Below are 72,089 nucleotides of genomic sequence, written 5' to 3' on the forward strand. Positions count from 1 at the left end.
ATAACTTTTTTAATGCGATGACGGTGGATCAACTTATGTTTTCTATCAATGAACATTAAAGACACGTTCAAATGCAAAATATTCTATGTTTTCCCCTAAAAGTTAACCAAATCAACTCGCCGTTGGGATGAAATTATAACCACATTACCGTGAAAGCAACATAGCCCTGCTTTATTCTCCACCCAAAAATAAACACCTTAGTGTATGGTGGCCAGCTGTAAATACGTTGTTTGCAAAAGTCGTTGCCATCATTTTAGGATCAAGACATTTTAATAGACTAAACTTTTCTCTTTTCGTATTTTATCTAGCAAGACCAACAAATGTCAATTTCCTACTAGGATCAATGTATCTAACTGGGCAAAAAGTTAATCGGGCATATTCTTGTTTGCCAGCTGTTTTCTTTGACTGATCATAACACGGTTATACGTGGAGTTCCACTCATTTTGATTCGGGTGATCTGTCTAAATAAATAATTAGAAATAAAATTTATAAATTCATATTACTTTCCTAAGTCTTTGTTCTTTACAAATAATAGTCGATCCATGTTTTCTAGTGAAATATGTGCAAACCTAATCGATTTGAAGATTAACTGTGCTTACTGCGTCATCCAAGAAGCAACACTCAACCAATAAAGGAAATCTGTCTCACAGAGGATGATTAATCGTTAATCATAGGAAAATATGAGTAACATGCCTATAGGACTATCCGCTATTTATGATTGATACAGAGCAAAATTCACTCTTATTATTGTTCTGCAAGTTTCCGACCTTCCTGTTATGTTCTAACCTGGATTAAAATTTTCTCAAGGACAACTCATTTTACACCTTCACATGTACTGTGGAAAATATTGGGCATACGTATTTTTAAATTACACAAATATATATGCTCGTGATCAAGGAGAATAATCCCTCTCTGCTTATGTCAGTAATATTTTTTTTTTTGGTGTTTTGAGAAAATCGTAATTGCTTGCTTGTATTGCTCATCGTATAGTACAAATAGTTATACAAGGAATCGCCTAACAAAAAAGGAAATGAAAAGATCTACCAAATACATCTAACTAATTATAAAAGATACACCAAGTATTATGCTAACTAAAAACAAGAAGTAAATCTTAAGTAATGATAAGAGATACACTAAATATTAGAAAAACAGAATGTAAAAAATCAGTATTGACGAGCAACACAAGAAAGTACAAAGTCCGAACTTGTAGGCATAATATGTTAAGCCAAATTTACGAGATAACCAAAAAAGTGATTATACACAGCGAAAACCATCCATCTCAATATTTTCTAATGAGAGTCACAAGTGGAACTCTGAATTTTATAGTGATAATTTACAAAACAGGCTAGGTTGAAAGGAGAACATCACAAAACCCTAATTGAAAATTCCAGTTAATCATATGAATTAGAATGACAAACTACAAGAACTTCATGGCATATCTCCGCGAATATTTGCTTTCATCCCGAATTGGATAATTTAAAAAACCCAGTTTGCATGGGGTTGTTTTGTTTCATGGAATGGGTGTTGGTACATCCAAATTCACCTTGATCCTTGAGCACCTAGGGTTCCTGATGAGGTCCACATCACGATCCCAGATTTATTATTCCATTCGGTTGAGTTTTTATATGTAGCCTAACGCGTGCCAAAGTTAAAGGTTGTGTCACGATCTGTACATGGTCAAATTATGATAGTGTCTCTCTCTGCATGTCTAATTTCAAAGCCTTATCCTCTTGCATGAGTTGTTTCGTTGCAAGTTGCCTTTGTTAATTCTAATGTTGCCAAAAATATGCAGCATCTTTTACAGTATTATATCCTTCCAGATGTCTGATTAGATTCATTGATTGTTGTTATTAATAACCAATTAGAGTAAACTATCTGTAATTCAGTGGCTTTGTCCATTAAAATGCTTCTAGGTTAAAGTAGCCGTCCCTTTCAGTTCTTATCTCATGCATCTTGCTGGAGGTCTTGTGTTTGAATAGACGCATGTGCTTGTTTGAAAAAACACAGTGCACGCATCTCCAACAACCCATTTCCAGATGTGGTGATCCCCTCTAAAGAAGAATTGTCTCGTGATGCACTGATACTTGCGACAGAAGCTTGATCATATATAAATGGACGAAACCTATCAAGTATCTGCAAGATGGTGTGGACCGAGTAAACACTTCGAAATCTACATTATTTGGTCTGTGGTCTACTTTCAAGGATTAGAACCTAACTGAACTCACCAGTTCAAAATTACCATGGAAGACCCAAAAAGACAATTTCGATGTCTTATTTCTTCAAATATTGTCCAAGAATTGCTTTATATTTTCCCCAGCTGTCATATACTTCTGCTTCTACACAAGCAACGGTAAGTTCACAAAGGAACTCTCAAAACAGTACTTTTCCAATTATTTGAGAATGTATGGCCACAAAAAGAAATGTTTGAGATTAGCCTCATGTACTTCTCAGTAGATCTACAACCTTTAGATGTCACTTCTACACCTCTTACCTTAAGCTTTGGGTTAGGTTGATATTTGTTCCACAATTTCTTCGAACGATTTAACATGTGGAAGCAAATCTTTACCAAATGTGCAAGATTTCAGTTTTAGCTTATCTATCTTTTCTTTCAAAAAATGGTTAATCCAAGAACGTCCGATCTGGCAGTCAACATATTGGGAGGCCCGCGATGGAGTCTGAAAAACTTTTATGTGCCTTGAGTCGAGGGATCATGAGAGGATTGCTTCCGAGGGCAAAAAGAAGAGTCCCACAAGGGAAAAATCAATTTGAAGCAAGGCAACAAAGAAGTTGCTGCAAGTGAATTTTTGTTCAAAAGTCTTTGATTGTTTCTGAAATATACCACTGCTTTTAAGGCCAAGAAAGACTAATTAAGGCAAACTTTTACGTTTTTGGCGTTTAATGAAAAACCAATATCATGCCATGAAAACTTTTCACCCATTCCGTGTACTGTTCCCTCGCGGTACTGTACACTTCCTCCTGTTTCTGGCGATTGTGGTACTGTGCTGCTCCCGACTTGCCGGTTGCCATCTGATCAATCCAGCCGTTCATCTCGGCTTGGATTTGGTGTAGGGGATTGCCCTGAAGGGTATTCCACTTCATCCGGACGGATTCTTGATCTTGGTCTCCTTCTAGGCTGAGGTACAGATCTGGGTATCCTCCATTTTCGCTTTGCACTCATAAGGATTTGCCCGACTGGGGTTTCTTCTCTAGGAAGATCAGACCGCTGTTTCTCTGTGATTCTTGGTGTGTGGGGTAGCCTAGTAAGTCTCTTTCTTTCTCCCGGTGGGACCTTATTGCTATGCACTTGGCTTGCCGTGGTGACAGATTTGGGTTTCTGGGTTTCTACGGTGCTGTTCATACCAGGTAACTCTGGATTTCTGGGTTTCTGGGTTTCTCTAGAGATTGCGTTGATACTTTGGTGAATATCTGATTAAGGGTGTCGCCCAATTAGTGCCTTTCACTCCCTGATTCTATTCTTGGGGGGTGGTTATTGTGATTCATAATGACTACTCTAGTGTGAAATCCATGGCTGAAAATCCCAATTCTCGGATGTTGCCCTCTGAGCCTCAGGCATCTGACTCATTGGTGACGGGAAAACATGTTAGTGCCCTCCCTAAGCACCCCTTAGCTGATAATGTTGGCTCTTCCGATGCCACTTGCAGATCTTCTTCTTCGGTGGTGTTTGCGAAATTAAAAGCTCAAGCTGTTATTAGTGCAGTGGAAACCCCTGTTGCTAGAGTTTCGTCGGTCATCGATAAGGCAGGCATGGGGATTGCCAGAGTAAATGACCCTCATGGTCGAAGGTCTCACAGTAGAGGCCGAAGCAGGGGAAGGTCCACACTTAAACCCTTCCATAGTTCTCTGAATATTGCTGGGACTTCAACAGACCAGCAAAATGCACCAGTGACTGGTACTAATCACAGTAGCAGTAAGGGGAAGCCACCGACCAAAACTCCTCCCCATGACTCCAAAACACAACCTTCTCAACGCTCTTGGGCAGCTGTGGCAAGGACAGCCGAGAAAGGTTATGGCCTCTCATTTATTCCCCCAACCATTGTCGATGGTAAACCGTTGGTACAAATTTCGGAAGCAATACTGGAAGATTCAAACCCCAAGTGGAAAGAATGCCTAGTCGGGTATTTTGTGGGCAAAAAACTGCCCTTTAAGCTCATTGAGACTGCAGTGAAGATTGTATGGGGAAAGAATCTCGTGAATGTATTGGCAAATGTGGATGGATTTTTTTTTCTTTCACATCCCCAATGAGACTTTTCGCCGGAAAGTCCTCGATGGGGGCTCCATCACTATTCTGAGAGTGCCTATGATATTAAAGCAATGGTACCCCAATCTAAAGCTCGTTAAGGACTAGCACCAGTCCATTCCTATATGGGTGAAGCTTAGGGATATCCCTTACGCTTTATGGTCGGCCTCTGGTATAAGTGCAATTGCCAATGCACTCGGTAAACCGCTTCATGTGGACTCACAAACTGAGAAAATGAGGATGCTTTCTTATGCCAGGGTGTGCATAGACATCAAGGCCACCCAAAACATGCTAGACTCGATTGACGTCAAACTCAATGGTGAAATATGGCTTGTCAAGGTCAAGTACGAATGGAGGCCTATCTCCTGTATTCCCTGTGACACTTTCGGCCATAGATGCTCCGCGCCCAGCATGAAGACAGTAGTCCCTGATAAGAATTCACCCCACCCTTTTGCTCCTATTGCTCCACCTCCCCAAGAGGAAGAGCCTTGGCAGATGGTAAACAAGAGGAAGGGGACCAGCAATCCCAAGAGCATGCTTATCGCATCCGATGCTGGTTGTCCCAGGATAGTGGCAGAAGTCCCTACTCTGTCCCATGCTCCACAGTTTTCCCCTTCCCGATTGAAGGTGGATGCGCCTGGACCCTCTGGCCCTCCCATGTCCCCCCGAAGTGGCTCTTCTACATCCTCTGATTCAGGTGAATCCAACGAAGATTTGGCTAGTGTGTTTAGCGACTTAGACTCTCCATCCCCTGGTCGGGCTATATCTCAACTCAACGTCTCATTGCAAATGGGATCTTGCGATGTAAGTCACGCCCCTGCCGTGAATTACCTGACTTGAGACCCCCTCTTTTGGAAGTATCCCTGACAGGTCCTGGAAAGGGTGTTTGTATAGCCGCCTTGCAGACCCCAACAGGTGCTGACCCCGCTCCTGTTTGTAAGCCCCCTACAACTAAATAGGCCACCCCCAAATCCAGGAGGAGAGGTGGTACAAAAAAGCGATAATCGTCTTCCCCTTCTATAATGTTTTTTGGCGTCTGGAATATCAGGGGTCTCGTTCATCCCCTTAAACAGGCAGAAATTAGAGCTTTTGTTAGATCTAATAATCTTTCTTGCATCGGTATCCTTGAGACCAAGGTAAATCAATCCCATTTTGAATCGATATCTACTGGATTGTTATCGGGTTGGGATCGGACTTCCAATTACAATTCCTCTTCTCGGGGCAGAATTTGGTTGGGTTGGAATCCGCAAGAATTGGTCTTGGAAGTTATATCTTCTTCTTCCCAAGCTATACACGCCCATGCAAGACTGCTGGCTCTTAGTAAAACCCGTTACTTCTCGGTTATATATGGCGGACACACCTTTGTGAACCGCCGAACCTTATGGGTTGATCTAGTCCATTCTAGTATGTTGTTCTCGGATTTTCCTTAGGTAGTGGTTGGAGACTTCAATGCCATTCGCCACCAATCTGACAGAATTGGTAGCTCAAACTCATGGATACCCGCCTTTGATGAGTTTGGCTTTTGTCTTAATGAAGCTGGCCTGGATGATCTCAGATATGTGGGGGCATAGATATACATGGTCCACCTCTGTTGACATTCTTCGCAAATAAAGGAAAATTGATAGAGTTCTCATTAATGAACAATGGAGACGCGATTTCTCCTTTTCTGAGGCCTCTTTTCTAGCTCCGGGAATTTCTGACCACTCACCCATGATTGTCAGAATTTTTCCCCTCCGACTATCCAGGAAACCGTTCAAATTTTTCAATTATTGGATGGCCCATCCTTCTTTTTTGGATACGATCAACCAGGTATGGGACTCACATATTACGGGCACCCCCATGTTCGTTCTATCCAAGAAGCTCAAAATGCTTAAAGGTCGCCTTAAACTTCTTAACAGAGATTCCTTCTCTAATATTTCAACTCGAACCGTGCAAGCCAGGTTAGCCTTATTTACTACCCAGGATGCTCTTGCCTCTGATCCTTTTACTATAGACCCGGCCCAAATAGAAAAGGATCAGTCTCGGATTTTCTCGGAACTGCGTCTTCAAGAGGAATCCTTTTACAAACAAAGGTCAAGGATAAAGTGGTTGACAGAAGGTGATTGCAACACCAAATACTTCCACCACTTTGTAAACAAGAGACACCTTCAGAACCGCATCATTTCGGTTTCTGACTCCAATGGTGTAATCCTTAACGACCTAAACCTTGTTCAGCAGCACATTGTTCATCACTTTGAAACTTTTCTTGCGGCTGACACAACACCCTCTCCGCCTGATTTAGCGACCATTCGGAACACTCTCCAATATATGCTGGATGATAATCAGACCCTTTTGCTATCTCGAGAGGTGACGGTTAGTGAAATTCGTAATGCTATGTTTTCTCTGGCCAAAGGCAAGGATCCTGGACCTGATGGGTATAATGTTGATTTCTTTAAAACTAAATGGGATATTATTGGCTCCTCTGTCACCTCGGCAATCGCTGATTTTTTTCAGTCTGGATCTTTATTAAAAGAAATTAACACTACTATCATAGCGCTTGTGCCGAAGGTCCACAATGCCCAGTCAATGAATGACTTCCGGCCTATAGCGTGTTGCAACACCATATACAAATGTATATCCAGAATATTGGCCGACCGTATCTCCACAGTTCTGCCAACTCTTATCAGTTCCCACCAAAATGCTTTTGTCAAGAATAGGAGGATTGCTGATAATATTCTCCTAGCTTAGGAATTATTTGCAGGCTTCCACCATGAGCCATACCTTCCGAAATGTGCCATTAAGGTTGACTTTCAAAAAGCTTATGACACTCTTGACTGGAACTTCCTCGAATTAGTTCTGCAAGCATTCTGCTTTCCATCATTTATGATCAAGCTTATCATGGAATGTGTCACCACACCGAAATTTTCTGTGGCTATTAATGGTGAACTCCATGGTTTCTTCTCTAGCGGCCGAGGCATTCGACAAGGAGATCCTCTTTCTCCCTATCTTTTTACACTAGCCATGGAAGTATTCTCAGGCATCCTGAACAATCAAACTCGGCTGCCTGGTTTCAAATTCTTTTGGCACTGTAAGGCCACCAAACTTAGCCATCTCTTCTTTGCCGATGATGTCCTTCTCTTTTCTGAAGCAAGATTGGAGTCCATTACTATTTTGCAAGATGGACTTCGGCTATTCTCTTGCTGGTCCGGCCTCACGCCAAATGCTAATAAGAGTGAGACTTTCATGTTAGGTGGTTTAGCGGAACTATGAACCCAGATTTTACAACTCCTAGGCTTCAGCGAACTTACGCTTCCATTTAGATACCTCGGGGTTTCGGTCATTGCCTCTCGACTGTCCAAAGCTGACTGCTGCCATCTGGTAAACATAATCACGGCCAAAGCTCGATATTGGTCCCAACGTTTTCTCTCTTTCGCTAGACGATTACAACTCATCACTTCAGTGCTTCACGCAACACAGGTCTACTAGGCAAGTGTCTTCACTCTCCCCAAATCAGTACTTTTGAGAATTGAGATGATACTCAGGCAATTTCTCTGGAAATGACTCGACTTGGGAGCTGGTGGCGTAAAAGTGCCCTGGAATGAAGTCTGCCTCCCGAAGGCGGAAGGGGGGCTTGGCATTCGGAGGCTTACGGACTGCAATAGGGCTGCAATGCTCAAGCACATATGGCTTCTATTCATCGATAAGGAGTCCTTATGGTGCAAATGGATACATTCCAACTTTCTCAAGAAAAAAAATTTCTGGGTGGCAACCAAACTGTCTTTCTGTTCTTGGACCTAGAAAAAAATCCTGGAACTTCTCACGGACTTCCAGCTAAACTTCCTTTGGAAGATGGGTGACGGGGCGTCCATTTCATTCTGGTTTGATAATTGGCATCCTAGGGGCCCTCTCTATAAACTATTTTCTGATAGAGACATATATCGTTCTAGTATCCCAAGAAATGCATCGATTCGGGATTTCTCTTCTTCCGTCCGGCAAAACTCTAATTTTCTGGATATTTTCAACTCTTGGACATATAGTATCCCGGCTCTTGATGCGGAGAGGCCTGATCGCTTTACTTGGAAAGGCCATTCCTCCGGATTGTTTTCCACTTCTTCGGCGTGGGAACTTATAAGAAACAAAGGCCCATATGTTCCATGGAGATCCTTCATTTGGGATCGAGCCATTGCGCCAAGGTACAACTTCTTGCTATGGCTCATCTCTTTGAAGAGACTCCCTACGCAAGTCATTTTGCTAAGCTATCACAGAATCTCCGAAGGTGTCTGTGCCTTCTGTAGAAACAGACTCGACTCTATTGACCATCTTTTTTTTGGATGTGCTGTCACCGGGACTCTTGCTTTATTTTGGGCAAATAACTGTAATCTTATCTGGCGAAATAGATCTTGGCAAGAAAACCTCCATTGGGCCATCCGAATTATTGGGGGCCAGAACTTTCATCAGCAAATTGCTCGATTTGCTCTTGGCGCAATGTGCCATATCATCTGGTTGGAGCGAAACCACATTCTATTCAGGTCTCGTCCCGTTTTTATGCCGGCCCTCCGCAACCACCTCACTAAACTTGTAAGAGACAAAGGCTTGTCCATGAAGCCTGTTGTAGATAGCGTTCGCAACAGAAGAATACAGCAAAAATGGGGCATCTCCCCTTCCATTTTTGAGTAATCTTTTGATTACTTTGTAAGTAGTTTGTAGGTCTCTGTTTCTGTTGGCCATCTTTGTGGCCTTGGTGTTATGCACTCTTGCTTGTAGCCCCAGTATTAGTCGCTACACCTTTGCACCTGTCGGGACACTTGTTGTGTCGCCTCAAGTGCGAGGTTTTTGTGTTCGACTACTTTCTCTATATGACACGCGTTGAAAAGTACATAAAATTCTTACCTTACCAAAAAAAAAAAAAGATCATGCCATGAAGTACTGGCTTATTCAAAAAAAAAATTTCATACTTTTATGATTTTTTTCGTTCTTTCGCAACATGACACAAATTAGAGGAACACTTAGGAGAATTTTTCTATACAAGAAATATCCATTCAAAACTAGGAGAATTATCTAGCTTTTAAACAAAATTGTTGTCCCCCAAAACTATTGTAGACGCGGAACCCTAGAAAACCTAAGACTGCATTGATTTTGTTGATCGTTTGTCTTGCTTAGTTGTCAATCTAGATTCAATGTAGACCTCTTTCTATTTCTTTCTTGTATAGCAAAGAAATCACAATTAAAAATAAAAAGGTTAGTTTTTATTTTTTTTTAGAGAATCAAATGAAATCACAGACTGTCGTATTGAGTAGATCAACAATAAAAGTATTTATATCATTTTTTTAATGTGATAACAGTGGATCAACTTTTGTTTCTATCAATGAGCATAAAACGCACGTTCTAAGATGCAACATATTCTATGTTTTCCACCAAAAAGCTGACCAAATCAACTTGCTGTGGGGGACTAAATTATGACCTGATTATCATGAAAACAACAGAGCCCGCGGACCCATGTATTGGGTGATGCCTCCACATTATCCACTGCTTTTTTCTCAACCAAAAAACAATTACCTTGGCGAATGGTGGACAGCTGTAATTACGTTCTTTGCAAAAGCTTTGTCACCATTTTAGTATCTGAATCTCTTGATAGACTAAACTTTTCTCTTTTGTATTTTATATAGCAAGATCAATATATCTCAAATGCACTCAAGGATCAATTTATCTAGTATAAAGACGTGAGAATAACTTAGTAACAAAAAGCTAACTGTGCATATTTTTATTTACCAGCTATTTTCTTTGTCTGATTAGAATACAGTTAGATCTAGAGTTTCAATCATATGATTAAGATGATCTATCTAAATGAATAATTGGCTATCGAATTTTCTTAAGTCATACTACTTTTTTAAGTTTTTATTATTCAAGAACAACGAACGGATGTACACACTACAAATTTTATTTTTCACAAATAATCATAATTTCTAGTGAAGTATTGTAACCCTAATAGATTTGAAGACTGACTGTGCTTCGTACTTCATCTAATAAGCAAGCACCAGTCAACCAGTAAAGAACATATGTCTCGCAGAGGATGATTAATTGTGCTTAGTGCTTCATTTGTATGTGAGCTGGCTGCACTCTTATTAATGTTCCACAAGTTTACGAACTTTCTGTTAGGAAGTCCTAACAGACTTTAGATAACTTATTTTCATATTTTAGGCAGTTTTCTATCTGAACTGAAAAATCACAAAAAATAACATGCATGTGCATATAGAATTAACATGTCATCATGCCTCGGCATTAATGCCACATCATTATACAATGCCATCTTGCCCCCGTCATTATGCCATGTCATCTCGCCATGTCGCCATGTCATGTCATCAATGCCACATCATGTTGCCATGCCATCTCATAACTTGTTGCGAGGTAAAGTAGTGTTACCGAGGATAAAAAACTGCACTGAACACTGCGATTACGCTTGCTGAAGCACTGTATGCTGGAAATATATGTTCAGATGTAATTTGAAGGTAGAGCCATTCAAACTTTTTCAATTGCTATGCCTTTGCCAATCCAACTAGCTAATGAATGGCTATTGAGATTGCAGAGTAATCATCTTGCAACATGCAATCTTTGTAAAAGAACATGCATGGAATTGTGATTATAAGTTCATCATTTCTCCACAGAACACGATAAATCCACTAGACCATCCTTAGAATGAACCACGACCCCTAACAGGACATTACAAAGTAATCATATGGCAACTCTTCATCTGCGTACGAGTGCCTTCAGCGATCATCATTTTCCCCATAAATCCATGATGAATTCTTCACAGGAACTGCTGTGGTAGGCGAAGTCATGCTGCATGCACACAAGGGCAGGGGCCGTAGCTCCCAAATGCATGTACATGCCACCGAAATATTCTACAATTTCAAGATCTCCCATCGGAAGAAATTGTTCCCACAGGCTTTCTTCTTCTTTAGTCAAGCTGGATGGTGAATACCAGCTATCCTCCGAGGTTTTGTCATCACGGTGAACTTCATAAGAGGTGCAGAAGCTATTAGCACTCATTGTTGGAATTTCATTTTGAGATCCAATGTTGGGTTCTAATTTCGGACTATCAAAGGTGGGAAGAGATCCATATGGATGGGATGAACTGTCATTGTGATCGGGCTTAACTTTACTATTACATGTGGTCAGAATTTGCAACTTGTTCCTGTTGCTGACGCGTTTCTTCAGGCGGGTGTTCCAATAATTCTTTATTTCATTATCAGTCCGTCCGGGAAGACTAGCTGCTATAGCCGCCCATCTGCAAGAAGAATTTAATCAAGAATCATACATTTGTCTACAATCACAAACATATGTTTATGTAGCACAAGTACTGTACTTATATACACGTGACCTAATTGTATGTATGCTCTCTCTCCCTCCCTCCCTCCCTCTGATCTCATGCTCAAATTTTGCTTAATTATTCTGTTAATATTCATCTCCTGTAGGTACTAGCTTCCGTATATATCCTTACCAATTAATTTGAAGAAGCTATATACACAGTAGGTAGCTTAACATTATTAGTCATTTCACATCAAGCTATGCAATCATTTTTTCGGAAGCCATCGAACTTTGACTATCTAGGAATTATATTGGATTTTGTATCTCTGAAATCTTTGAATAGATAGATGTTACACCTTTCTCCGCTGTTTGAAGAGCATTAGCGCTCTCTGTGTGCGTATATATGCATATGTGCCTGTGTGACTTTGTGCTATACACTTCTAATAATAGTAGCTTGCCTAGGAAATATGTCCTTTTAGTCGATGCTATTCATTTGAGCCAAGGATCATATTTGAAGAAGGGTTTTCTTCCCAGAAAAAGAAGAAGAAGAAAACGACATAGCAACAATCTAAAACAACAACTGATCAAGAAGTACCTGCAGGCTATCATTGTGGAACCGAAAGTCGTTTGTACGAACGAAATGAAGTGTTTTATGCAGCAGTGATTTGAAGATTGTACTTTCTCCGCCTAGTGCTGCTAAATAAATTTACAGAGGTGATTTTTTTTAATCTTTTGTTAGGTTTTACAGAGGTATGATTGTGCAAACTTACTTATTTCCCAGAAGTCGGTGCAGCTCGATGATCAGGTCCTCCTCTTCTTTGGTGATGTTTCCATGCCTGATGTTAGGCCTCAGATAGTTCATCCATCGAAGTCTACAACTTTTCCCAGTTCTTGCCAAACCTGAGTCATTCAGACACATAATCAATACTCAGGTTGATATTATACCCAACAAAACCAGATACAGAGATCAGCCAAAAACAAGATTATCATATGGAAATTTCATACCAGCAGGTTTGGGCATGTGAGTCCAGTTCCAAATGCCATATCTCCTGATATAAGCAATGAGCTTCTGATCTTCTTCCCCACTCCAAGTACCCCTCTTCACTGTTGTACTGTTGTTCTTGCTGGGTCTAAGTAGGGGTCTCACCATTTTTGAGCTAGCTTTTGACTTCGTGGGGGAAGAGAGAGAAGTAATGTGGCTGTGCTATTAATTCTCTGGCTTAAATGATAATGTCAGGAACTCTAAGACTTGCTTTCCATATATATTTAGGGTTGGTCCCACATTTACATGTTTTCTAAATTCCACCAAATTCAAAAGGTTCGCACTGATTTTTTTTAAATCAAATTGAATTTCCTAGAAACTTGTGACATGGTGTCATTTTCACTGGTTGGAAGCAATGTGTTTTTTTTTTGGTCGGAGGTTGGAAGCAATGTTGATTGGTGTATGTTTTTGGCATCATTTGAAAACCCTCTGCCTAAGATCCAATTGGATGAAGATTCTGTCACTCGGAAATTTTAAATAAGAAATATGTTTGATATACGCAATACTTTCTGACTGTGTATACTTTTGAAATAAATAGTCACCTAACGTCTCATCAAGAGTTCAATTTCTTTATTTCATCTTCTCATTATTAAGCTAGTTAATCAAGTTTGCTTGTGACTTATATATTGATACATTCACATCAGTATATTGTGCTTCAAGTGTTAGGCTTAATGAAGAATGCTAAGAAATTTCCTCCCTGATAGTTCACACATTAGATACAAATAAGTTTTTGATGTTTATTAAGATTATGTAAGAAAAAGGAGAGAAATGGGGACAACGCGATAGTAACGAAGCATTGTGTTAGAATATTCAAATATTAAGCCATGCCTTCATCTAGCAACTTAAGCTTTTAAAATAGTTAGTAGTGGTCCCACAAATTCTCACATGGTATTAGAGAAAAATGTCCTTAGTTCAAATTTTTCTAGGCTCCTAGTACAACATACGTGTGATTTTAAAATAGTTGGCAGTAATATCATAATATCTCACACATCAAAGATTATTTATGCATGTCACTTCCTATAATCATTGGACTTGCTAAAAACTAAAGTTATAAGGATGAATTCTGAGATGTCCCAAATCATTCATTATATAGGTTTAAATAAGGTCTTTATTGCGTATATTATTTGTATCTAATGAGTTAGGCTTGTAGATATATAGCCATATATATTGTTCATATCCTATCTTTATTTTTCTTTATGAGGAACTCAATCTACTCTTGCTAGGACGGCCATAAGTCTGATCTTTTATAATATGATAGAGCAACTTAAAAGAAATCGTCAACTTCAAACATTCACATTTTGTGAAAATCCATGCTTGCAATAAGATGAATGCATGTGCATTACTATATAATGGAAAGTGATGATAATGTGAAAGAGTCAACATGGTGTTGCTTTAGATGGTAAATGAGTTTGTTCTCTTCCTTATGGTCTTAGGTTCAAGCCTTGTTGGAGCACTCCACGAGTAAAATTCTGAATGCACCCAGCCAACGAGGGAGAATGCCTTTAAGATCGCCTACGGAGGTGCCTATAATGAGTTAATGGATGTGCATGTGGAGTTTTGATGGACCAATTACCAATTATTTGAAAATTTTAATCTGTTATATGAAAGCATGGCATCTCTGTAAATGCTCATTATGTGGTAGCATTCAATGCCGTATTTTTCATATTTGGCTTCAATTAATGGCCTTTTTCTTTCTTAGAGTCGACGTTAGAACATAGTTTAGTCACAGGACAACTTTTTAAGATGAAACTACCTTGATTAGTTCATTCATATAGCAACAACTTCTTATAAGTAACTTGACAGTTCATGTGGATTCCACCTCAAAATAAATGGATAAGTCGAAGGTTGGTTAGCAAGTATGCTGTTAGGATAAAGTTGCTGCTTGGCCTAAGGGACAAGGTTCCGGTTCCTTAGATGCTACTGGTGTGAGGCTTTGTTGTTTTTTTATAAAGTATTTTTTGTCGTTTTGTAAGGAAGGTTGTTTGTTGCTTGGTTTTATTAGCTGTGTGTGTGTGTGTGTGTTCAGATTGGCTTTTGTTTTGGAGAAGTCATGTTGCTTTATGACATGTTCTGTTGGATATGAAAATGGATTGTTTCACACCCTTCCTTTTCTTCTGAGCATTGAATAGAGGTCCAATATGGCAAACATCTATACAGATGGAGATTTGTCAGATTTTATGTGTGGGTGTGAGACGAGAGAATAGCTCGTCAAAGCATAAATTGAGTTCAAGGGAGCTCGAGCATTTAACTCGTCAAAAGATAATTTAGATAGGTGGCACATATTATTTTAAAGGCTGTCTTTTGACCTTTATATACTTAGGATACATTTCAAAATCCCAGACACTAAAGTTTGCATGGACCGTGTGTACGCAATCAAAATCATGAAGGACATTATGTGGACGACACTTCTAATGGCACAGGAGTTAACCAAGATGAAAGGAAACTGAAATTGTTGAGCGAACTTACTTTATGAGTATAATGCTGAACAAAATTATGCATATGGTACTCACAAAAATATAAACTTATATTATGTGTTGGTTTGTAGAGATACCTCATTGGCTAGGTTATTAGCCTCTGCTATAAGTTTGTGATCTCTTTCAGTCATACATCATCCTTCGGAAGATATTGTTCTTTTGTAAGTTCACCTGTGCTGATGGATTATCTCATATTCAAGTAGCTAACCACAATTGTCCAAATGATTTATATTTGATATATATCTGAATCTAATACGATAGTAAAGAGCAACAACTTGCTGAATTATAAAGCAAACATCTGTCTATTATCCTCGAAAACTGTGAAACACACTACATAAATTAATGAAAGTTTTATATCTTATTATCTATGAAGACGGAATAACCAATTTAGATAAGTGAAATCCCAGATAGTACGCCGCTTCAATCAACGTAATCACACAATTATTTTAGTCCTCTGAAGATGATGACTAGCCAAAAAAGATTTTTTTTTCTCTTTTTTGTCTTATTTCCCAGTTAATTGCATCTGATGACCAGGTGGAGATGGATTCCTTTTAGCGCGGTATAAAATACTGAAACTAAAATCGAGAGAAAAATTTGTCTGTTGAATTGTCAAAACCCAAAAAAGATGACAAAAGGGCATCTTGCCAACAATATTCAAGCTGTTCATTATAAACTGACAGACAAGCTTTTCTTTGGAGGAAACAAAAGGAAGAGGATGTGCGCACACATCTCCCAATAGATCTGGTCAATTTGCTATAAAGAAAGAAATTTCTTCCTTTTAAGTCCTTTTCGCAACGTGCGTCATATTCCCACCATCTCTTGATCAATTAGTTGGTCCAATGTACAACGCGAAGGGACATGATTACGACGAGGTTCGACACAATTAATGTCTGAGCAAATGAAGTCCTGCAATTTCTTAGGGTTTCACTCGCATGACTATAGAATCTTTTTCTTTTCTATCCTGGTCATGGCACAACGAGTATCATTCAACGGGTTTTTTTTTTCAGTGATTCTTCTCCTAAATACACAATTTCTAACAGATTTGTGCGATTAAAGGAAAGAATCCAAAGGCAAACTCGGGAAAGAAGCTCAAGTACTACATGCCTTACTATATACTCTATTTCAAGACCCATGGTTACTGTTTCTTCCTCTTTGTTATGTCAATATGGGAAAGCTTCAAGAAATAGGAAGGGTAACTATAAGTTTGACACCTTTCCTGCCCTATTTAGTTGGCTGATGCAACGTCCAAACAGGGATAGGATAAATCAAACACTTCAAAGGTCAAGAAGGCAATTGTCTCAAGAAGATAAAGGTCTCAGCGAATTAGGGTTCAAAGGTGTAACTTCCTCCATAATAATTACTACGGTAGTACGTGGAAGACACGTAATTACTTTGGTCAAGGTTGAAAGATTTGCAAGAAAGCATTGCATAAAACCATGTCATTAATAGAATTAATCATGGGACATAAAAGGTGAGTTAGCTTCACCATTTAGAATAAGTCTGAGTAATAATTTCCTTAACAAAAAGATGTTGCACAAGATTGGTCCTCTCTTGTAAAAGAAAAAGTGGTTCTCCCCTGTAAAAGAGAGAGTGTGCGTTACCTGGGTTACTGGGTTGATGAACAAAACCTGTAGAGTAAATTCAGAGCCACTGACCAAGAAAATAAATAAATTCAGAGTCAAACTGTATATGGATATTTAAACCAGTGCCATTATATTTGAATGTCCAATAGGAGGCTTCCATTTACTAATCAGCAAACCAATTTTGTGAATGTGCTTTTAGGAAAGAGTAGTGCCAGAGATAAGAGTAGCTTACAAAACAGATTTTTAAGTTATATGTCAAACAAGAAGAGGGCATTGAACCAGTGTAACATATTTATCCTCCAATAGGATTAGGAGTTAGCGGTTTTGGGTTCCGCCCAGGTTCCACCTAAAACTTGAAATCTACTCATCGAAACAGGTTTTCTAATTTTTGGAACCTGGAATCTACCTTGCGTACCTAAGAACCTAAAACCTACAGTGTCACAGGTTCCAAGGTCGATTTCAGGATCTACCCAGGTTCCCCATATACTATTAATTGAACGATTGCAGTAAATCATCACCTCTAATGATCACCTTTTACTACAATCCACTGATCACAACTCATATTTAGATACACGAAGAATATGAAACATTAACAAAGTAAAAGTCTTAGTCATGGATATCGCCTGAATGGAAGCTCATACTAGTAGTTTCATATTACGTACTCATCATTGGACGCTATGGGATACCACAGGATCGGGCAAAAACATAGAACAAGAAAAACACAAAGATTTGATTTGAGTTCTAAATTCCGGGTTCCAGGTGACCTGGTACTTGAAACCTATCTGTTGGAATACGTTTTCCAATTTTTGGAACGTAGAACTTACCTTATATACCTTAGAACCTAAAACCGTACCGGTATACTAATACCAATTAACGAAATTTGTTTTCTAAATGATGCAGGTGCTAGAACCCTATTTAGGGGTGAACATGACTCCAGGGTGTTTTCGTTAATTGGTATCGGTATCTCTAGCATTATTATTAAGAAAACAGTACTACTTAGCTAATCTATCGTACCTACCTCCATTAAACTTCTATGCAATAATTAATAGAATTGGTATTTAAAAGAATGACCCATGTGTCAGCTAGAGGTTTGTGAAGATGACTGTCGTGACCTTCCCGGAGGTGAACCATGTTGACATCCGAATTTTCATCGATCATCTAAGCCTCCGTTTCTTTGGCAAAATTATAAAGATAGAAATTTTCGAAAAAAAAAATCATTTGGGCCTAATTCACTGGTTAGCCCATTCTTTTTTCAATTTTACTTTCAGCCCAGCCTTTCCTTTACTTTATTTCCTTTCAGCCCATTTATCTTACGGAAGACCAGCCCATTGGCTCTTTTCCCATCTCTTCCTTACGCTCACTTTGGTGAGCAAAGGAACAGGAAGGTGACAAAGAGAGACAGTGACGGATGCCCTTCGTCTGTGAGCGAACCGGAGGTGACCAAAGCAAATATGATGGAGGTGCTAGAAGAATAGATGAGCTGGCCAGTCAATTGGAGATAACAAAAAAGATTCTGGAGCCGGAGAGGATAAAAATCGAGGAAGAAAGAGTTGGCTGGGGAGAATTCCATCGGAAAAGGAAAATATCGGAAAGGAAGAAAAGGGAGGAAAAGGTATAAGAGGAGAGCGTTCCGGTGTTTTTGGATAGGAAAAAGTGCTGGACAAATCTTCTCCCTCCTCCATTCATCATCTTCGGAGGCTACCAGAGATTCGGATCGCTTGCCGAAGTACATCCAAAATCATGTCGGAATCATAGTTCATTCATCGAGAAAGAGGAAGCATAGTCAGACCTCCCCTGCCGTCGCTGATTGAAACTCCGTTTTTGTCTAGGTGAGTTACTCAGATATGCCTTGCTTTGCTCTGTTTTTACTCATCTATTGAGCTTCAAAGCCTTGGACTGAATCAATGAGACTTTGGATCAATAGTGTGATATAGAAGCTGTGCCATGGAACATAATGATGATTTGGATTGTGATATATCATTGTCAAGCTGAGAATTGCTCTGAAACTGAGTCTAGAATTTATGTTTTAAGTCATACATCAACTGTTCGTTGAAATGCTTGAATGAGATGTTATGATTTTAGAATACCGAATTTGATTGTGAAAATTCTAAGTGAGTCATGATAAACTGAGACCGAGTTGATGTGAAATACGTTGGTTTAGATCTTCATACATTACAATCGGACCGAAAATTGCGTTGAATCTCACTCTAGAATATATATTTTAATTCGCATATCATATGTTTGATGAAATGCCAAAGAGATGATTGAATCTAAATCTGTGATTAAACTTAGAATCAATTCATGTTTGCTCTCATAATCGTCAAACTTTATCTGACTTCGAGTTTCTTTGTGTTTTTTTTTCGGTGATTTTTGTAAACTTTGTGGCATATTCATCATTCGTCCGAGTCGACTATGGTTAAAATTTCTACCGGATTCATTCCCCTCGCCAAAGTTATGCCCGCGGTTTGAGGCCGCCACCATTAGTTTTCTATCTCTATTTGATACATGTGGTTGCTTGTTTGTTTAGATTTAGGATTTGTTGTTGTGGCCGGAAGTTTGCTGGCCGTAAAATGGAATTTGGTTGCCAGAGTTTATTTTTGTGGCCGGTGTGTGATGAGGGATGACGGTCATTGTAAGTTTTAGTCAACGGAAGTTCGGCGATGGCCAGAATAGATAGCCGACGGCGAGGGTTAGAGAATCTGTGGTAATGGATTTCCGACGGTGTTAGTGATGTTTTGGTGAAGAAGCTCTCTCGATACAGGTCTTGGGAAGAAGAAGATCAGGATAAAAGAGAAAAGAAAAAGAAAAAGAAAATAGAAATAATAATAATAATAAATAAATAAATAAGAAATAAAATCTGAAAATAAAAGATTCGTATCAAGTAGCAAATCGGGCTGAACCAAAGATGTTGTGGGCGAAGGGAATAAGCTAGGCCAGATAGAGAAAGATGTGGGCTGAGATACTATTGGGCCAGATGGAATTTGATAATTCGGTTTTATCCAGATTGGGCTAGTCCGAATTTAGACCCAACTTTGGGCCTTCTGGGTCCGGGTTAGACTAGGAAACCAGACCGGTTTCCCCTGACCCGATCCAAAATCCATTTTCCAAAAAAAAATTTAAAATTTAAAAAAAATTCAGAAAATTCAAAAAAATAAAAAAAGTGAAAAAAGCTAAAAAGATGCAGAATTCTCTTAGGCTCCGTTCGTTTGCCGGAAAATATTCTCCTTTTGGAAAATATTTTTCCGGAAGTCATTTTCCTGAAAAATATTTTCCTGGAACATAATTTTCTAGCGTTCGGCTAAAATTTGAAAAAGTTTTGGAAAATATTTTCTAGTGTTCGAAGATCGCCGATCCCGTCGGCGGCGACCGGCGGCGGTGATCGGCAACCAGCGGTGGCCGGCGACGGCGGCGGCAAGTGGCGCCGGTGGCGGCCGTCGGCAACCGCCGGCGGCGGCGCGGGGCGACCGTGGCGGCCGTCGGCAACCGGCGGCGGCGGCGGCCGATGATCGCGACGGCGACGGCGACCGTGGCGGCGGCCAGCGGTGGTCGGCGGCCGATGATGGTGACCAGCGATCAACTTCCTCTCCCACGGAAAACATTTTCTCTCCAATGGGCAATTTTGCCTTCACTTTTGGGGAAAATGATTTCCTCTTTGTGAAAAGAGGAAATCATTTCCCTCAAAACAATGAAGGATTTGGGGGTGGAGAAGGAAAATATTTTCCCACGAAAAACATTTTCCGCCCCCTAACACAGGAAAACTCGGAAAATATTTTCCGGAAAAATATTTTTCCGGAAACGAACGGAGCCTTAGTTCGAGGCTTTTAATAAATACTTTTGGCTTGAACAAAAAATTGAACCCAAATTAAATAAGCCTTTAGGGCTTTACCTTAGGGATTTTTGTTGTTTTTTTAGAGACGATGCTAGTTCGCTGTTTGTTGCTTTCATTTGGATTTCATTTTATTACGCGCTTTAAATTCACTGATTGTTGTTTTTTTCTTTTAGAATGGTAAGGATGAAAATTCAAAATTCTCGATTAGTAAAAGACTGCCGTGACATTTTGGTTAGCAAATAATCGAGTTTAGGTACCAAAAGGGCATTAGTTGAAAAATTAGTATAATCAAGTCCCCGATCCCTAAGAATCTCTGGTTGCGTATGTTTTCGAGATAATACTCCCGTATCTCGATTAGGGTTTCTAGCCGATCCTTAATCGTGGCTAGTGGCGACTCCTATTAAACAAATAGATTTAAACAACTAATGTCACGTGAGGTATGAACTTAAAGAGAATTCAATAAAATACCTCTAAACCTACTTCCCCGAAGCGGTTGACAAGGGATTTAGGTTGTGACAGCCATCAAAGGAAGGCTAACGGACTTACTAAAGAAGAACGAAGGTTTCTCACACGAGGCAATGGTTCAAGTTTAGTGCGGACTCTCCCAAGCCCATCCGACCGTAACTTGATACTCAATCTATCATGTAATTAATCTTACCTTTTGGAGTCGTCACTAATCGGTTATGGGTCGATTAGACACCCAAGTAAAATATGAGAGCGTATTTTACTTCCACGAACCAAAGATTCAAGGGATTCGGGGATTCGGTACCTTTTCCCTTTATTTCAAAAAAAATATTTTTACGGATCAAAGAATTACATCCAAATAATATTAAGGTTTGACCTTAGAGTCTACAGGTCCAAACGCCCTAATATATCTTTGTTAATGCAAAGAAAATACATAACTAGATAAGCTAAGGTTTTATTGACTAAATGACATGTAGTTAAAATCATGTATTGACAATCCACAAATTTAAACCGATCTCATCCTCACCTTGGTTTGAGCTAACCGCAAGAAATTGATAGTGAATCGCAGAAAGCAACTGAAGGTATGCAACAACAATGAACAGCAATGAACGAAAACAAACAATAGTGGACAGCAGAAGCGAACAGCAGTAAACAGCAGCAACAGTGGCACAACAGCAACTGCGAACGACGAACGACAATGATGAACAGCAAACAACAACGAGCAGTAGCAACGCAGCAAACGGCAGCGAATAGCTACGATGAGTAGATGAGTAGCAACAACAATAATGGCGAAAAGTGACAGTGAGGATGCAGCAGCAGCAAACTGTAGCAAACAACAACGAACAGCGATGACATAGCAGCGAACAACGACGAACAACAGTGGACAATAGCGAGCAGCAGCGACGCAGCAACAAACAGCAGCGACATAGGATCAAGAATAGCAAGAGCGACGCAACTAGGCTCACTAGAACAAATGAATTTACTGCAAATTATCGAGAAGAATGACGTGGTGGAACCATAACCATAGAAAAGAACTCTCTTGTTTCTCTCGTATTTTTGAACTGTCTCTATTTCGAGCTCCACTTCATGTTTTTGCAATGGCTCAACCAACCCCCTTTTTATAGCAAAAGACCTCCATTTATCATTGGAAAGTCCGAACCCGTGCTCCTATGATCATTGGGATTGCCGAATTTTAGACTTGATTTATCGCCACGAATTAGTGCTCCAAATCTCGCCTCTCCTCGAAATCTTTAGGTTGCCTTTTCTGTCCCCACTCACATTGCCTTGAATGTGTCCACATTCACTCGTCATTATTTACGATTTCACAACCAGCATTATCTCCTTGATTTCCTCTCCGCTCAATCTTTCCATTTGGCTTTTCTTGAGTGTTAATTTTTTCCATATTGCTGGACAAATCCCATTGATTCCTATCACGATTTCAATCCTCCAGAATATGTCTTGCCAAAAAGAATTTCGTGAAATTTGGAGGTGCTCACGAAAGAATGGGGATTCGGTCCATTCTTATCACTTCAAGCTCCCAATCTTTCCATGATCAATTCTTTGACTGAGCTGTCCAATTCTCACCGTTAGAAAACAACTCCCCTTGTTATGCTAAAGACAATCCGTGTGATACGGTGGGGATGAGCTTTCCAATGTGGGAGATCTTTGCCAAAGTTGAGGAGAATATTTCATTGAAATTTCTTCGCTTCAACTCTTTCTTTTCCTTTTTCTTTCATCCCCTCAGTAGGAACCAAATCTCTTAATGGTCAAGTATATGTGCATGAATGGACTCTTAGTGCGCAATTATTGGTGGCCGAACTTGAGCAAGGTCCTTGATAAAACATATTCAACCAACTTGAACATAATATGAAAATGCAATAATATTTTTGTTTAGAAGTCAAGATCGACTTCTAATTTTTTATGCAATAAATGAGTAAATGGAAAAATTAAAATTTAGGTGTCAACAATGACAGCAATCTTCTTGAATTTCTTAATGGGAAATCCAATCGAGGAATCGTATTGAGCACACTCCATAAAAGACTGGGTCAATCTATTATCGTGTAAAGGGAGAATTTTCTCAAAGCTCAAAACTTATAACATGTACTGTTTGTGGAGGACTTGCAATTTGCAGACTGCAAAAAATGTTTGACATATAATGACCCTCGGAAAGTTGGAAGGACAAGTCTTGCTTGACTTACAAAGTGGCAATCTTAAAGGTGCTCCCAAGAAAGTGAGAAATTTAATAAGACTCTAACTTCCGACCAAAACAAAAAAAAACTCTAGCTATGTGATTTTTTCTTGTCTATCGGTTCATATACAAGCAAAAGAGAGAACAAATCGAGCGTGCGAAAGAAAAAAGTGGTTCAAAAAAGCTTTAAATAAGTAATGAAAAAGACAAAGATTTGCACATTTTTTTAGGGTTAATAGCACAATAAATTCTAAATTGGTACATCTGTAATAAATTTATCATAAAATAATTTTTTTAAGATAGAAAAGGAAAATCTACAAGCAAAGAGGTTTTGCAAATGGAGAATGGAGAAAGAAACGTGCATGAAATTGGACTGCAGCATCAATAATTGATCATTAAAAAACCCTTGAAGTGTGAAGAAGTCGCGTAATGACGTTCGATGATATGTAATCCAAAGCATGCATTGGTCATCTCTGAGCGAAGCAAAGCTTAATTTAATCATAAGAACAACAAAAATAATGCAACTTGCAAGCCTAGCTAGGGTTTTATAGAAATTTACAAGAAAGACAGCCAAACGTGGATTATTTTGATTTTTTTTTTCGGCCATCAATGTTGAAAGCATAATTCCACTGATATACCATTAACCAATAAATAATAGAATTCTTGATTAGAAGAAAAAGGAAAGTTGAGGGGACATTTGATTGATTAGTTTGGCTTTCATTTAATACGAATTTAAAAATCTCTAAGTGATTACTTTCCGGGTATCTTCAGATATCTTAAAGTTAAGCTTTTTGTCTCTAACGAACCTCTATGATTCATCTCAATAATGCAAATGAGTATTCATTGAAATTTTAGCAAGTTTATAAAATTTGTTATTCCCTTGGATTTTTGGTGTTCGATTAAGAGGTAACCTCAAGAAAGGAAGTTTTCGCTCTTACGAGGGTCACCGGGGCCTATTTCTATCCTATGGGGCGGGCTCTATGGATGTGTTCCTTATTTTAACATATTAGTGCTTGCGCGCCTCACATTTTCAATTTCTCAAATATCTTTGTCTTTCTCAGAGAGAGGGAATATCATCTGGAAATTTTATATTCCGGTGATCCCGAGATTTGGACGATGACCAAGATGAATCATTTTAAAGACATGCTTAAATCTGCAATAGTGTAGATAAGTATTCATTGAATTTTTAGGAAGTTTATAAAAAAAATCTTTAATGGCAGAACACGTGTAAAAGGAAGTACATGCTTTGGAGAGTTAATTATGTTTTGAGTTCGATCTTTTCACTGTTCAGTGTGTGAGATGCTAGATCTGTGAACGATCATCGGGAGGTGGTCTGTTTTTTTGGGCATCTTGGGCTGCTCTAAAGGCTCTGAGATGGTCGGAAGCAAACATCTTTATCAGCCTAAGAAACCCTGACTCCAGTAGTATATGCCATTCACGTAATGACATCTTGTCTTTTCCATACATTATAAAGGATATTAGAAAGCCTACTAAATCCTTCCATGTATAACCTATGGGGTTGGCCATGTGTATCAAGTGTAAAAAACACTCGATATCTTCTAGTTCTTTTTATTTCCGGCTAGTTAGCAACCCTTATTTGCACAAAACCGAAATGCCCCACCCCCCCCCCCCGGTGAGGGTGAGCACCGGCGAGGGCAAGGTCCGGCGAGCCTTGCCCTATCCTAGGTGAGGGTCGACCTCGCAGTGGGTGAGGCTAGGGGGGCCTTGCCGGCGCTCGCCCTAACCCAAACGTGGCCTAGCAAGGGTGACCCTCGCCCAGGCAATGCCAATGCTCACCGGCCACCGGCAAAAAGAAAAGTTAAAGCAAAAAGGAAAGGGAAAAAATTCAAAAAATTCAAAAAAATTAAAAGATTACAAAGAAAGGTTCACCTCAAGACGGGCCATGCCACGTCGGACGGCGCATCCATGTCGCGTGGCGTTCACGTCGGCGATTTTGGCGTAAATTGACTGGATATAATGATTGGTACCGATGTAAAAATGTTTCTGATTAAATTGGTTCAATTGAAAAATTTAGGATTAAATTATGATCAATATAATAATTTTAGAAAAAATTCAAAAAATTCAAAAAAAATTAAAAGATTACAAAGAAAGGTTCACCTCAGCACGGGCCATGCCACGTCGGACGGCTGGCATCCATGTCGGACTGCTGGCGTTCACGTCGGCGATTTTTGGCGTAAATTGACTGGATATAATGATTGGTACCGATGTAAAAATGTTTCTGATTAAATTGGTTCAATTGAAAAATTTAGGATTAAATTATGATCAATATAATAATTTTAGAATTTTTTGGTGCGTTTCCCCATTCTGTCGGTTGGATTCTATTCTATTTACCCGCACGTTGATGCATGGCGGTCGGACAAGATTCTCTCTTCGTCTTTAAAAAAGGCATACTATTTTCATAGGGAAAATCTAACGACGTTCTCGAGCAAGTGAAAAACATCAAAAGTTGTGGGGCTCATTCTATTGATAATCCTATGCTCTACAAATTAGCATAGGCTTGGAAACAGCATAGGCACGCGTCCATGCTTTCTTATTTTTTTTTAAAATATTTTGATTATGCGTGACATGTTCTCTTTCTCTTGCACGGTCATATTAACTCGTTTCATAAGGAATCACTCACTTTATTTCTCTCCTCACTTATAGACTTCCTAACTTACCCTTGCATTCTTTATCCCACACGCACCTATTTGATACTTAACATGCATAATGATCTAAACCCCAATAAGACATTTTGAGAAAATTTTGAAAGGTTATGACTCACTCACTCCCCTTTGTGATTTAATTTGACAAAATGCAACTTGTTAATGAAGTTATCAAAGTGTTCAATGTGCAAGTTATTCAAACCTGCATGGCCACTAAACAAAAGTTATAGTAAGAACTTAGATATGTTTCAATAAACATGTATACAATTTTCTTGAATTTAGGGTATAAGACGTCAAAATAAACTATTCTTTTCATCGCTTCAGCCGAAAAAAATTATTTTATATTGTCTTTTCTCAATAGAAAACTATAAAATATTATGAGTCTAAAATAGAGGGCTGATAGTGAACAAAAAATCACATCAACAAAATATTCCAATGGTTAAAAGTGACTCCACGTCAGTTCTACATTCTTCGCGATTAATTATGGCTCGTTGTAGTGAACGTTTTTTTCTCTTTGGCACCCAAATATGAACGTGTTTGTTTTATGTCACTTTTAAAGATAAAACCTTCAACTTTAGTCTTTATATAAATGACATGACCTTTGAATACATAATTGTAGTGACGCAGTGACACGGCATAGCACCCTAATTTCCTTAATTTAACATATGTTCAAAGAAAAGTGTCAAAAAAGTCCTAAACCTTTTGTATTTGTGCCAATTTAGTCCTAAACTTTTTTTGTGTCAATTCAGTCGTAAACCTTTTGTATTAGTGCCAATTTAGTCCTAAACCTTTTTTTGGTGCCAATTTAGTTTTAAACCTTTTGCATTGGTGCCAATTCGGTCCTAAACCTTTTAGTGCCAATTTAATCATAAACCTTTTATATTGGTGCCAATTCAGTCCTAAACCTTTTGCATTGGTGCCAATTCAATCCTTCCGGCTAATAGCTATTCACGTGTCGAAGGACTAAATTGGTACAAATGCAAAAGGTTTAGGACTGAATTGACACCAAAAAAAGGTTTAGGACTAAATTGGCACAAATGCAAAAGGTTTAGGACTGAATTGGCACAAAAAAAAGGTTTAGGACCAAAAAAAGGTTTAGGACTAAAATGGCACCAACACAAAATGTTTAGGACTTTTTTGACACTTTTCCCCATTTGTTCATATGCATCCAAGAACACAAGACAGTCACTTTTATTCTCAATGTATCCTCATTTTCTCCGTACTTGGTCATTCAAATTTGTTTCCCCTATCTAGCATGATGGTCTAGTTTGTCCGGAACTAGTTCGACCCGATCTTCTATTATGTATAATCGTCAATTCAATATGTGCTTGAAACACACCACCTTCTAACGACCCTTAACTGTTGTCAGTCCTACTTTCCGGCTCCTGATCCATTGAATATTTCCATAGTTCCTAGTTTACTACGATCAACTTTGAACAGTCGTTAAATAATCACAACATCAAGTTTTGATCCTCCAGCGGCAATCTCTTGACCGGGGGCACAAAAATTCTAAGCACATAACTTCTCTGAACTTTCTGTCAAGATTTTGTTGACCTGCTTGTTCAATATCAGGAACGATCCAATCGTTTTGCATACGTTGATAGTATGAAATGCCCACATTAGTTACCGAGGTTACCTTGTTAGGATGCAGACGAACTACATTGTTTTCTATTTATCATAACATGTCGTACTGAATATTCAACTTGTCGCCGGAAATGCATGCAAATAATGAAATTAACTAGTTATATTACCCATCTATATATACTCGGGGCTTTACTAGCATAACAATTTTTGAGTCATTGTGAGAATAATAGCTTATTGTGAGTTACAAATTCTTGAATAAGTGGACCCCGCAATAATTTATAATTATTCGTTATTTAGTTTTTTGTGGTCCAAAACAGACTATTATTCTCACAGTAGATTAAAAACTGTCACACAATCATTTCCCATATACTTATTCTCAATTGACTTTCTCAAAATTATTGAGATTGACAAATTTATTCTGACAATTTAATATTTAAGATAATATCTTTCAGGGAAAGAATGTAAAACTGATATATTAAGATTCCTAAAGGATCGGGCTGCCATCAAAGAAACTGTCCAAAATTTGTAATTTCGAAAATTCTAGTAAAGCAGAATGCTGCTATGAAAAATTTAAAAAGTAAAAATATATGCCATTCTCCTAATTATATTCGTAAAACCTTAACTCAACTATTGTAAAACGATTTCGTGAAGTTATGTTATTAACCTGAAGTTTTTCGCAGGCATTTACAATATTCAATAAAAAAAGAAACAATAAAAAACTTCCATATGAGAAAACCCTAACACTCTTTTTACCTTTTAACCAAAAAAAAAAACACTCTTTTTACCGACCGTAAGTTAACGAAGACAAAAGCGGCATATTCGGTCGGTTGGATTCTGTTTACCCGCACGAGGCACGCAAGTTAGACAAGATTACTTTCTCTTGAAAATAACAAACTACATTCATTGGAAAAGTCTAAGGACGTTCTCGAGAAGTGAAATAGCATCAAAAGTTGTGGCGTGGGTGAATGGACATCTGGCGTTTCTATTGATAAACCTATGCTCAACAAGCGTGTGCCCTTTTGAGCAACTAATTTATATGTGAAAATTAACAATACACAAACTTTTTGCAAGGTTTGGAAAATCATATGAGATCATATCCAATAACATACGACACCGACAGACGTGTCATTCAAACCTGCATGGCCACAAAAAGGAAAAAGAAAGTTGGTCTTAGGCTAAAACCAACCAAAAACTGATTGCAAAATATTTTTTGAAAATAAAGAGAAAATGTATCGAAAAAGCGTTAGATTAATCTAGCATAATCAAGTTCCCGAATCTATTGAATTTTTGGTTCATAGAAGTAAAATGTTCTACCGCACTTTACTTGGGCATTTAATTGACCCTAACTGATTAATGGCAGCTCCAAAATGTAAGAATTGCATATTAAATTGATTACCAAGTTTTGATTGGTAGGGCTCGAGGGAATCCGTGTTAAGTCTTTGGCTTAGTAGTCCATTAGCTTTCCTATTAGTGATTCACCTCTAGGAAGATCGTGACATGATAAAGCTGGTGGATGTTTTGATTTATTGCATTGTGATGTTTGGGGCCATATTAGATAGGGTCTCTCTCCAATGCACATTATTTTTTGACCATCATTGATGATTATAGTCATGTAGTTTGGGTCTATTTTATCAAGGAAAAATCAAAGGCGTACAAAGTCTTTGTTAATTTTAATGATCTAGTAAAATTCAAATTTGTTCAAGTAGTTTAAATGGTGCAGAGTGATAATTGCCGTGAATATCTTTCAATTCCATGAATGATTTTTTTTGTAAAAGTGGAGTCATAAATCAAACGTCATGCACCTACAAGAATAGCAGAATGGGCAAGTTGAAATAGAACACCGACACATTTTCAATGTAGCACGGGCACTTCGTTTTCAAGTGAACTTACCAATTCATTTTTGGGGTGAATGGACATTAACGACTACTTATTTAATTAATTATGCTCCAGCTTCGTTATTATATGAAAAAATGCCTTCTAAGCTTTTGTTTGGAAAATCCCCGGATTATAGTCATTTATGAGTTTTTGGTGCACTATGCTATGCTCACTAACCGTCAAAGGGCAAAGATTAATTTGAAGAAAGAGCAAGAAAATGTGAATTTTTGGGATATCCATATGGCACGAAGGGGTTGAAGATTTTTTATTTCGAAACCGAAGAAGTATTAATATCTCATAATGTTGTTTTCTATGAAGGGAATTTCCCATTTGCTCAGCAACTTGCACATGAGGATCAAGACTTCCTTCCTCTTTTGACACCAGCTCGTGAGTTGGTACCTATTGATGAGGGGTGGAATCAACCTTAGGGAGAGGAAGAAAGGGTACCAACCCAAGTTCGTGAAGAAAACGGGAAGATAGTGATGCTAGATTGTGATAGTATAGTCCAAGTTTAAGAGCAACCCAATGAGTAGCTTGATGACCAAATTCCAGTCCCAACTTACACGTTGGAAAAGACAACCAACCTACCCACAAGATTATGTGTGCCATACAGTCCAAATGAAGATCCCAACTCCTTAGCCCACTCCATCGATGTCTTCAGGTATGGTGTATCCAATCGAGAAGTTTATGTCTTATGAGCAATTTACAAAGTCTCACATCACCTTTTTAGCTGCTGTTGATTCTGCTATAGAGTCTAGGAATTACATTGAGGCTATTAAAAATCCTTTGTGGAGAGAAGCGATGGCAGCAGAACTTAAAGCACTCGGAGATAAGAAGACTTGGACTCTGGCAACTTTGCTGGAGAGTAAGAAACCCATAGGGTGCAAGTGGGTTTACAAAAATCAAGCATCGAGCTAACGACAGTATTGAGCGATATAAAGTGTGTCTAGTTGCCAAGGGATTCACCCAAACAGAGGGCATGGACTTCCATGAAACCTTCGAACCAATGGCTAAACCGGTCACTGTACGATGCCTTCTTTGCAGTTGCATTGGCTCGTAACTGGTAGTTGCATCATATGAATGTCAACAATGCATTTCTACATGGTGACTTTTATGAAAAAGTTAAAATAAAGCCTCCACCAGGTTTCATGATAACAGGCTTGAATCGTGTATGTCAATTGCAAAAGTCTTTATATAGTCTTCAACATGCATCTTGGAACTGGTTTTCAAAATTCTGTAATGCATTGAGGGAGTATGATTTTGATCACCAATAGCATATTACTTGTTGTTCACCGTGTTAATATATGTTGGTGATCTCATATTGGCATGCAATAATTTAAAACAATGTGCAGCGCTCAAACGGTACCCTGATGAGCATTTTCATATCATAATCTTGGCCGATGAAAGTACTTTTTGGGAATTGAAATGGTGTAGACGACTTTAGGGTTATTTCTATGCCAGAGAAAGTATGTACTTGAAATCCTATTGGAATTTGGCATGCTAGTAGCGAATCTAGAGACTTCTCCAATGGAGCTTCAACTCCAGTTAGCTACAGCAACTAGACTTGCCATGACAGATCCAAGTCACTATCGTCGATTAGTGAGATGTCTACTTTATCTCAATATCACTCGGCTTGAATTATGTAATTATGTCCACATATTTTCCCAGTTCATGTAGGAATTGAAGTAGTAGTGAGAAGTAGCTATACGAGTTTTTCGATATCTCAAGAAAAAACTAGGACAAGGGATTCTATAATCAGTCCCGGCTTCGCTTCACTTGACTGGCTTTTGTGTCTCAGATTAGGCAAGTTGCCTAAGCCTCATCGCTCAGCGATCAGTTTCTAGTTATAACTATATATGGGAAGGCCCTTTACTTAACTAGGACAATTCATTGCTCTAAAAGTTTTAGCATGAACATCTGTCCAATCAATTTTTTTCTCTCCAGCAACAAATGGGCTTTGTTTCCATGAACTTAATAGAACATACTTTACCTCTTTCATTTACTTTTCCTCTAAGAATTCAAAATGAAAGCTACCTTATAATTTCAGAATATATATATCTTTTGCGCATACAATGAATTTGGAGCATGGTTTATTCGTGTGAATCCAAGTTCAAGAGAATATGCCTAGTGTGAAACAGATCTATGTTGATTTTGGCAAGTGAAGTAAACCTGCCTATGTCATTGGTGCGATTAGCGGATGACAATAAATTCCACAAACAATTAAAAACTAAACATATTATTTCTCTACGGTCTTGAAAATTGATGAGAAAAGGCCACTCAACATCGATTCACGAGGTTTGAAATTAGACGAAAGTTTGCCATTCTTTATGTGGTGACAGAGAACTTTTCCAGTGGTGGAGGCCAAGAATTGATATAGAAACAGATTAATTAAATGAACTATATGGAAAGCTAGCTGCGAAGTCAATAGCACATCGTGCAAAAAAATCATAAATCTATTGCAGTGTGCCAATTCAGTTTTAAACTTTTATTTGGCCAACTGAGTCCTAAACCTTCTATAGTTATGTCAATTCAATTCATCTGGCCAATTTTTGCCCGAAATCGCTGACATGGATGCTGGCCGTCTTACGTGGTACCGCTAGCGTTGACGTGGATGATTTTTAATAATATTTTTATTTATTTTTTGTGACATTCCGAAATTTCCACCAATTGGAATTTATTGAATAATTGAGTTTTATGAGATGTGCTCGCAGTAAATTCTCGCCCGGAACTGATCATTCCTGGGAATGCTAACCATTAGGGAAAGGCTATTAGGGCGAATTAAATTCACGCGGCTAAAGGAAATTCGATCGTGAATGGATTTCGACCATTAAATCGCGTAAGTGATATTTTGAGCCACTGTTGGCCGATCCAAGGATAGTTAGGGGTCAGTTCGCCACTGTCCTAGTAGTGGATCGCGGGTGATTCCGTAGGACCACGAAACGACGTGACGAATGATTCCGAAATTATACCGAACGATCGTACCCCTCGGATCAAGTGATTGATCTTCGCGATTTTAATGACAACCGAGGTCGTCACGCACCGAACGGACTTGCACGTGACTCGATTTCGTATCAGTCACGAGTCGATTCTGCGAAATTCCCCAGCAAACCGCTCGTTAGCTCGAGAAACGCTCGAGTTGCGTTTAATAGAATTTAATTATTGGATTTTTGCCCAAATTGGACACCGGAAAATTAGGAAATCGCGACGGAACGCTAGGACGACGTTGTACGTGACACGTGTGAAATTTTGATGCGCTCAAATCCTTCGGAAAAACTCGATTTGGGCAAGAAATGGAGAAAGTGACTAAAATACCCCCCTAAAGGTTATTAAAGGACAAGTTTTAAGGTAAAAGGCATTTTAGTCATTCACCCTTTGGTCATTATAAATAAGTGGAGTCCAACTTGTCTTCCTTCTCCCTTCTTTTCTTCATTCCACGATCAACCCCTCCCCCTTTTATTTTTTTTTTCTTCTTGGCCGTTTCTCTCCATCGCCGGCGCCGCCGCTTGCCACACCGCCGGACCGCCACCTTGCCGTCGCCGTGCCGCCCTCCAACCTCACTGTCTCTCTCTCTTTCCCCTCTTTTTTCTCTCTCTCCCCGTGACCCATTTCCGGCCGTGCAAGACCACACCGCCGCCGTGCAAGCCGGAAGCCACCGTGAGTTGTTCACCTTCGCCGTAGAGCGCCGCCACTTTCCGTTCTAGCCGTTTTAGCCTAGAATGCGGTAAGTCATACTCTAATCTCGATTTAGGATTTTGGGTATCGCCGAATAATTTGATTTTAGGTGAAATTGGACTTGTGCGGGTGCGAAATGTTGGGGCTTTAGACCGGGAATGTATGGCGGGCCTTAAGGAATTAATTTGGAATTTTTGGAGGACGATTTGAGGGAATTTCAAGCTGCGAATCACTGTTCACAAGCTGCGAATTACTGTTCATGGGGCTATGATGATTGGTTCGGAACACAAGTTGGATTTTTAGAACCGGCAATTAATTACGAGAAAATGTCGTGAAGAGCCGGGAGTGTAATTTTGTGATTTAAGGTGCGGAATTCACTGTTTGCTGGCTGTGATGTGTAGTGTGATATGCTGTGAGTGGTTGTTTGGCGCATGGATGGTACCGTTAGGTCCGTCTTTGAATTTTATGAAAGTCCCGTGAAGGGCTGAAATTGATTTGAACGTGTTTGGGTGCAGAAAAATGAGAAATTGTGCATGAATGCGCGTTTGAGGTGTGAATGTGTGATTGTGGGTGCAAATGTGTGCACGGAAATTCATGTGAAGGTGTGAAAGTACGAGAATGGGATCGGGCCGAGTATCATAAACTCGGGCAGCGATCACGTAGGTCTGTTGCATTTGGCACAGGCTGAGGCTTGAAAAAGCATGTATGAGAATCGGTCCGAGGCACGATCAGCTCAGGTGAGACCGGGATTGGACCGAGGCATCATAAGCTCGGGTTCCAATCATGTAGGCCTGTCGCATTTGGCGTGGGCTGAGTTGGGTTCCAATCATGTAGGCCTGTAGCATTTGGCGTGGGCTGAGTTGGGTTCCAATCATGTAGGCCTGTCGCATTTGGCGTGGGCTGAGTTGGGTTCCAATCATGTAGGCCTGTCGCATTTGGCGTAGGCTGAGTTGGGTTTCGATCATGTAGGCCTGTCGCATTTGGCGCGGGCTGAGGAAAGTGTGAATGTGGGATCGGACCGAGGCGTGTGATGCTCGGGGCGCGATCGAGTGTGAATGTGGGATCGGACCGAGGCGTTTGATGCTCGGGGCGCGATCGAGTGTGAATGTAGGATCGGACCGAGGCGTGTGATGCTCAGGACGCGATCGAGAGGCCTGAGGCGTGTACGGGTACGCGGGCCGAAAGTGTGGTGATGAATGGTCGCAGTGTACCTGAGGCGTGTACTTCAACGCGGGTCACTGGCGAGGATTGTGAAAGTGGAAAATGAGAATGGAAGGAAGAGTGGGATGAGAATTGGCACATACGCGTGTTGCATACGACATGATCGTGACTGAGTGCGAATGTGTGCATTATTGAGCCTGACAGTCTTAATTGATGTGCCTATTTTGTGATATTGGAGTACGTGAATGTGTGTGATTGCGTGATTATTTGGAGGTACGTGATAGCCTAGGTTGGGTTTAGGGGTGTACTTACTGAGAAGTGTCTCACGGTTGTTTTCAACCAAACATTTTCAGAACCCAGACCTGAGTCATGAATCCTCCACCGCCACCACCCCCAGTACGTTTTGGAGTTCCAGTGCATACAGAGTATGAGACAGCTGAGTTTCAAATGGGAGACGGGATGACGTGGAGTTAGATTCTGAGTGGATGCCAAGCAAGGAGTGTTAAAGGTTGTTACGGGTTGGATGGCAGGTCATCGGTTTTTGTTCTTACGCTTGAAGAGTTAGTAATGTGTGCACTGGTAAACTAAGGTTTGTATTTTGTAAATATTGTGGTACAAGTTTGATCGAGTAATGGAAATGTTTATATTCTCCCAATGTTTCCCCAGTTAAATTTTTGTCCGGGTATTTTATGGTTTCCGTGTGCGCAGTTAAATCTCTGATGTTTAGAATTGAGGTCGGCGATAATTCCTGGGTTGTCGCGCAAATCGACCAGATGCGGATGTCGCGAGCTCGATAGGGTTCGGGGCGTGACATTTTTCCTTTTATTTTTTATTTTCGTTTCTTTTCCTTCCTTCTTTTCTTTTGTTTTTCCCCTCCGCAGCCGATGAGGGTCATCCAAGATACATTGCTTCTTTGTCATCAGTAAAGTTAAATAATACATCTTCTTCACTGGTCATAAAACACACCAAACACAATAGGAAACTTCTGATCTGATGAAGGGTCCGAATTCTGAAATCTTGACCATACCATACCTTCAACACGCTTGTATTCTTGGAGGGAACGAAAGAAAGAAAGTACATATTATTCACACTCACTCCCCTAATGGATGTGGTCAACGGGCAAAGCTGGAACAACATTACTCTCTCTCTCTCTCTCTCTCTCTCTCTCTCTCTCTCTCTCTCCTACTTTTTGAACATGTGTGGTTGATTTCAAGAACACACACAAATAGAATTAATCAAGAACATATTTCATGTTTACTACATTCAATCTTCCCAATGACTTCCGTAATTCAACTAAGTAATTTGGAGCTTCTTTTTTCTTTTGTTTTTTCTTAGTCACAATAGATGTAAGTAGCTAGCCTATCCAAACCTTAAGACAACGGTGGAAAACATTTGCCTCGCAATCTTGTATTTTGGAAGCGAGATTGGTTTGGTAATTCAACAAATCATGGCTCGCACAAGGTTGCATGGCAAGTAGTATGCTCACCTAAAAGGGAAGGAGGATTAGGATTGCCTAATTTGAACTTATGGAACAAAGTATTGCTAGGTCGCATGCTGTGGAATCTTATCAATCTTCCATCCTCTTCCCTTTGGAGTACTTGGGTTCACAACACCAAATGTAGAGGCACCCCAGTTATGCAGCTCGACATCAAGGGCAGTATGGCTTGGAGCTGGAGATGTCTCCTCAAACTGCGACCCGTTCTAACATCGATTATACCGAGCCCAAAAAACTATTGCCAAGATATATATGATGAACTCAGACATGTGAGACTAGCTGTAGAGTGGTATAACCTAATTTGGACCAGCGGCATTAGCAAACACAATTTTATTGGTTGGCTAGTTTGCAGAGATAGACTACCTACAGCAAGAATCGTCGCACAATGGATACCTTCAGTTGATATTCAGTGTAATTTCTGTAGGGCTAGTATTGAAGATAGAACACATTTATTCTTCGAGTGTGAATGGACAAACAACATATGGCGTTGTATCCTAGCACAACATGGGATCAGGCGCCTTTTAGGAGGATGGAATGAAGAACTTCAATGGATGATTAGGGCAACAAAAGGCAAAAACTTGGCAGCAAGACTCCTCAAGTTGTCCTTTCTAGCAACCATATATTGCATTTGGATGGAGCACAACAGCAGACGGTTTCAAAACAAGTCAACTGACTTTCATATTCTTTTGGCTAAGGTTCGTAAAAATGTCAGAGGTAGAGCGAGGAATTAGACCTTCCCAGACAAATGTTGTATTAGCTACTATATGGAGACTTCCTACCTTCATCTTTTTGAATTATTAGCACTTTTTGTAATGCTGGGGGATGCCTCTAAGCTGCTGTATTTCATCTGGTTTATAATACTTACATTCACACCAAAAAAAAAAGAAACTTTTGCACCAAAACCAGTCCCAAATCCGAATCCGGTCTGAAGGTGGAACCTCTAACCGGTCTCAAGAAACGATCAACTATATTAAGACATGCATAAGTCAAGAACCCTAATCCTAACCTATGTTTTGCCTTATTTTCATCAGTCATATACTTTAAAAAGGGATTTCCTACGCCTATCGAGCGACTGGTGGGAACTCTGTTAGGATGATTTGAAGGTGAAAGCACTCGCAAGACAGCCGGCATCCACGTCAACGCCGGCAGAGCAAAATTGGCCAGATAGACTGAATTTGCACAAATACAAAAGGTTTAAAAACCAATTGGAAAAAAGAAGAAGATTAGGACTGAATTGTCACAATTGCAATAAGTTTATAAGTTTTTGGTAATTTTCCATATATATAAGTCAATGGATTATGAACATGCAGGGAGTTTAGATTACATGCACTGCCAAATTTCTAAATGGAGCATGAAATTTCGCAAGATGTAAGTAGAGATCACCACTTTATAAATTTAACTGGAATAATCAACTGCAAAAGGATGAGTTAATAACTAAACACGAAACAAAAGATTTATCACCATAGAAATGATTCTCAATAGTTTGCCTTGTGCAAGAAAATTTATTTCATTTCTCCTCTATCACTGATATACATGATATAAGGAAACTTATTAAGTAGTTGCACAAACGATGTAAACGACATAGGGGTAACAAGCAAGCCCTGACAAATTGGAAAACCGACCTTACAAAGGAAAAACACGATGATCATATATTGCAACAAAATTTTGAGCCGATTATCAGCATCAATTTGCCCATAAATCTATGACAAAGTCCTCGTAGCTTTCGCCCAAATACATAGGCTCAGAGTACATGCACTCAGAAGCAGGAGATGCACTTCCTGAGTTCAAGCAAATACCATCAAAATCATCTAAGATGCGAAGATCTTCCAGTGCAATCAACTGTTTCCAAATGTTTTCTTCTTCGTCAATATTGTTGCCCGGTGAGATAAAGCCATTGTTTAGGGTTTCGTAAACCCGATCCACTTCACTGGGAGGCCCAAGGCTTTGTGCTTTTGTAGTATCAATAAGGGAAATTGATGAATTTTGGGGGGATAAAGGATCATTGTGATTGGAGTTGACTTTCACATCGCATGCAGTTGGCATTTGCAAATTTTCCATGGGGAAACGTTTCTTCAAGCGAGTATTCCAATAGTTCTTTATCTCGTTGTCCATCCTTCCAGGAAGTCTATTCGCTATGCTGGCCCAACTACAACAAGGAAATTATGAATTAGATATCTAATTATTTCCAAAAAGCAATGACAATCTGTTCATGCTTGTTAGTAGAAACATAGACTCCACAGTTACGGTAGGGTTTTAGATTCCTGATTGTTTTTATTACCCCACTTATGCCTCAAATTGCTGTCTTCCTCTGTATTACCATAAAACTTTTATTCCCCTATCATATAGCAAAAGTAATATAAAAAGTAATTCCCCTGCACCTATTTCTTATAATTTCTTTGCCTAGAGTCCATTAGGGTCATAATATCGACCAAGAATCATGCTGCACTAGTGCATTTACTTACCGGTTACCAAGAACTCGGTGCAAGCTAATAATGATTTCTTCCTCTTCTTTGGTGATGTTTCCATGTTTGATGTTGGGCCTCAGATAGTTCATCCATCGAAGTCGGCAACTCTTTCCTGTTCTTGCCAAACCTGAACATACACATATGCAACACTAGGGTTAGTGATCTATGTTTTGATCCTTATATACTGTACTCAATCCCTTTTTTGCCGGATGATTGGCGTTAAATCAAGAAGATTCAAATCCACAAGAAAAACCCCGTTTCTTGAAAAGATAAAAAATCATAACACAAAGGAGATAAAATAATAGCACACATACCGGCGGGTTTGGCCATGTGAGTCCAGTTCCAAATGCTATATATCTTGATATAAGCCACCAGTTTCTGGTCTTCTTCCGCACTCCACGCACCCTTCTTCACTGTCTTCTTGCTGTTGCTCTTGTCAACCCTTGGAAACCTGGCCATTGATACTAGAGATTATGGGTCAGAGAGCTAATGCTTTTTCAGCTGTCTTGGCTTTGAATGAAGTTCCACTACAGGATGTGAATCGTGCATTTATACTTGTCCTGGAAAATCAAATCAGACATTTCTAAGGGGTAAATGGTGTCTGCTCTTCCTGGAAGCAGCATAAAAGTCTAAAACGTTTGGTAGTGGTCATTGTGCATCTTTAGTAAAGTCTGGACTGACCCCACGCTATTAGGATATTCAAATATAGAAAGTCTCTCCCCATGGTAATAAGCATCCTCCAGTCCCAATAAATTTATTAGACAGCTCTTATTTATGATTATTGTCGTTGTCTAAAGTTATTTTCCATTTGAAATAAAAATCGTATATGTCCATTATATGGAAGCCAAATTATAAAAGCTGAAAAAAAGAAAATAATAAAAGTTTGAAAGTAAAAGTCACTCTAAAGACCTAAATTATCAGTTTTTTTATTGCCAACACCAAACTATTTTTTAGTGAATGGGTTATATTATAAGTGTCTTTCGTGATTCTCCTTTCTAGATAAGGGGGGAACCCCAAAAGGTAAAATGGAAATCGTAATTTAGTTGCAATTAACTCGTGTCTCGTATTGATTAATATGTTAAAGGCGGTATTAAGTGACAAGAGTATCAATAACGCTACAAGTTCATTACTGTCTTCTGGTTACCGGAGACTGCTGTTAAAAAGCGGTCAATCATTGAACCTACAAAACAACATTGAATGAACAAACAGATCCCACTTTGCTCTGCCCAGACTATAATTTCTCTCGGGCCCGTGTCCTCTTTGATTTCTGGTTCGAGGGGAATGTCCCCCTCCACACATTTAATCGATAGGGTTCTTTAATGCATAGATAAATTTTACAACCATAAATAATAAAAAAATCATAGCTAAAGAAGCTATTTCCCTCGAATATGTGCATCTTGAATTAAATCACTCAAGATATTATTTGCTTTGATCCATCATATACCAATTCTCATAGCTTTGTCTTTTGGCATCCAATTACACACTTTCCCATGAGATCACCGTCCTAGTAGCACTCTCACTTGAGTATGTTTAACATTGAAGTTCCAACTCTAAACATTATCAAAAGTGCATCTTCTGAGTTACATATGTCTATTCAGTATGGAATTCGGTTCATTCCTGCCTCCATTTGCCATTGTAGAAGCCTGTTAGGAACTGCTTGTTGTTCGAACACTCTCGCACTGTTGTTCGAACACTCTCGCACAGCCATCGCTACCAGCCCTCGTCGAACCAAGCTATTACGAATTGACACAATGGCAAGGTTGTTCCCGTGCTTTCGACTCAATAACTTGTGGTTGTGAGTTTGATTGCTGCCCTAGAGAACTCAAATTCAACTGGGGGATAGTGGCGGTGGATTGCTGTGCTAGTTCCCCTCCATATAGCTAACTAGTTATGGTCATGCACCTGGGTTGGGTTATGAAAAATAGAAAAAAAAAAGATAATTGATAGTGTTGTATTTCATTTTCCATGGTTGCGTTGTTTTGAAGAAGGAAAAAATAGTTCAATGCATGATATCCAAACTCATACAACAACACAATCAAAGAGGCAGTAATTAATTCTAGATTGACATGTACTTAATGTGAGGTAATTCAATTTAATTTCTATAAAATGCGAATCACTTTTGAACTTTACACCATTAAATAAGCAATAACGAGTTCTAGATTGACACGTAATTAATTTGAGGTAATCCGGTTTTAAGTTTTTTAAGTGTATTTTTGGTGGTATTGATGACATATGTGTGCAATGGCAGTTTGCATCAGATTAAAGTTCACACAACTTTTCAGTGGTTGCCAGCAGATCAATTATTGGATGAGAGTCAAAGGATTAAGATGTGATTAGTACTTTTTTGGCGATAGAGTTCCATGTCAAAGGCTTACCAATGTAAACGCCAAGAAAATATGAGACATTGAGGAGGGAGAAGTCTTTTTTTTTTTTGGTGTGAAATGTAAGTATTATTCATAAGTTGACGTACAAAAGCTTAGGAGCATTCCCCAACATTACAAATAGGACTATGATCACGAAAAAAATGGAGGGTGGGAGTCTCCATATATTAGCCAATATTACATTTTTCCTAGAAGGTCAGAAAGTTTTGTAGTGTGAAGCTCGCCCTCTGACAAGTTTACGAACTTTAGCCAAGATGATAGGGGCATCATGTGACTTGTGTTGGAAACGTCTATGATTACGCTCCATCCATATGCAATAAAAAAGTTGCTAGGAAAGATACCTTGAGAAGTCTAGCCGCCAAATCCATGCCTTTGGCAGCACTTATCATCCATTCAAGTTCTTCATTCCATCCTCCTACAGACCGCAGGATTTCGTATTGTGCAAGGATAATACACCAAATGCTTTTAGTCTAGGTGCACTGGAATGCATGAAGTCTTTTATTTGTGCATAGAATGCATGAAGAAGGCATTCGGAGGGATAAATAATACTCATGTGAAATTAGGAGAAGAAAATGAAATTCTAGAAGCAGATGAAGATAACCACAGTTTTCTCAATGTTCTTGAAACTTGGTGAGAAAGCACTACAAAAAAACATGGATTTTGCCACGGAAATTTGCGACGGGAATTTTTCGTCGCTAATTTGCGACGAAATTTGCGACGGAATTTTTTTTCCGTCGCAAATTAGCGACGAAAATTATTTGTCGCTAATTTGCGACGGAATTTGCCACGAAATAAAAATTCGTCGCAAATTTGCGACGGAAAAAAAATCCATCGCAAATTTGCTACTGAAAAAAAATCCGTCGCAAATTTGCGACGAATCTATTTTCCGTCGCAAATTTGCGACGGATCTATTTCCGTCGCAAAATCCGTCGCAAATTTGCGACGGATCTATTTTCCGTCCCAAATTTGCGACGGATTTCGCGACGGATTCCAAAAATGGTATTGCATTTTCCAAAAATTTGCGACGGAAAAAAATCCGTCGCAAATTTCGAGTTCCCGCCCTAATTCCCAATTAGCCCGCCCTCCCCCCCCTCCATTTTCTCTCTCTCTCTCTGCTTCCGCTTCTCATTCTCTTTCTCCTTCTCCTTCTTCCCTCTCCCCCACACCCCCAAACCTCTCGCGCTCGCGCTTCCTCCCGCGACTCCTCCTCGTCTTTGTCCGTGATCTTTTTTTCTCATAACTGCGGTGGGAGCTTTGTTTTGTGTGCGGTTTTTTCGTGCCTCACACGGGGAGATTGTAGTGAAATTGGAGCGGGTTCTCTTCGAGGGTTGGTGGTGTTTTGGGTGGGCGAAACCGGAGAAAGATGAGCCTGTGTCTGGTTGACGTGATGCCGAAAGGTGCTGACTTGGGTGGTTGCAGACTGTATTTTCATCAAAGCTGTTTAGATATACAAGTGTGTTTGCAGACTGTATTTGCTCGAATTTCTTTTTCCTTGTGCTAGTTGCATTCTTGTGCCTGACCTCAGTGATCTTTTGGGTACTTCCCTCTCTGTATGTAACGCATGCTTCCATTTCATGAAAAGAACTTTTCCACCTTCGTGCTTATTAGTTTAATCACACATAGGTTTGGTTGATGACTGATCACCTAATCGCACTGTCGGATATATATGGAGTTTGTTATAATGAACTGAGCTTTATGCCTTAGATTTGCGGCGCTTAGTTTGGTTGATGTTGGTTGCTTTTCTTATTGATTGAGCGTTCTTGTATCTGTAGATCAACGTTGCTAATTTCTTCTTTCTGGCGACCTCTCTTGCAGCATCCAGAGATGGACTTCTCAAGAGCAAAGATTGCATGAGGGGGGGATGTTCGACTGCTTATTCTCTAGCTTGATCATACTATGATAAATCCGGAAATCATTGGATGTTTACTTTGGGCGCGGATGACCGAGCTTTTGTTCAATTGTTTTGCCCTATCGAGGGCAAGGAGGAGCTCCCCGAGAAATTAGATGTTCGACTGCTTCTTCTCTAGCTTGATCATACATTTTGGAAAATGTAGATGAATGTACTTTATTTTCATATTATTCTAATATTTTGATGTTATTAAGTGCTTAATCAATGTTAAATATAAATTTCAAAAATTAATTTTGCTTTTAATTAGATTTAAAATTGAAAAATAAAATAAATGATTTTATCGTACGATCACAAATTACAAAAGTTCATTGTAAAAATAAAATTCCGTCGCTAATTTCGTCCCTAAACGATATTCGTCGCAAAAGAATTAATAAAAAATTGTCGCTAAATTCGTTGATGAATAATGTTAATGGCAAAAGTAAAAATTTTTGGTAGCAAGTTAGCGACGAATTTTGCAACCAATAAGTTCGTCACAAATTACTGACAAAAAAAAAATTTCCTGACAAAATTAGCTACAAATTTTGCCACGAATATAGTTCATGGCAAATTAGAAATTAGTGACGAATTTTACGACGAATTTTTTGCAACGAATTTTGCGACAAATTTTGCGACAAATTTTCCGACGAATTTTTTTTCGTCTCAAATTAGCGACGAAAATTGATATTTTCCGTCGCTAAATTTTGCGACGCCGCATTAGCGACGGATTTTTTTCCGTCGCAAAATTCATCGCAAATTCGTTTAACGACGAATTTTGCCAAATTTTTCGTCGCTAAAATCTTGTTTTTTTGTAGTGTTATTTAGTGACGAATTTTGCGACGAAATTTGCGACGAATAAAGTTCGTGGCTATTTTGCGACGAATTATTTGCGACGGATAGTGTTCATGGCAAATTTGCGACAAATTATTTGCGACGGATAGTATTCGTGGCTAATTTGCGATGAATTATTTGCGACGAACTTCTTTCCGTCGCAATTTTGCGACGAACATTGAAATTTTCGGTCGCAAAATTTTGCGACAACCTAAATTCGTTGCAAATTCGATTTGCGACGGATTTTTCCAAATTTTTCGTCGCAAAATTTCTTCACTAATCCGGTGTTTTTTTGTAGTGAAGGCAACCCACCAATTCCTCACCAAGTTTGAAATATGATGAAGGGTTTTTTTTTTCTATATTGTGATAGAACTCTCGGCTTGTGGAGGCCAATAGTGGTCATAAACAAATGAAGTAAATGGAAAGCTAGCAGCGAAGTCAAAAGCATATCGTACAAAGCATTACATGCACTAGAGAGCTGTAAACCATTGTGGAATAGCTTTAGCATTTTCTAATGTGGAACAAGTCAGGACAGATATAGCCAGGTGAATATGACACTTCTGGTTAGTTCATGTTGGAATATCTCATACCTAGGATGCAACAAAATTTCATTGCCTTGAATTCAATGCATTCGGAAAGAGTATGCTATTGCTACAGATTCAAAGGGTTATGTGCTAGGTGTTAGGAAAACGTTCTAATAGATTTTGAAGTTGATAAAACTGTCCATATATGTTTTGTTAGTCTAATAAATTTCTTAAGTATTTTGATTCAAGAAGTTAATAATTTTGAAGATGGCAAATCTTTCACTTTGTGAAGTTCAGACTTTATACTGAAGCTCAGACTTAATACTGGAGTTTCAACTTTATACGGCTATTTGAGAAACTTCGGCATTTAAACTGAAATCAAAAGGTTCAGACTTTAACGGATAAATCATCCTGACATATGTTATGATTGCTAGACCAGATTATATAGAATCTAATTATATCCAGACTTTGACACAAGTTCAAAACATACGCAACGACTAGTAATCTGGCTTAAATTTCATAAATAGAAAGTCTTGATTGATTCGATCTTAAAGACTATTTTGCAAGGGATGTTTATATCGCAAAATATCTTAAATTGATTGATAATCAACCCCAAGACAAGTTTCTTTCTAAATGGGGAAGCTCTTCTTATGGAAACCAAAGTTCTGGTTGTATGGGCAATCAGATTCAGCGGGATTCAGATTTTATCACTCAACAGCATCTCAATCCCCTTTATACAAATCTGTCCAAGATGAAGATTGGAAAATGATCCTCTGAAAATTGTCTAATGGTTAGTTTGGAAGTAGAGGAGTATAAAAGGAGATAAGACTTATTAAGTGAGATAGAGTGACCTATCTTATACAAAGAGTGATCACTCAAAATCTAGAATCTCTTAAGTGATCATAAGACTGTTCAAAATTTGAATGTTGTTCAGACTTTGATCTTGATTTATTATTTCCACTTAAATATATCAATATTTGTTTAAAATCACCTATTCACCCCATCTAGGTGATCCTTGCTAGTCACATCACTAGGCTCTAAGGACTAGTTTGCCTTGAGTCTTGTATGGTAATTGGACCATGGCAATCACATAGATATTACAAAGAATATCTATACTTTGTTTAAGATTCTCTATCAAGTTAATTTCTTTTTCGAGTAGATGTTTTATGGCACTTATAATCCCCAGTTGAGGAGACAGCTGATTTTAGTGAGTTGGCGAATTGCTTAACCGGTATCAAACTTAATGGAATGCGTCAAAGAAGCATTTATGTTTCTGATCATGTTACTCTTCTAGGGATATTTTGATATAATTTAGTTTTGTTAGTTCTTGCTCATAAAAGAAGACTTTTCTAGTGTTATTTCAGGTTAAAGGCAATTGTGCTAATTATAGTAACTTTTATGTTTTTGTTCCAACCGTTTGATGTTTGACTTACCACCACTCCCATCTAGAAAAAAACATGCATGTAATACAATTGTTAAGCACAAAACGAAATTCTCTAAATATAAGAACTTTGCAGCATTTTACGAGAAAAGTCCAACAAGTTAATACGTCAGAAAGTATAAACTTTTCACTGCATTGAGCAAGCTTGTTAATGAGAAGAAAAGTTATTCATTACATTTTTCTCAGCTTCATTGGTTCCCAAAGATATGAACCGGGATAAGAGAGCTCGCAGAATCTAATTATCTTATTTACACGACGGAGAGAGCACGTCACTCAGATATGCAAAATCCAGATGCATTCACTCATTTATGTTTAATGAGAGATAAAGAGGGCAAGAAAGACCAAAACAGAAAGCAGAGAGAAAGTTCGTCTGATAAGGAAAGGTCCAAATTGTGGAATATTGACTCTTACTTGCCTTCAACACGTTTACACTTCTGCCAAGATAAACCAACATTCTTCCTCTTTTTGAGGGAACCTAAAGGAACATGATATTCACACAGAGTCTACCAACAGCTGTGGTCAATATGAAAAACTCAACACATAATTCTATTTTTATCTTTTACTTTTTGAAAAAGTGCATATCATTCCCACAGAGACTCAAGATTCTGAGTAGTAACATACGACCGCGATCCGTGGTCCTACGTACTGATACTTGAAAACTCAGAAACTTTGAAAGGACACTTCATAAAAGACCACTACAGTTAGTGAAGAGGTGTTTTTTTGTTGCATGTTAACCACTTTCATACTTCCTCCAATAACTTCCCTAATTCAGCTTAGTAATCTGGAGCCTTAATTTTTTTTCTTTTCCTTTTTCTGGGTTTCTAGTACATCCAATCTAGAAGGTTGACCAAAGTATTGACTCATGGGGAGGGAGAGTACCTCAAATATTGACACTCTCAAAATTGTTCATGATTTGATGGTAGGTGAGTCTGGAAAAATTCTTTTTTCTCTTTGTACTTTCTTTTATGTAAGTGCTCTTTTTATGATGTAAAAAAATACGAAAGAATAGAATATAAAAGAAACATAAAAGAAGAATATCTTTTAAGGTCTAATGGAAGGTTCAAAAATATTTATTTAAGGTGGGAGATTACAACAAAAAAAAAGTTCGTCTATTTTGAGAAATTTTGAAAAATGCTGATCTGAGAACTAAGTGCGCAAAGGTGAAGTGAATCGATGTGTGTTTGCCAAAGGATGGTGAATTGGTTTTGGAACAAATATACCAGTGGAATAGAACTATGATTAATAAAGTTAATAGAATTGCTGCTTGTAGAAGCTGAATCCTTGTGGTGTATTCTAATCCAAGTTAGTCCAATCAGGTGCAATGGAGGGCTACTTCTTCTAAGACCTTTTCTGCCAACAGTGCAAGGAGCAGCGTTAGAACTTATGCAAGAAAGGTTCTTTGGCACAAACTAATATGGATTGCACCTAAAACACCCAACCATAACTTCATATGCTGGCTTGCTATCTTGAATAAGGTCCTGACTAAAAGATAGATTGAACAATGGTAAATATGATAGCGATTAAATTATAGCAAATTCCCTTTAGGAAGCAAAGATAATTAAAAGGTCATGTGTTATCTTATTCAATATACACAACTCCATGATTAAGGAGTGTGAAGATGTCTCTTATTTTTAGATTTTACAATTGGTAATTCCAATAATTCATTCTAAATCAGTTAATTAAATATGTAAAACCCCAAACATGAGCGTGCAAGCAGTGCGTTGTGAACCTATTGCATGCATCACAGATAGAAATATATAATAGAAAATAGCTGGAGCAAATTTCCTTTACGACGCAAAGATAATTAAAAAGTTATGTATTATCTTATTCAACATACAAAACTTTATCGTTAAGGACAAACAACCGGAGTGCGAAGGAAAATGGAGGAGTTGAACATGGAGGCAAATCATTTTCAAACATTAGTCAAACGACTTCTCGTATAATCAATTGAAATTCAATCGTGAAACGTGCATGTTTTTCCTGATGACCTTGGCACTGGGCAAGTAATCCAAATTCACTGGCGTCATCCATGTGCTCAGCAGAGACTAATTTAATCACTAGTTGGACCATCAATTGATTTATTAAAGGCAACTATCTCTGCCTTGCGTACGGCAAGTTTGAAAGCGAGGTCAACCTGTTTGCCTTACCACAAACAAATATATAAGAAAGAAAACCAAGAGTCCACGCTCCCATCTGGACAGAGTGCATCGTCAAAAGTGGAAGCAATTCTTCTTTATGTTTAAAAAAAAAAACCTGCACACGCATGAATTGCTATTTAATCACTAAATTAGGAAATTCTAAAATTGTGGGAGGTTAAAACTTTACTACATGTGTTATTGGCTTCTCATTTGTTCAAGTATCTCACCACTTGTTTGCAGGTAACTATAACCAGCAGTTGCTTTGTTGACATATGAAGCATGATATATAGCATTAGCTGAGGCAATCAAGGAATCTATTTGGCTCCGAGGTTTGCTCAATGATCGAAGGTTGTTGTAGTAGAAGATTGTTATTTACTGCAACGATCAGAGTGCAATACATTTTGGCAAAAATCAAATGTATCATGGGCAGAAAAAATACCTTGATGTCAAGTACAATTTCATACGTGATATTGTGTAGCAAGGAATCACATTCGTTAAAAAAGTGCAACACGGCAATTAATCTGGCAGACATGCTAACGAATCCTATCACATTGATCAAGTTCCAGTACCGTTTGGACTTAGTGAGTGTCTGTAGTAGATGAGGAGTCCAAAGGGGCTTGGGAGAGACAATGATCGATCAATGATCGATGAGGCTGAAGTTGGACTTCTCACCATGCTGGAGATTTGCTGATTATGGCTCAAAGTTAATACCGATTGTTTTGAAATCCAACCAAAATTTAATCGCGAGGAAACTTGTGCCACATTAGGATAGTCCAAAACTGGACTCTTCCCAATGAGATCGTGGGTGATGGAAAAAGGGAAATTAATTTCTCACAAGACTTATATATATAATGTTGTTAAGTTCGGTCGCTGATGCTATATTGAGTATGCTTAATATGCGTCAAAACTTGCGAGAGATAAGGAGAGGATTGAGAGAGTTAGAGCATGAGAAAACTTCTTTTTGCGATTGATTCTTGTGGGTTCATGTTAAATATAGGATTTTGAAACATTTATGAGCAAGTGCGGCTGAGCGATTCTAGTCTCATCTCTACAGATTATAATGGAACCATCTCATCGATCTCTCCCTTGGCGTTAGGCACACTGCTGAACCACGTAATTCCATTATATTCACGTCTTATTTCTACAATTTATTTCTTAATTAAATTGTCTAGTTTGTTCATACTTCTGCGTTACTTGTGATAATTCACATATAGAAATAGAAAGACTCGTTATGGTTACCACATAAAGAATACAAATTTACATGCCCATGCCTTCCTTAACTTGCGATTGATTTTGCATCCAACCTTTTGTATCGTGATAAATCACTTGAACGGTGGCTTTTGAAGAATAGATGTTGAAAGCAAAATTAATCATGTTGAAAGGTGGCATTTACTTATTGTTGATTTGGCATTTTTGTTTAGAGTATTTGACTTTCATTCAGCTCTGCGACTGGACAAGTCTATATACAATCCTTCAACCCATCAATGTGAAACATGGATCAGCCAGCTGGAGAACGTCGTCCCATATTGTCAATTCGTAATTCAATGGTAGTAGTCAGTCTCATGCAAAGAATTATGTTGGGAATTCAATGACTTTGTGGTTTTAGTGAACTAGAGAGAGGCTGCGAGGTGAGAGTAACTAGTGGGAAAAGACAGAGGATGTTTCGAAAGCACGCCAATAAAGTAGTCTTTGGCACCTAACTACACATAACGACAACATAGAAAGGACATGCACACGGGCGTTGAAATCAGTTGGGAATCAAAGTGATCGACCGAGTATTGTTCACATCAATGAAGTTTCCGACGAAGGAGACAGAACAGGAGAGAGGGAGAACGAAAGAGACGTTCCAAGTTCATGCATTTTGCTGAGAACTAGAAAAGCACATGTTGGAAATTAGGGTTTAAGGTGCACGTCACTGCTGGTGCCATCATTTATGGAAGGTTGTAGTGATAGTGCTCCCTGAACTCGTCATACAGAATATTGTAATTGAGATTTATATGCTGCTAGTGGTTTTGTTTTCCTTCATTGCTCTTCAAAATGTATTGGTAGGGTTGTGCCTCTTCATCAAGAGTTGCGTCTATCATTCAAATAAAATGTCTATTCATATAAGAGTTGCATCTTTTCATGTTCCAAGACTATTCATTCAAAAAATTATATTCTTGAATCTATTTGTGACTAATAGTCATGTGACAATGAAAAATCAAAATCTTTATTACCTACAACGTGCGTGGCTATCTACTAGTAACATCGAACTGACATAGATAAAGAATAATTGTTAGACTTATCATACTAGACAAAGCTAATTGTTCAGATGAGTCAGTCCACACTTATTATCAAATAATTTTTTAGGCCGAAAATAATAATTAAACCATTTCGAATTTAAAAAATAAAACTCAAGCTAGGCCTAACTTGACCGGCCCGAACTGGTTAATTCAGTCTGGGCCTAGCCTTTTCTTGTACAATTGAGCCTAGCTTGGAAATTCCAAGCCTGGCCTATTCGGGCCAAGCCAAAAAAGTACCTTGAGGCCCCACCCACCCGAGACGCTTGAAAATATTTAGGCAATACTTACTCTTGAAAATATTTAGCTCGGGACGCTAACCTATAAATATAGCGACCGAATATATATGCAATGAATTTTTCTTGCATGAATCCGTGACATACATACAATGATGGTCCATTTTAATCATTAGATCATGCAGTTGCCACAAGGAGCCAAAGTTATTTATGGAATGAGGTACGGAGAACTGCATCCGTATATGCACTCAGTTCATGCAATAATGCCTCCGTGCAAGTAGGTGCTCGAAATTACTCAGTGGAATTTAAAAAAAATACTAAAGTTGAGGATAAAAGCAAATATTTGAGAGATAGATACGAAGTTAGAGATTTGTTAGTATTAAAGATTTGCTGAAGTCAATGTAAAAAGATCATACGAGGGTTTTGCCTTCTCTACACCGTGACAGACAACTTTTTTGGCTTGTGGAGGATAATGGAAAAAATATAAAAAGAAAATTTTAAACATATTGCATTGATACCAATTGAGTCGTAAATGATCAATTTAGTCATAAATCTTTTTACACTGGTACCAATTGAGTCAATCGGGCTAATTTAGGCAGGAAATAGTTGACATAGATACCGGCTGTCCTACATGACACGGCTAGCAGGAACGGCCAGAACACATAGCCAACTCTAACGTGGATATTTTTTTATATTTTTTAATAATTTTTTTCTTTTCTCTTTCCTTTTCTTATTTCCTTCTCTTTTCCTTTTTTTTCCTTATTTCCCTCTACTAGCCGCCAACCTCCGTGATGGCCGACAAAGGTCGCTAGCTGCCAGCGAGGGCTAAGCGAGGCCGCCCCTCACTAGACCTAGCGAGGGCCCTCACCATCGCCTCGTTGGCCTTTGGGGAGGGCTGGGCAAGGGTCCCCTCGCTAGCGACCTCCGCCGACCATTACGGAGGCTAGTGACTGGCAAAGGAAAAAAAGGAAGCGTTAATACCATGAAAAACCCCAAACTGATATACTAATGATAAATTTACCCTAAACTAATTTTTGGACTACAAAATACCCCAAACCGGTACATTTGTGACAATTTTATCATCCATTAGTTTTCGTTAAATTTTACCGTCAAATTTATAAGTTGGATGACACGTGGTAATTAATGGGTGTACCGGTTTGGGGTTTTACCCTCTATTTATCACAGATGTACTAACTTGTGATTTTTTGTAGTGTTAATTCAATTTAACAGAGGGTAAATTTATCAAAAATGTATCAATTTAAGGTTTTTGGTGATCAAAAAATTAATTTTGAGTAAATTTGTCACAAGTATACCGGTTTAAAATTTTTCGTGGTCAAAAAATTAGGTTGAGGTAAATTTGTCATATGCGTACCAGTTTGGAATTTTTCGTGGTATTAACCCAAAAAGGAAAGAAAAAAGAAAAGGAAAAAGAAATGAAAAAATTTAAAAAAAAAAATCGAAAAAAATATTGAAAAATTCAATAAAAAATATCAACGTCAGCAATTTTCGGCCTAAATTGATCAGATGGACTCATTTTGTACCAATATAAAAAGCTCTAAAACTAAATTGATCAAATTGAAAGATTTAGGACTGAACTGATGTCAATGCAATAGGTGTATGCCTTTTTAGTGCTTTTTCCGGAGACCAATAATGATCATGAACAAATTAATCAAATGAAGTAAATGGAAAGCTAGCAACGAAGTCAAATGCACATGGTGCAAAGTAATACCTACACGAGAGCTGTGAAACATTGTGGAATAGCTTTAGATTTTTCTAATACGGAACAAGTCAGGATAGAAATAGCCAGGGGAATATGACACTTCTGGCTACTTTATTTTGGAATATCTCGTACTTTGGATGCAATAAAGTTTAATTATCTTGAATTTAATGCATTCGGTCATCCTCCGATCAATCCTTTAACGAAAACCTAATGTGTTTGTGCCACATTCGCCTAATCAACAAAATGTATAAAAACAAATTAATAATCAAGGAAGGTTTTAATTGTTAACCCTGGTCTGTTAAAAAATGTAACATGGCTACAAATTCGAAGAATCAAATATGATATATGCCAGGCTCTAACTCTAAGGAAAGACTAATTGGCGCTGAGTTTTATACGGTAGTTGGACCATGGCACACGTTTAGATTTCATAGAGAGTATCTATATATTGCTTACAATTCGCTATCAAATTAATTGCTTTCTAGAGTCCATGTTATATGGTGATGTGCTTGATCGGCATCGAATTTAATGGATTGCACAAAAAAACCAGTGCTTATTTTTCCGCATTGCGTTATTATCCGCAATTCAGATTCCGCCAAAAAGAAAAAGAAATTTTGTTTATTTTAAGAAATTTTGAGAATGCCAATCTGAGAACTAAGTGTGCAAAGGCGAAATGGATAGATGTGCATTTGTCAAAGAAGGGTGAATTGAGTTTGAAGCAAATATATAAGTGTAATATGACTGGTAATATGAAGTTAATACGCCGCTTGTAGAAGCTGAATCTCCGTGGCTTGCTTGAATTAAAGCTTATATCTCCAAGCAAAAGCATTTAGATATGTAATTACGCATGCACAAGCGTGCAAGCACGAATGTTGTGTGTGGCGCGTCAGGAACCTATGCATGCATCACAGGCAACAAAATATGGTAGGAATTCATTAGGCCAAAATTCATTAAGAGGTTATGTATTGTCTTATTGAATGTTCAAAAACTCCATTATTATTTTGGCAGGACTGGCCCGGTTCATGGCAGATGTAACCTGGTGACACGAGTCAAAGGACGTCTGAAATAATCAATTGAAATTCAATTTGGGAAACGTGCATCTTTTTAGGGCTGCGGCCTCATTTAAAGAATATGAGAAAATCAGGTGGAGCGTGGCATTGCATCGTCATTCATGATGAGGTTGCCACAGTGCAAGTCATCCAAATCTGCTCAAGTCATCCGTGTGTCAGCAGAGACTTAAATTAATCACTAGTTGGGACCTTCATACAGTAATGGCGACCAAGCGTACGGCAAGTTTGAAAGCGACTCGACCTAAAGAGTGGACCGCATGGTCAAAAGAGGAAGCGATTCTTCTTCATGTTCGAAAATAGAGGTACACATGAGAATTATTGGCTGCTCAAATCTGTTGTCCTTTTTTCTTTTTTTTTCCTTTCAAGACTAGCGTTTTTTTTTGGCCCCATTTTTCCCATTCCATTTCTGCCCCTTCTCACCTGTTTCTCATCAAACAGCCACTACAGTAACTCTCTTTCTGCCCTCGGCTCGAGCCACCGCCACCTGTCGACTCCTTCGCCATGGCAACCCTGTGTTGTGTATATATGTAATGTACTTAATAAGTTTTAGTATGATTGGTTTTTATATTTACATTGTATTTGTTTATACATTTTGGCTTGAAGGAGAAATAGAAAGAAGGAGAAAAAATAGGTTGCTCAAACGTTGACCATTGAAGTGAAATGGTGTTTAGAGAATAGTTTTTGTTTCGATAGGTGCAACCTTCAGAACAACTTTGTTTTGGGAGGTTCAATGCATCAACGAGTTTCTAGTTAAACTATTGAGAAGATGCTACATTTGAAATTAAATTTGAATATAGTGTTGTATTTAGATTTTGCCCGTCACTTGGATGGATGGAGGTTCTTGACAAATGAAGTGTTCAATTTTAAAGATTGTCAGTTGGAAAACACAATGTAGCTACTTTGCTGACATTAAAGTAGAGTATATGGTGTCAACCGAGGTAGTAAAAGAAGCAATTGGCTCAGCGGTTAGTTTCATAATCTGGGATTGTTGTAAGAGAAGATTGTTATTTGCCGCAACAATCATAGTGCAATACATTTGACCAAAAATCATGCGTATCACAAGCGGATGAAACACAATGATGCCACACACAGTTTTGTAATTAATATTGTGTCACAAGGAATCGTATTCATTGGAGAAAGTGCACACAGTAAATGATCCGATAGACATTTTGACGAAGCCTATCCCATTGACCAAGTTCAAGTACTGTTCAACTTGGTTAGAGTTTGCAGTGGGTGACGAGCCTAGAGAGGCTTGGGCAAGACGACGGTCATGACGAAGAAGTTGGACTACTCAAATCGTCATGCTTTCATGCTTTCACGTAGTCATAATAAATCACATCTTAGAAATGGAAAAATTCATTTTGGGTTCCATAGAAAGAATACAAGCTTGCAAGCATTTCTTAAGTTGTGTTTGATTTTGACCACATATCATTTATAGGTTGAGTCTATCCTTCCTTGCTTTCTTCATAATCGTGATATATAGTAATAGACCAAAGTTTACTTGATATTCTCGATTTTTATCTTTTTAACATCCAACGTTATGTTTCGTGATGAGTCACTTAAAAGGTGGCTTTTAAAGACAAGATGTTGGGGAAAGGTGTTAAAAAAAAAGCTCTAAATCTTTTGCATCGGTGCCAATTTAATCATAAACTTTTTTTATGCCAATTCAGTCCTAAACCTTTTGGATTGCTGCTAATTTAGTCCTGAACCTTTTTTTGGTGCCAATTCAATCATAAACCTTTTGCATTGGTGCCAATTCAATCCTAAACCTTTTGTCTTTATGTCAATTCATTCCTTCTGGCCAATTTTGATTGGATTTTGCTAACGTGGACTCTGATCAGTCACCGACGCTGACGTGGATAATTTTTAATAATATTTTAATATTTTTTGAAGCTGTGCTGTCTCCTTCATCGAAAACTTCATTGATGTGACAAGTACTGGGTCAATTGCTTTGATTCCCAACTAATCTTGCCGTCCGTGTGCATGTACTATCTATCAGTCGTTACGTGCGATTGTGTGCCTAAAACTACTCAGTCAACATACTTTCGAAGCATACTCTGTCATTTCCCACTAGTTACTCTTACCTTGCAGCTTCTCCCTAGTTCACCAAAGCCACAAACACCTTGATTTCACTACGAATATTTCTGTCTGAGTCTGACCACGACTATTGATTTACGTATTGACAATATGGGAGGACGTTCTCCTGCTGACTGACCCATGTTTCACGTGGATGGGTGAACGATTGAATGTAGACTAGTGCAGTAATTCCCACGTTTAGATGTCTGGCCTTACTTATCTATGTTGCCCATACCTATTTCAATTTTTACAAATTTGTGAGAAGTCAATGAACAAAGATTCTAAACAACAATTGCCAAACTAATAACTAGTAAAACCATCCCTATACTTGATTAATTTTGCTTACATCTTAGGGAAAAGTGTCAAAAAAGTCCTAAACCTTTGGCATTGATGTCAATTTAGTCATAAATCTTTTTTTTATGTCAATTCAGTCCTAAACCTTTTGTACCGGTGCCAATTTAGTCCTAAACCTTTTTTTGTGCCAATTCAGTCCTAAACCTTTTGCATTTGTGCCAATTCAGTTCTAAACATTTTGTCTTTGTGCTAATTCAGTCCTTCCGGTCAGTTTTTGCTAGATTTTGCTAATGTAGACGCCGGCCGGCCGGTAGCCGGCCACCGCACTAAATAGAAATTATATCAAAAGGAATAAAAGTATAACAGTTCTACTTAATAAACAGACAAGAAATTTAGAATACGTATTCTCACATCGTTCTGATACAGTATGAAGCTCCCCTATAAAGATCATTCATGATTAATAAAGGAGAGTTGATCTCTAAACCAGACAAAATATTATCACCATAGAACTGATGTTGGATAGTACAACATTTATTTCATCGATCAACTCTTACTGATAGACATGCTAGGCTATTATAAATAACCCTGCGGTAACTTTATTAGATAGACGCACAACAAAGTTTACTTCATAGGCGAAAAAAGCTAGCCTTCTGAAAAACAAAGGAAAACTGACATAACTGAGGAGATCCACCATTGTGACAATCTTCAACCATATTACCATCAGTTTCCCCATAAATCTATGGTGAAGTCATCGTAGGAATCACCAAAATACACACGATCGGAGCATGTACACTCAGAAGAAGGCGATGTACTTCCCGAGTTCAGGCACATACCCTCCAAATCTTCTATTGCACAAAAATCTTTCAGAGAAAGCAATTGCTCCCACAAGTTTTCATCTTCTCCAATTATATTGCCTTGTGAGTGCCAGCAATTCGCTGGGGATTTTTCACCTTGATGAATTTCATAAGATGGGCACAAGCTGCTTGCATTTAGTGTTGGAATATCCTGGGGAGATCCAAGATTTGTTGCCTCTGTAGGACAAAGAATGGAAATAGATGAATTTTGGTGGGTTAAAACATTATTTGGATTGGAGCTAACTTTTACATCACATGCAATTGGCATTTCCAACTTTTCCTGGACGAAGCGTTTCTTCAAGCGAGTATGCCAGTAGTTCTTAATCTCATTGTCTGTCCTTCCTGGAAGTCTACTTGCAATTGTGGCCCAACTACAACAAGAAAAACTATAAATTAGAAAACTAGCTTGTTATGAATAGCAATGACAATGTGTTCTTGCTTGTTAGTAGAATCAGAGATATACATACAATATGAAATGCTTGATTTATGCATTAATCTGATTTAGGGTTTTAGATTCTTTACTGTGGTGATTACTCCACTCGTCCCTGTCCCTCGAGTTGTGGTATAATGACAAGACAAAGTTATTTCCATGCCGTAGCAGAGACCTTGGTACTTTCCTCAGTTTGTGTGCTGTATCTATGCTGTCTATAAGTTAGGAAAAGCAGATGGTTTGAAGTTGCATCAGGTTAATTGCAAGTAAACTGAGGAAAATGATTTAATCAACAGAATAGAACATATTCTGAAGCACAACTTGCCTAAAGTCCATATATGTCTTAAAATATCAACCGAGAATCATGCCGCATACTCCAAATTCACTTACCGGTTACCAAGAAATCGGTGCAAGTTGATAATGATTTCCTCCTCTTCCTTGGTGATGTTGCCATGCTTGATGTTGGGCCTCAGATAGTTCATCCACCGAAGTCGGCAACTCTTTCCTGTTCTTGCCAAGCCTGATGATAATAACAGATTCAAGACAAGGGTTAGTGATTATGAGTTGACATTTTCTATAAAATCTTGATCCACCACTGTTCTGTGGTTTGGATCCATATATAGGCCACTCAGTTACTTGACTCTTTAAGATGATTTAGTCTTGAATAGGGAAGAACCAAATCCACTAAAATCCTTTCGTTGAAAAGAAATTAGATCAAGAAAATAAAGGATTCCAACACATCACGCACTGACCAGCGGGTTCGGCCATGTGAGTCCAGTTCCAAATCCCATATCGCATGATGTAAGCCACCAGTTTCCGGTCTTCCTCAGCACTCCAAGCACCCTTCTTCATAGTCTTGCGGTTGCTGATTTTGTTAACCCTGGGATACCTGGCCATTGACACCAAAGATTGCGCAGTTTCCAACCCTCCTTGGCTTTGAATGAAGCTAGTCCTCTCCAAAGAGGGTCACTTGGATTTATACTCATCCTGTACCTCGCACGGGTCTTCAAACCTTGGCGTGCAAGGCTTTTTTCATGAATAATTAAAAGCAGATAATCACAAGGGGAAATGGGTACTTGATTTTCCAGGAAATAGCACGTATTTCTGCATATTTAGCATCATAGTAAAGTGGGTGTTGACCCCGAGTCTTGTTTGATATTCAAAATATAAATGGTCTCTGTTCCCATTGGAGGATTTCAACTATATGGTAACCCTTTATCTATTATAATTTTTGTTGCTCAATGTTTTAGCTAGCTCGAATCTTCCTGGCTTTTTGCAATCAATTCTTTTTCCGAGCAATGAAAATCTGGCAAAGGTCGACTCGTTTTATGGCCAATACCAAGCTTTGTTAGCGAAAGATGAGTTATAAGTATCGTTTTAGTATTCATTTTCCCTAGATAATTACTATAGAAGACCCCAAAGTGACGTGATAATTTTACTTATGATTAATCTAAATGTCTCATGTTGATCGATAACACAAGAGGATGATCCTAATCAGCTAGTTGGGAAGCAGAATACTTGTAATGAAAAGAGTGATTTAGCATGAAAAATAAATTATCATAAAACTTGCTTTTTCATGGATAATCAACGAGCAGATAATTCCAAGGGGCATTGGGTACTTGCTCTTCCTGGAAGCACCATATGTTGTGCATGTTTAGCATCAATGGTAAAGTACGGACTGACCCCCACTATTGGACATTCAAGTATAAAATGTATCTTGCCGTAGGAGACATACTCTAGTCACAACTATATACTGGCAAGCCCTTTACTCAACTAGGACAATTCATTACTCTAAAACTTTTAGCATGAACATCTGTCCAATCAATTTTTTCTCTCCAGCAACAAATGGCTTGTTTACATGAACTTAATAGAGCACACTTTCCTCTATTTCATTTACTTTCCCTCCAAGAATTTAGAATGAAAGATATTATTATAATTTCAGAAAATCAATATATATCTTTAGCGCATTCAATGAATGTGGAGGATGGTTTATTCGTATAAATCCAAGTTTAAGAGAGTATGCCTACTATGAAACAGATCTATGTTGATTTTGGCAAGTGAAGTAAACCTGCCTATGTCATTGGTGCGATTAGCGGATGACAATAAATTCCACAAAACAATTGAAAACTAACATATTATTTCTCCACGGTCTTGAAAATTGATGTGAAAAGGTGACCCACGCCAATTCACCAAGTTTGAAATTAGACGAAAGTTTTCCATTCTTTATGTGGTGACAAAGAACTTTTCCGGTGGTGGAGGCCAAGAATTGATATTGAAACAGATTAATTAAATGAACTAAATGGAAAGTTAGCTGCGAGGTCAATAGCTCATCGTGCAAAGTAATACCTGCTCGAGAGTGCTATACAACTTTCTAGAGCACCTTTAGCTTTTCTAACGTTGAACGAGTCAGGCAAGAAAATATTCAGGTAACTAATGTCAATTATTGATCCATGTAGTTTAGAATGACTTATGCTCATGACATTATCCTCTAATTTCATTCCCTAAATGCACCGAACTTTCATTTATATCAGTATTCTACTCAAAAAATATGATGTGCTTTTATTTTACACTGCATTGTCGAGTCTTCTAAAGTAAGATGCTGTAAGTTATGGATCTGAGGTGTCATATGTGATATATGATTGGCTCTAAGAAAGATTGTTATGGCGTTGTGGTGCAAGTCATTTGTACTTAGATTGGACTGCAGGAAGCATATAAAACATATGAACATGCGTGCTTTGAGGTTATTTTTAGTGGGTTATTACTTCTTTTTAACGTTTTAGTGAAATCTGTAAAAGGAGGACTTCCTCGGAGGGTTAAAGGACATCGTACATATTGAAATTGTGACTTGAATTGATTAACAAAACATGCTTAGTTCTAGCCTAATCTTTGGCGGCAAGTACTCTTAAAATAATTAAGCTTTGCAATATTCCATGAGCGAAATCCACACATTTATACATCGGTATGCAGCATTAATTGTTAATTTCACTGATCTGGAAGTCCTATTCTTGTTGCATTGTTGTGTGCGCGTGAGAGAGAGAGAGAGAGGGAGGAAGGGAGGAAGGGAGGGAGGGAGGGAGAGAGGGAGAGAGAGAGATAACACCTCACTCAGATAAGTGAAACCTAGATGCAATTGCAAAAGGCAGATTTATGTTTAATCAGAGACCTAGGAAATAATCAAGGGTTTGCAATAAACTATTATCGTAAACTGTCTTGTACCCAAGATACATTGCTCCTTTGTCAGCAGCGAAGTTAAATAATGCATCTTCACTTGTCATAAAACACACCAAATTCAATAGGAAACTTGCCATCCGATGAAAGGTCCAAATTCTGAAATCTTGACTATAGCATTCCTTCAACACGCTTATACTCCTGAGCATCTTAGATACATGCTTCCTTTTTTTTTTTTTTTTGGTAACCGAGGTGTTTGCGTCAGCTTGCGCGCACCTCGATTATTCCTCGGGGGAGACTAGCACAGCAACCCACCGCCATGGCCCCCCACTTAAATCACAAGTGCTCAGCTGGGGAATCGAACTTGGGACCAGTGCGCCTAACTATACAATCTCAAGTACGCCATAACCAACTGAGCTACCCGTGGGTGAGTATACATGCCTCTTTTTGTAGGGAACGAAATAAAAAAAGTTACATATTATTAAAACTCATTCACCAAATGGATGTGGTCAACGCGCAAAGCTAAACATTACTAAATTACTCTCTCTCTCTCTCTCCCCGACTTTTTGAACACGTGCGTTTGATTTTAAGAACACAAAATATTCAGAAATCTTGAGGCGACAGCTCACGTATGACCACTAATGGAATTCATGAAGAACATAGAGAAGGACGTCTATTCTAAGGCACGACGAAGACTTTCATGTTTACCACTTTCATACTTCACAATGACTCCCGCAAATTCAACTGTGTAATGTGGAGCTTCTTTTTTCTTTTGTTCTATCAGAGTCACAACAGATGTTTGTGCATCTAGAACATGAAGTCATATACACTTACCAGGTTTGGTTTGGTTGAAGAGAGATAGGGTTTGGCTGGCTGAACCCATCTCAGGTCCATCTGGCAAGAAACTTTTGTACCCTAATTAGTCCCAACCTATGTTTTTCCATATTTTCATCAGTCATATACACTAATTAGGGATTTCCTAACCCCTGTAGAGCGACTGGCGGGGAATCTAGGCATGATAGGTGGCGTTCAGGAAAGATTGGCAAAAGTTTTGCTCAACTTTTCTCTTCCCACTCTTCTCATTACGATTCACCTCCTCCTTCAATCTCTCTGACATCCTTAACGATTCTTTGCCTTGGCCGGTCGCCGTCTCGCCGTCCACCACATCTCTCTCTCTCTCTCTCTCTCTCTCTCTCTCTCTCTCTGCTTTATCATTTCGAAGTGAGACCTTGCCATCGTACCACCGATCTGCATCTCTCTCTGATTTTTCCTCACTATCATCACTGTGGGAACAGTACCTTCATAAAGGGAGAATTTTATTTTGTTCAGTTGATGGATGAAAGCCCGGAAAGTACCGTTTTGCCTTGCAGAGGTGGGAATTAGGGCCAGCGCTGTGCATCGATTGGGTGCGAGGCAAGAGTGGAAAGTGCAGCACCTTATGGTGTGCGCACAAGAAATGTGATCAAATGGCCCGTATCCATCTCTAATTCTAATCTAATATAAAATATTTGTATCAATTTGCCTATAAAGTAAGTCAGTTACCAAGCCACATAAATCATTGTGTGTTGTTTGTGTCAAATTCACTTTTAGTTTTTGGTGCGCGACATTGTGGTGCCTAGCTAGTATTCTACCTACAACTAATTTTTAAATCTTGAGCTACTCATAAATTTCTAACTAGGTCAGAAAGACCACCTTTCTTTTCCTCTGAAAAGGAGTTAGCTAAATTTACACATGTATCGGTGCATGACTGAAATTGCATAATATGGACCATGATCATGAAACTAGGTTTAGATGGCAGCTCCATCTTGTAGCCAAAGTTCAAACTAGGCAATTTGCTAAACAACTAAAACAGGCTTTCATACAGCATAAATTTATGAGACTATGAAATTAGTCAAATGACTTCTCATTATATAATCAATTAAATATCAATTTCGACACGTGAATGCATTGGGCTGCGGCCTCGCATTAAAAAGATTTTAAAAAATCTTGGAGTGTTCATTTGGTTTATGATGACGCAACCCTAATGCAAGTAATACAATTCTGCTCCCGTCATCCATGTCTTCAGCAAAGGTTGAATTCAATCGGTAGGGCCAAATGAAATAAAAGAAAAGGCAACTTGCTGCCTTGGTTTTGTCATGCTGCAGTGGAAAAAGACAACGAAGCGTACCGGAAGTATGAAAGCGATTCAAACGTTGTCTGTCTACCCCAATTTGGAAAGTGCACGACAAAATTAAAATGTATACTGGCAAAAGCATGACATTAATGGACAAATGTCTGTGATCTCTTGAAGGAGGGAAAAAAATCATTGTACAAAATCAGCCTAATCATTTTATGCAATGAAGATAGCCAAGGACACCATAAAAGTTACTGTTAATATCAAGAATTATTGTTCTCTTTTGGAGACCTAGCTATCTATTAGCATCAAGAATTAAATGCAACAACCGAAATATAAAGCCCAAGACCATTTTAATATTAGTGTTTCTCTATCTCTACATATGGACTAACCACCGATCGTTAGTCCATTTAAAATCTTACGCTCATAGGTCAAAGTACACTTTTTAAGAAAAATGTTGTTTAAAGATTGAATTTTCAAAATTTATTCAAGAATTTGGAGGCAATTGGGGAGGCTAAAGATCTGAGCACTTTGTTATTTCTTAGGGACCCAAATGTTCTTATCCATGAACTAGTAGTTGCTTAGGAGAAACGAAGCACAAAACCCTGGCCCGCTAGTAAGGAGAAGAAGAAGAAGAAGAATTGCGAGTGGGGGTCGTCTTGCCCGAGTTCAAGATGCCACCTAGAACAAGTCCGTAGAAAATTTTGAGGTTTCTGTCAGTTTATGTATAACTTTATAGATAAAATGTCTGTAAGAATGTACTCAAATGTCTTAAGCGGGGTCAACTAACAGATGAATGCATGCACACGGAGGGTGAAACCAGTCGGGAATCAAAGGGATTGACCGGTTGCTGTTCCCTACAATGAGTTTCAGAGGGAAGGAGACGGGAGGGTGGAAGTACGAAAGAGACAAAGTCCATGGACTTTTTACTAAGAAATAGAAATCACGTGTGGAGAATGAGGGTTGTATATGAAAACGTCAACTAGTCATAGGAAACTGTTGTAACTGCGACATATATGGATTGATATATAACTTAATGAAAATAGGTTGAAAAGTCAATTATATTCTACCTAAAACTTTCCTACTTGATCGTCTTTTTTTTCTTCCGTTTATCACGATGGCCCAAAGAAATCCAGCAGTTTCTAGCCTTACATCTGTGTTGTACAAATTATGTGATTTGATTCGGGACCAAAACAGTCATGAACCTATTACATTGGTATTAATTCAGTTATAAATCTTTCAATTGAACCAATTGAGCCCAAAGCCTTTTCACATTGGTACCAAATTAGGTTGTTCGACCAATTTAGGTAAGAAATCACTAACATGGATACCGGCCATCCTATATGGCACGGCCGGCACTAAAGTGGACATTTTTAATAACATTTTAATAATTTAAAAAAAAATCCCTTTCTTCTTTTTTGTTCCTTTTTTTTTTCTTCTCTTTCTTCTATGGCCTGTGGTCGGTCTGGTGTCGCGACCTAAAAAAATCGGGTTTTCCGATCTTAGGCTAATGAATTACTAGATCAATTAAATTAACTAACCTAGCTCGAGTTCTCCCAAACTCTACCAATTCGCAACTTAGGTCCAATTATGAGCATGCAAATATTTTCAATGGGAGTCACCACTAATCATTTAAGGTAGGTTGATTAGAAACCTAAATAAAATAGCGGGAGTACTATTTTATTTCTGCGAACAAGAAATTATGGATTCGGGGACTTGGTTACGCTAGATTCCCTAACGCCCTTTCGGTACTAATTTCAAGAAAAATACTTAATTTGACAATTTTGATCAATCCTGACTTAGAGTTCAAAGGTGCAGAAATTTTTTTTTTGATTTTTTTTATTTATTTAAATGAAAGCTCACCTATATGTAATGGCGTGCAAAAAATTGACATGCGATTAATGCAACCTAACATGCAAACTATATGTCATGCGACGACGTGACTTATTTCTAATGACGGGCATATTATTTTTTTTGTATTTTTTTCTTTAATGAAATTCGGAATTAAAAATAACAATTATCTAAACATGCAATTTTAAACTAAAGAAATTAACCTATTCTAGAGTAATATTTTTGGTATTTTTTTTATCGAAATTCGAAATTAAAATCCAGTAAAAAAAAATAATAACCTCTAAATCTTTCGAATTAAGTTTCGATCTGAAGCCTGACAGATTGATTCTAAAATTCGAAATACCCGCTATGGAAATAACTCTATCTAAAGCCTGATAGATAGATTTATTTCCACGTGGGCGGTTGCGGATTAGGAAATTTTCCTAATCGATCACATCTTGAAAAAATTTACATATCTTAAATATCTTGGATATATTCAAAAGATTTTGAAAATTCTAAATTCTATCCAAATTTGAAAAGTAATAGATATCCAAGATTTCAGAAAAAGGAAATAAAATCCTAATTGGAATAATGCTTATTATCCAAATATGCAAAATTAGATATCATTAAGCACAAATTAGGCAACCAAATATTTGAATCAAATCGAGATATGATAATTAATTTAAATCATAGAATATTAATCGGTCTGTTTTCCCGGCGAGGTAATTTGAGATTTCTTTCATAATTTGAATCGACACGAAAGGCGAGAGCGGAGTCGAGTCAGGAATGGACGTCTAGGCGGCGGTGGCACCGCTCGCGGTGGTGTGCGATCGAGGAAGAAAGCGAGCGCAGGCGTGTTTGTGCTTGGCGGTGGCACAGGCGGAGCAACTACCGGCGAGCGCGGCCAGGGGGCAAGCGGCCGGTGCGCGGCGGTGGCGAAAGCGACGGGGCGGACGGCTGAGCGGCGGGGGGGAGGACGGAGAGCATAGATCATAGGGGAGCTACTGGGGTGAGGATCGGGCAGTGAGGGGGCGGGGGAGTTGGCCGCGGGAAAATATGCCCACAGGCGTGCGTGCGGCGTTGATGGGGCGAGGCGGGCGAGCAAAATGGGCCCTGGGACCGGCGTGGTGCGTCGGCCGGTGGCGCGACGCGGCGGTGGTGCGGCGCGACGGTGGTGCGGCGCGGCGGGCAGTCTCCTTCTCTCTCTCTCACTTTTTTCAAAATTCTCTCGTATGTCTCTCTAAAAATCCGATCTGAAAAATTATGAGAACCCCCTCTCAGATTATGAGACATAAACATATATTTATAGTGTAAACCTAGGTCAATTAGCATGGCTTTCTAGTCCTAATGGGCTTAGGTTTATGCTTTAATTTAATTCTAAGTGAGCTGAATTAATTTGGGCTTTTCTTTAATTAAGCATAATGGGTTAATTTAAGCTCAAATTAAGACAACCAAGCCCTTTTGCGTGTGATTTTCGGCCCATGCTTTCCGAGTGAGCCGAGTCTCGTTCGGTGCCCGAGCTCGATTTACATGATGAAGTTTAAGCTCGCTTACCACCGCCGATCCGATGCGAAATGCAGTTAATCTATATGAACCTAAACTTTATGCTATGCGATTTGTAATATTTTTGTTCAGGAGTTAAAATTTAATCCCTAATTTTCTATATAATTAACCACTAAATGATGCGCCGAAATTTAAGTGTCAACATCTGGCCATCGGCCACAAGCGAGGGCTGGACCCTCGTGGCCTAGGTGAGGGTTGTGTTCACATCAGTGCTGGTCATCTAGCGGCCGTGCTACTTAGGACAATCGGCGTCCACATTAGCGATTTCTAGCCTAAATTGGTCGGATGAATTAAATTGGTTCCAATTTGAAAAGATTTAAGACTAAATTTATCCAATTGAAAGGTTTAAGATTGAATTGGTACTGATGCAGTAAGTTGTTTTTTTTCCCCGATTCGATTCACTCACCAAATAGATGCAGATTCTCTAGGATTGCTGTTTGTTTATCTAGAAGCAAGGCTAATTTGCTTCCATACATATGGTACGACTTCATCACTACCTAGGTTGTCGCACGTTACCCATATGTACGTGTATTGTCTTGTACTTCTAGCCTTACTAAAAAATTGGAATACAAAGAAAGTCTATTCATCTGCCGCTAATTTGAATGCTTAGTTTGGGAAAGAAGGGAGGTTGTGAAAAATGAAGGACATGGATCTGCGAAATTAAGTATATATAAAAGTTTTTATGAGGAGGAGATGAGGTTAATTTAGAAATTTTCCACCACTTCAAGCTTTCCAGACAATGCATAAATTATCACATCTCATAGAACATAGTCGCATAGGCAAGAGTTTTGTCTAGTTGTCTTTTGTATTTGTTAATGTTTCCTCTCTTAGCCTCCGTTTATTTCGCGAAAAATAAAATAATTTGACAAATATATTCCTAAAAATAATCAATTACATTGCTTAAAAAAATGAATGAACAGAAAATATTTTCATCGCTCACAAAAATGTTTTGACATAAATTATTGTCGGTAATGAAAATATTTTTTATTGACTAATTATTGTAAAGCGATACAAGCAAGCATTTTTAGGCATATATTTTCTGAATTATTCATTTTCCACAAAACAAAGGCAACATTAGTACGCCCTTAATTCACGTCCATGATAATCGTGATTGGTGAATATGCACCCGTGAAGTACTAAAATCCGACGGTATAAGGAGGTGTTGACATTTTTAATTGGGACAATCACCGTACGTTGTCGACTTCAATCGTTCATTTAGTTTTTAAAAAGAGCAATAGATTATTTTCTCTATTATTGCGATATATTCCCTCACCAGCATGTGATATTGTTTTTCCTAGCCCATCAACTTTGACCAAAAATAAATCGAGAATTCCTTGAAAAGGCTATAATCAATCAGTTTACACAAGCATTTCTTGTATGATTAATCTCAATTCAGGTGAAACTAACCGGTTTATAGAATAACTTTGACTTCTCGTATTTTCCTTGTATGACACGGCGTTGCTGATAAAATGATAACCCGAAGTAATTTGCTGTTTTCTTATACGAACCAGGTCCCATACATGAAATAGCGAAGTTCTTTTTAAGATGATAATGGAAAATAAGGTCAGTATTTTGATTATTTTCTGTGTTTATAATACAGGAAAAATTCCACTCCATTACTATAATGTCGGCAATTTACTAAGTTAATCATTATTCGCAACCATCAATCAATTTACAAGCACGGAACAATGAAATTCTGCCATCATATTAAAAAATGTGGAAGACTCGAAAGTTTGTTTAGTCCAATCAAATGTGATACATGTTAGGATGTACGTATGAGTTGTTTTAGAAAAAGTCTCACACCAGAGAATTTGTGTAGTTTGGAATAGTTAATACATCATAATTTGTGTAAAACTCATTGGCTTAAGCTTTTAAATGAAGTTGAGTCTAACTAGATATGTTTACAAGCTCGGGCTCTCTTTTGGTGATCTCCTCAGATAATGGTATTAGGTTTTTGCTACATGCTCCAAATAGATGTATCAGAGTCAATGGTTGATTGGTATCCCACTCCCAATTAGTATCAGTATTTGGTGAATTGGAAACCTCCATGGTTCGGTCTTGGATAAAGAGACCAGGATATTAATATATTGTAGTTGGCCTGGCCATTGTGAACCTCCATAGTTCAATCTTGGAGAAAGAGATCAAAGATATTAATATATCCTAATTGACCTGGACATGGGAAGATGATATCAGATTTTTTATACGCGCTCTCAATAATACACACATTTTGACAGGGGTGAAGGGTATTGTCCTTGGTATATGAGACATTCAGATTGTGGAGGAGTAGACAGGTTATAACTTACAAGGTTACGGTTTTTATAGATACGTGGCACGCGTCCAATGGCTCCATAAGACGAAGGAAAAAGATGGAAACAGGACATGGAAGTAGGGCCTTTTCACTCTTTTGAGAAGAGGAATTAGGTAAATAAATCTTAATAGCATAAATACAGCGACGTCCCCTATGTTTATTATTGAAATTACATCGGCACTCCCGCTAGACCCATTTACCTGTTCCAGATGTTTTCGAATGTGTGATGTTGTGATCCTGTTATGGGAATAACATCATGTTATTTTATGAACCTTTTACAAACTTCCTCAGTTTCTTAAGTTTAGAAAGAATCGTTCTCTTTTCGAGAAGAAAGCACTCCTTTTGAACATGGCCTAAACTCTATGATGCTAGGCCGTTTCAGTGTACTCGATGGTTTTACTTTATTCTGCCCAATTATCCTAAACATGAGAGAGAGAGAGAGAGAGAAAGAGAGAGAGAGAGAGAGAGATGCTAAAGATAATGTACCATGGAAATAATTCACAAGATAAAGATCAAAATACTGGAAAGGGACCGCAAAGCAAAATGAGCACTAGAGGAGAGAATATCTACGAAGCATAAGTGCATCACCAAATCTGTTGTTAAATCATCTCCATTCGTCCAAGAACATTCATACGGCAGATAAGCATGCTATTTCACAATTTGGGTTATTCATAGCTGCACAACATATAGCACCCTCAAAAACTTTGCTTCATCCTAAACCAAACTTTTGCAGTCCATCTCCGAGATCAAGATTAATTTTATTGCAACCGTCATGACTCCCCCCACAAATCTAGGACAAAATCATCATAGGAACTAGCGAAGTATGTAGGCTCAGGCTGCGCGCAACCATAAGAAGGGGCATTATTAGTTCCTGAGTTGGCGCACATGTACTCGAAATCTTCTTCTATGTAAAGATCTTCCACTGCAAGAGCTTGGTCCCATAAGGTTTCTCCTTCACCAATCTCATATTCTTGTGATGAGCACCTGTTATATCTCCATGGTTTCTCATCATGGACTCCAATGGAAGGACAAGAGTTATCTGCATTTGTTGCCGGGATTTGATTGTCAAGTCCAAGGCTTGATGCATTCGGACTGTCAGTCAAGGGATGGAATGAGATGTCTTTACGATCAGTGTGGACATTAACATCATTGCATGTGTTCTGCAAACGAAAGTTCTCCTCAGAGACCCGTTTCTTCAAGCGGGTATTCCAGTAGTTCTTTATTTCGTTGTCCGTTCTTCCTGGAAGCCTAGCTGCAATCGCGGCCCAGCTGAAACAAAGAGATAAAAGACATTTTCATCAGTAAGAGGCAATTAAGTAGCTAGTGCTTTCAATTAAGGTCACAACTTCGCCTTCAATTAAAGTGTAATTACTTACCGATTTCCAAGAACTCGGTGCAGCAAAATGATGGTCTCCTCCTCTTCTTGGGTGATGTTTCCATGATTGATGTTGGGCCTCAAATAGTTCATCCAACGGAGACGGCAACTTTTGCCAGTTCTTGCCAAACCTGGGAAATAACGCATATGATTCAAGACAAGGGTTAGTCGAACATACCCCCACAAAAGTTAGAAAGAGCAGACATATCCAAAGAGAAGCACATGAGGAGAATATGAATTATGCATCACAGACCAGCAGGTTTGGCCATGTGAGTCCAGTTCCAAATGCCATATCTCTCGATATAAGCCACTAGTCTTTGATCTTCTTCGACACTCCAGGCACCCTTTTTAACCAGAGTCTTACTGTTGCTTTTGTCGTTCCTCGGGTACCTGGCCATTGTGTTGATCGATACGGATCAGTTCAGAGAACCTGATGAAAATGCTGTCTTTCAGAGTCTCTTCTTGGCCTGAATGATGAAGCTCACTCTTTGAGGTGCTTATAAAGACATGGTGGTCCTCGTACGACATTCCTATATCTTGCACGTGTATACAAAGTCCATAATATTCAATATTCTTGCTTGAAATTTTCTAAGTCCGATGATTTCGAGGAAAGGGGCACTGGTCCTGGAAAGTGGATCTGTTCATGCATCATTGGCACCATCACAATGGGCGGTGTGAACTGACCCCACGGCATAATTTATGTTTGTGCATGTCTTTTCCTATGGTCATTGGCTCTCTAATTTGACTCTGGGGGGACCATGTACTTGAACACATACAAGTAGATGGGAATCTTATAACCATATAATTAGTCGCTGCGTACTCCACCTCAGAGGTATAGGCCATGCCACATTCAAATTTATGACTATATAAAGCCGTATATGATATATAGTGATGCTTGGACTATATTATCACCGGATGGATTTAGGGATAAGGAACGAATTTGTATGTGTAATTAGAGTGTATAAAAAGGAGGTCAACTTACCACAACTTATGAAATTACTAACCTTATATGATAATGATAGCTTATAAAATTAGAATTTCTTGTACTAATTTTTTGTCTTTTATTTACATAACTTACAAATATTTCAAATTTACTAACTCTTATATGAAATTACAAACCTAAATTAGAATGAATTTCTAACTTTTGCCATATTAAATTATCAAATAATTTTGGGTTAGAAACTCTCGTTTGAGTCCTTACCAATGTATAAGCACAAAACTACCTCATAACATAATTAGAAAAAACTTATAGACAACTCAAGTGAGAATTCGTAACACAAAACTAGTTGGTAATTGAATCAGAGAAAAGTTGATAAGTTACCCAAATACAGTTGATAATTCCATACAATAATTGGTTAGAGACGAGGTAGTTTTTTTTTTTTTTTTGTAAAAGAGTAAATGAAGACGATAATTAAACAAAATAGACATTGGTATAAGAGTTGGACAAATTACCAGAATAGATTTAAAACTATTGCAATTGTTCCAAGTCCTAAACCTTTCAATTTGGCCAATTTAATCTTAATCCTTTTGCAAATTTACCAATTTAGTCCTAAATTTTTCAATCGTGCCAATTTAGTACTAAATATTTTGACGATTTGCCAATTTAATCTTTTTGATCAATTTTGGCTAGAAAACGTGAACGTGGCAATCTAGTCAGCACTAGCTGCCCTACTTAACATAGCCAACGGGACGATCGGCACCAACACTGACAAATTTTTAAAGATTTTTATGAATTTTTATTACTTTGTTCCTTTTTCGTTTCCACTTTTTTTCCAACTCTTGGCGGCGAGGTCGCCAACAGGCGAGGGCTGCAACGCCATCAAGAGCCTTTGAGGCTCGAGATCGTCTAGGGGATGGAAGACCACCATCTCAATCTGCCATTGAAGTGTGTAAGAAGAACCTGCCCATTGATTCAATTGGGTCACGGAGACAAACGATTTGAGGCATTAAATGCTAGTGTTAGGACTGAAAGTGCTAAGCAAGTCGAACACGCTACCTAAATGAATTTGCACTAAGCTAATGCGGTAAAAGAAACAAAAACTTAAATCATTACCTCATAAGAAAATTGTCGAAGTGTGCAAACATGTTGTTGTGATGATGTTGTCAAACAGGCAAGTAATCCAAACGCTGCCTACGTCATCCGTGAGGTCAGCAGCAATAGATTAATCAGCAGGAACATATAATAAAAGCAACTTGCAATCTTGGGTTTCATAAACTTCTATTTTTTTTCTGAAGAAAGTCCTTGCCTTTGTTCAAAAGAAAGAAACAAAGAAATTGTGCAACAAAGCAACCCCACCGTACATCAAGTTTGAACTCCATTTGACTAACAGTTTACATTTCTCAAAAAGGGAAATTTTCGTGTCGCGACAATAGAAATTCGATACGCCCGTGATCATCCCGAACCACAAAAAAATACCCAATATAAGATGTGAAATAATCTCTATGAACAAAATTAGATAGTGGGATGGGATTGAAAAAACAAATTTAGCTGAATTTATTAGCAAGACTGCTAAAGTTTTGTTCAACAAATTTTCCTAGGCTTCACATAGGTCTGCATTGACCGGTCTTTGGTCGGAGCGATTATATTAAGAAGTAATTCTAGGCCCCTGCAATATCTTTGAACAATGATCATGTATGTCGTCTAGTGTGTGAAATTCTAGAGGACGAAGCACGTTTCATGCACAAAACGACAAAGAAAAAGATGAACACGCGTATTTAGAATAAGCTAGTAATATAAGAATGACAAAGTGTGGTTACTCATGATCCCATCTGTAATGAAGTTTCCAAATGAAAGATACAGCAAATTTAAAGAAAGAACGTAAGAGATCTCAAAGTCCACGGAATTTATTCCAAACAAATAATTTTTAGAAACGTGGATAATAAAAGGGTCTTCATCAGACACGTCATTGCCGATGCCATCACTTACGTCCATGATGTGATTGTGATGGGGACCCATCGCTTTGATCCAGTTGAAGAGGACAGTTAAATTAATTCTAGTGAATAAACACTTAAATTAGGGTTTTTTTTTTGTGGATAGATCTAGAAATATTAAATTATTTAATTAGCGCCATTTGGTACATGATAATACTTTCGGTTTTCATTAATGAAAATGAAAATATCGTTTCCTGTTTTTAGCTTTCAATTTTTCTGAAAATATGTTTGATTCGTGAAAGTGAGAACTCTCAGTTGGAACGAAAATGGGAAATAAGTTTGCGAAATTCATATTTTATTAAATACCACCTTAAATGAATTTTAATCATAAGAATTAGTATAAAACCTGAAACTTCGCTTTTCAGATGAAGGTTTGTCTTAATTTAAGGATTATCAGCCATGATTGTAGCTGGGTTTTCCAGCTTGACTCACTCAACCTCCATGGAAAATGGATGAAGTTTCGTCCAAAGAGGTCCTTTTCAAGGTCTTTTCTTGAAATTAATCACCGATAGAGATTGCCCTAAAATTATCATCTCTTTGCTGTTTTGACTTCGTGAACTACGTGTGTCACGTGTTAATAAATTTATATTTCTTTTGTATATTTTTC

General features: G+C 38.4%; 4 protein-coding genes across 4 annotated transcripts; all 4 read right to left on the reverse strand.

Annotated features, from left to right (window-relative positions):
- Positions 1–11,011: 11,011 nt before the first annotated feature.
- On the reverse strand, positions 11,012–12,692 carry LOC115692132 (transcription factor MYB82-like). The gene is made up of 3 exons (XM_030618895.2): positions 12,548–12,692; positions 12,313–12,442; positions 11,012–11,522 (listed from the first exon to the last, which is right to left on the reverse strand). The coding sequence occupies exons 1-3, from the start codon at positions 12,690–12,692 to the stop codon at positions 11,012–11,014; spliced, it is 786 nt and encodes a 261-aa protein (XP_030474755.2).
- A 24,564-nt stretch (positions 12,693–37,256) lies between these two features.
- On the reverse strand, positions 37,257–38,497 carry LOC115692126 (MYB-like transcription factor EOBI). The gene is made up of 3 exons (XM_030618890.2): positions 38,353–38,497; positions 38,036–38,165; positions 37,257–37,719 (listed from the first exon to the last, which is right to left on the reverse strand). The coding sequence occupies exons 1-3, from the start codon at positions 38,495–38,497 to the stop codon at positions 37,257–37,259; spliced, it is 738 nt and encodes a 245-aa protein (XP_030474750.2).
- Positions 38,498–55,630: 17,133 nt separating this feature from the next.
- LOC115692125 (transcription factor WER-like) lies at positions 55,631–57,091 on the reverse strand. The gene is made up of 3 exons (XM_030618889.2): positions 56,947–57,091; positions 56,585–56,714; positions 55,631–56,135 (listed from the first exon to the last, which is right to left on the reverse strand). Exons 1-3 carry the CDS (start codon positions 57,089–57,091, stop codon positions 55,631–55,633), a joined length of 780 nt encoding a protein of 259 aa, XP_030474749.1.
- Positions 57,092–67,946: 10,855 nt separating this feature from the next.
- On the reverse strand, positions 67,947–68,968 carry LOC115692118 (transcription factor MYB82-like). The gene is made up of 3 exons (XM_030618886.2): positions 68,805–68,968; positions 68,553–68,682; positions 67,947–68,445 (listed from the first exon to the last, which is right to left on the reverse strand). Exons 1-3 carry the CDS (start codon positions 68,947–68,949, stop codon positions 67,947–67,949), a joined length of 774 nt encoding a protein of 257 aa, XP_030474746.1. The 5' UTR covers positions 68,950–68,968.
- Between the last annotated feature and the right edge of the window lie 3,121 nt (positions 68,969–72,089).

Source organism: Syzygium oleosum, unplaced genomic scaffold (genome assembly GCF_021117445.2).
Source record: "Syzygium oleosum isolate NSW1041296 unplaced genomic scaffold, Sole_v2.1 Sole_v2.29, whole genome shotgun sequence".
NCBI classification, from domain to species: Eukaryota; Viridiplantae; Streptophyta; class Magnoliopsida; order Myrtales; family Myrtaceae; genus Syzygium; species Syzygium oleosum.

Excerpts from the sequence above, each read along its gene's own strand:
- LOC115692126 (XM_030618890.2), bottom strand. The coding sequence starts at position 38,497 with ATGGCCAGGTTTCCAAGGGTTGACAAGAGCAACAGCAAGAAGACAGTG. Across the intron at positions 38,166-38,352 it reads TCACATGGCCAAACCCGCCG|GTTTGGCAAGAACAGGAAAG; the intron begins GTATGTGTGCTA and ends GTGTATGTTCAG. Across the intron at positions 37,720-38,035 it reads CACCGAGTTCTTGGTAACCG|TTGGGCCAGCATAGCGAATA; the intron begins GTAAGTAAATGC and ends TCCTTGTTGTAG.
- LOC115692132 (XM_030618895.2), bottom strand. The coding sequence starts at position 12,692 with ATGGTGAGACCCCTACTTAGACCCAGCAAGAACAACAGTACAACAGTG. Across the intron at positions 12,443-12,547 it reads TCACATGCCCAAACCTGCTG|GTTTGGCAAGAACTGGGAAA; the intron begins GTATGAAATTTC and ends TGAATGACTCAG. Across the intron at positions 11,523-12,312 it reads CACCGACTTCTGGGAAATAA|ATGGGCGGCTATAGCAGCTA; the intron begins GTAAGTTTGCAC and ends TTCTTCTTGCAG.
- LOC115692125 (XM_030618889.2), bottom strand. The coding sequence starts at position 57,091 with ATGGCCAGGTATCCCAGGGTTAACAAAATCAGCAACCGCAAGACTATG. Across the intron at positions 56,715-56,946 it reads TCACATGGCCGAACCCGCTG|GCTTGGCAAGAACAGGAAAG; the intron begins GTCAGTGCGTGA and ends TATTATCATCAG. Across the intron at positions 56,136-56,584 it reads CACCGATTTCTTGGTAACCG|TTGGGCCACAATTGCAAGTA; the intron begins GTAAGTGAATTT and ends TTCTTGTTGTAG.
- LOC115692118 (XM_030618886.2), bottom strand. The coding sequence starts at position 68,949 with ATGGCCAGGTACCCGAGGAACGACAAAAGCAACAGTAAGACTCTGGTT. Across the intron at positions 68,683-68,804 it reads TCACATGGCCAAACCTGCTG|GTTTGGCAAGAACTGGCAAA; the intron begins GTCTGTGATGCA and ends GTTATTTCCCAG. Across the intron at positions 68,446-68,552 it reads CACCGAGTTCTTGGAAATCG|CTGGGCCGCGATTGCAGCTA; the intron begins GTAAGTAATTAC and ends TCTTTGTTTCAG.